The sequence below is a fragment of the Nicotiana tomentosiformis genome, chromosome 2, assembly GCF_000390325.3.
Source record: "Nicotiana tomentosiformis chromosome 2, ASM39032v3, whole genome shotgun sequence".
NCBI lineage: Eukaryota > Viridiplantae > Streptophyta > Magnoliopsida > Solanales > Solanaceae > Nicotiana > Nicotiana tomentosiformis.
The window spans coordinates 173,785,914-173,858,002 of NC_090813.1; the positions used below are offsets into that span (position 1 = coordinate 173,785,914).

General features: G+C 37.3%; 2 protein-coding genes across 7 annotated transcripts; one reads left to right on the forward strand and one right to left on the reverse strand.

Moving 5' to 3' along the window:
* Positions 1-12,066: 12,066 nt before the first annotated feature.
* On the forward strand, positions 12,067-25,566 carry LOC104096938 (MLO-like protein 3). The gene is made up of 15 exons (XM_009603398.4): positions 12,067-12,486; positions 12,561-12,618; positions 13,185-13,342; positions 13,451-13,567; positions 13,986-14,046; positions 15,561-15,649; positions 15,750-15,824; positions 16,388-16,476; positions 17,041-17,090; positions 17,766-17,806; positions 17,902-18,081; positions 18,551-18,586; positions 18,694-18,761; positions 19,088-19,148; positions 25,153-25,566. The coding sequence occupies exons 1-15, from the start codon at positions 12,343-12,345 to the stop codon at positions 25,393-25,395; spliced, it is 1,470 nt and encodes a 489-aa protein (XP_009601693.1). The 5' UTR covers positions 12,067-12,342; the 3' UTR covers positions 25,396-25,566.
* Positions 25,567-25,665: 99 nt separating this feature from the next.
* Positions 25,666-45,554, reverse strand: LOC104096949 (E3 SUMO-protein ligase SIZ1-like). 6 transcript variants are annotated; one of them, XR_686452.4, is made up of 18 exons: positions 45,279-45,554; positions 45,003-45,096; positions 41,333-41,413; positions 40,757-40,811; positions 36,598-36,670; positions 36,192-36,348; positions 35,127-35,263; positions 34,161-34,229; positions 30,756-30,843; positions 30,605-30,680; positions 30,145-30,218; positions 29,815-29,922; positions 29,181-29,342; positions 28,596-28,700; positions 28,406-28,486; positions 27,040-28,246; positions 26,295-26,656; positions 25,666-25,917 (listed from the first exon to the last, which is right to left on the reverse strand). XR_686452.4 is itself a non-coding variant. In XM_009603422.4 (17 exons), exons 2-17 carry the CDS (start codon positions 45,024-45,026, stop codon positions 26,490-26,492), a joined length of 2,652 nt encoding a protein of 883 aa, XP_009601717.1. In that variant the 5' UTR covers positions 45,027-45,096; positions 45,279-45,554; the 3' UTR covers positions 25,976-26,489. The 6 variants fall into 6 exon arrangements, 4 of the variants coding, with proteins under 4 accessions (XP_009601717.1, XP_009601705.1, XP_018626548.1 ...); XR_686451.4 differs by having other exon boundaries at positions 25,666-25,921; XM_009603422.4 differs by lacking the exon at positions 25,666-25,917 and having other exon boundaries at positions 25,976-26,656; positions 40,769-40,811.
* Between the last annotated feature and the right edge of the window lie 26,535 nt (positions 45,555-72,089).

The window sequence follows — 72,089 nt, forward strand, 5'->3', positions numbered from 1 at the left end:
GGATGTGCGTCTCCTACGAATGAGGTTGAAAGACTTGGACTAGGAAGTGCGTCTCCTAGGATTGGTGGTTCAGATTAGGAAGTGTGTCTCCTATTGGAATGACTCAAACTAGGAAGTGCGTCTCCTATGAGTGAGGTTGAAAGACTTGGACTAGGAAGTGCGTCTCCTAGGATTGGTTGTTCAGATTAGGAAGTGCGCCTCCTATTGGAATGACTCAAGCTAGGAAATGCGTCTCCTACAAATAAGGTTGAAAGATTCGAACTAGGAAGTGCGTCTCCTAGGAATAAAGGTTTGGATTAGGAAGTGCGTCTCCTATTGGAATCACTCAAACTACGAAGTGCATCTCTTACGAATGAGGTTAAAAGACTTGGACTAGGAAGTCCGTCTCCTAGGAATAAAGGTTTGGATTAGAAAGTGCGTCTCCTATTGGATTGACTCAAACTAGGAAGTGCGTCTCCTACGAATGAGGTTGAAAGATTCGGACAAGGCAGTGCGTCTCCTAGGAATAAAGGTTAAGATTAGGAAGTGCGTCTCCTATTGGAATGACTCAAGCTAGGAAATGCGTCTCCTATGAATGAGGCTGAAAGATTCGGACTAGGAAGTGCGTCTCCTAGGAATAAAGGTTTGGATTAGGAAGTGCTTCTCCTATTGGAATGACTCAAACTAGGAAGTGTGTCTCCTACGAATGAGGTTGAAAGATTCGGACTAGGGAGTGTGTCTCCTAGGAATAAAGGTTTAGATTAGGAAGTGCGTCTCCTATTAGAATGACACAAACTAGGAAGTGCGTGTCCTACGAGTGAGGTTGAAAGACTTGGACTAGGAAGTGCATCTCCTAGGATTGGTGGTTCAGATTAGGAAGTGCATCTCCTATTGGAATGACTCAAGCTAGGAAGTGAATCTCCTACGAATGAGGTTAAAAGTTTCGAACTAGGAAGTGCGTCTCTTAGGAATAAAGGTTTGGATTAGGAAGTGCGTCTCCTATTGGAATGACTCAAACTAGGAAGTGCGTCTCCTACGAATGAGGTTGAAAGACTTGGACTAGGAAGTGCATCTCCTAAGAATAAAGATTTGGATTAGGAAACGCGTCTCTTATTGGAATGACTCAAACTAGGAAGTGTGTCTCCTACGAATGAGGTTGAAAGATTTGGACTAGGGAGTGCGTCTCCTAGGAATAAAGGTTTAGATTAGGAAGTGCGTCTCCTATTGGAATGACTCAAACTAGGAAGTGTGTGTCCTACGAGTGAGGTTGAAAGACTTGGACTAGGAAGTGCATCTCCTAGGATTGGTGGTTCAGATTAGGAAGTGCATCTCCTATTGGAATGACTCAAGCTAGGAAGTGCATCTCCTACGAATGAGGTTGAAAGTTTCAAACTAGGAAGTGCGTCTCTTAGGAATAATGGATCGGCTGACCAAGTCCGCGCACTTTATTCCAATTGGTACTACTTACTCTTCAGAGCGGTTGGCTGAAATTTACATCTGAGAGATAGTTCGCCTGCATGGTGTGCCAGTTTCCATCATTTCAGATAGGGGTACTCAGTTCACATCGCAGTTTTGGAGGGCCGTGCAGCGAGAGTTGGGTACTCAGGTTGAGTTAAGCACAATCTTTCACCCTCAGACAGACGGGCAGTCCGAGCGCACTATTCAGATATTGGAGGACATGTTGCGTGCTTGTGTCATTGATTTTGGGGGTTCATGGGACCAGTTTCTGCCACTCGCGGAGTTTGCATATAACAACAGTTATCAGTCGAGTATTCAGATGGCTCCGTACGAGGCTTTGTATGGGAAGAGGTGTAGATCTCCGGTTGGATGGTTTGATCCGGGTGAGGCTAGGCTCTTAGGTACAGACTTGGTCTAGGACGCATTAGATAAGGTGAAATTGATTCAGGAGCGGCTTCGCACGGCACCGTCTAGGTAGAAGAGCTACGCGGATAAGAAGGTCTGTGATGTGTCTTTTATGGTTAGGGAGAAGGTTTTGCTGAAAGTATCACCCATGAAGGGTGTTATGAGGTTTGGGAAGAGGGGCAAGTTGAGCCCCCGATTCATTGGGCCTTTTGAGGTGCTTCAGAGGATAGGAGAGGTGGCTTATAAGCTTGCCTTGCCACCCAGCTTGTCGAGTGTGCATCCAGTGTTTCATGTTTCCATGCTCCAGAAGTATATTGGAGATCCGTCCCATGTTTTGGACTTCAACACGGTTTAGTTAGAGGGTGATATGATTTATGATGTGGAGCCGGTGGCTATTTTGGATCGGTAGGTTCGAAGGTTGAGGTGAAAGGATATAGCTTCAGTGAAAGTGCAATGGAGAGGTCAACCTGTGGAGGAGGCCACTTGGGAGACCGAGCGGGAGATGCGGAGCAGATATCCACGCCTATTCGAGACTCCAGGTATGTTTCTAGATCCGTTCGAGGACGAACGGATGTTTAAGAGGGGGAGGATGTAACGACCCGGCCGGTCGTTTCGAGAGTTATAACCATGTTTTCCCTATTCCTACTTCTTTTTGTGTTATTCAGCTATATTATGTTATATCGGGTTAGTTGGTTCGAGTCCGGAAGGAACTCGGGGTGAAACTCCCCTGGCCTGAGAAGTGGTTGCGGCCGTCGAAATAGAGACCGCCTGAGCAAGGCCAGTACACGCTGTCAGAATCTGAGTTAAGGCCTCCTGAAGGCCTAGAATCACAATAGGCACATATGGTGCCTGAGTTGGTGCATCAACAACTGGAATTGGTCCTGATCTGGGACAACCGGTGGATCTGTAGGTACTGCCCCAACTGATGTACGGGCTGCACCTCTGCCCCTACCACGGCCTCTACCGTGGCCTCGGCCTCTCGAGGCCCTGGCTGGTGGTACTGGTAGTTGTCCCTCCTGACCGGTAGCACGAGTCCTCACCATCTGTGAGATAATGAAACAATAGATGTTTAGTTACTAGAATCAACAGATTCGCACGACAAGAATTCAAGAATATGGAGTTTCCTAAAGGTTTTGTAGCCTCCTGAAGATAAGTACAGACGTCTCCGTACCGATCCGCAAGACTCTACTAAACCCGCTCATGACTTGTGAGACCTATGTAACCTAGGCTCTGATACTAATCTGTCACGACCCAAAACTAACCCCCTGTCGTGATGGCGCCTATCGTGGAACTAAGCAAGCCGACTCATTTCCAAAACAAAATGATATTTTTATTTCAAAGATAATTTCAAGGTTATTTAACATAAAAACCTCCATTTAAAGAGTTTAAATCAAAGAAAAATAGAAGGGCGGAAAAGAAAAGCCCGACATTGGGGTATCACTAGTCATGAGCATCTACTATAATCTGTCTAACAATATCAAGGCTAACTCAGCCTAGAAAAATAGATAAATACTACTAAAGGAAGATAAGAGGGAGAAGAGCAGGGGCTGCGATCGCCAAACAGCTACCTTGCTATCTCCAAGAAAATCTGCAACCAGAACACTCAATAACCGCTACCATGTCTAGCCACACCTGGATCTGCACATAAGGTGCAGGGAGTAACGCGAGTACGCCAACTCAGTAAGTAACAACAATAAATAAAGACTGAGCAGTAGTGACGAGCAATGAAGCATATAACGTTCATATCAGGAAATCTCAGTAAAATACCGCATGCTCTTAAAAATCAGGATTTGAATCAAACATCTCGTTTAAACCCAGTTCCAATAAATATCATTTTTATTTTCCAATAGTTTTTCAAACAAAGGCTCAATGCAAAGGTGAGCAAAAATGATGAAATCATAAACAGCCACTCGGGCATACCTCATAGTCACTCGTGCCACTCGGGCATACCTCACAATCACTCGTGCCACTCAGGCATACCTCACAATCACTCTTGCCTCCCAGTCACTCGGCACTCGGCACTCGCACTCAGTAGGTACATGCGCTCACTGGGGGTGTGTACAGACTCCGGAGGGACTCCTTCAGCCCAAGCGCTATAATCTACACGGACAACTCACGTGCGATAATAATAAAGTATGTTGCAGGCGGGCAGCCCCAATCCACACTCATCCTCACCAATCAGGCCCTCGGCCTCACTCAGTCACAAGTATGTTGTAGGCGGGCAGCCCCGATCCACACTCATCCTCACAAATCAAGCCACTCGGATATTTCAGTAAAACAGGGCATTCGGCCCAAAACATTTATATGCATCAAAATAGAGTCATAAAGCTGAGTTATGCAGTAAACAAGTATAAACATGACTTAGTATAGATTTTTCAATCGAAAACAGTGAGAGGATGATATGAAATAGCCCCTAAGGGTCCAAACAGCATTGGCGCAAGGCCCAAACATGGCATTCAGCCCAATTTACATAAAATCTTTCTAAATCATATAAGTATCAATGGTTTCAACAAAGTATGCAACTTTACAGTTGCTACGGGGCGGACCAAGTCACAAATCCCCAACAGTGCACCCCCACACGCCCGTCACCTAGCATGTGCGTCACTAAAAATAGTAGAATGATACAAAATTCGGGGTTTCATACCCTCAGGACTAGATTTACAATCGTTACTTACCTCAAACCGGTCAAATCTCTACCCCGCAATGCTCTTGCCTCTGGACTCGGCCTCCAAATGCTCCAAATCTATTCACAATCAATACCATCAATATACGCTAATGGGATGAATTCCACAAGAAAAGCTTCAAAAATTAGACCAAAACCCAAAATTGGCTCAAAGTTTTCTTGTGGGGCCCACGTCTCGGAACCCAAAAAAGTTACAAAATCCGAAAGTCCATTCAACCACGAGTCTACCCATATCAATTTTACCAAAATCTGACCTCAACTCGACCCTCAAATCTACAAATCTAATTTCCAAATTTCTAAGTTTCAATCTCTGATTTACGCCTCAAAATCATGTAATCTAGTCGGATTACTCGATGATAATTCAATATTATGGAATAGAAATGATCACAAGGGACTTACCTCAAGTTTTCCTTGAAAATATATCAAAAATCACCTCTCCCCAAGATCCAATTTGTCAAAAATGGCAAATGGGACGAAGTCCCTATTTTTATAATTCTGCCCAGACATCCTCGGTTCTGCCTCGATCTTGGCCCTTGATCTTGGCCTTCGATCGAGGTCCTCGACCCTGGTCCTTGGTCCTGCCCCTCGATCCTGGTTCTCAATCTGGAGCTCGATCGTGCCTTCGATCGTGGCCCTCGACTCTGTGCTCAATCTGGGCTTCGATCGTGGCCCTCGACCCTGAGCTCGATCGTGCCTTCGATCATGGCCCTCGACTTTGTGCTCGATCATGGCTTCGATCGTGGCCCTCAACCTTGAGCTCGATCTGGGCTTCGATCGTGGCCCTTGACCCTGAGCTCGATCTGGGCTCGATTTCTGGGCAGAAGCAATTTCCAACAGAAGGAAATTACAGCAGCTGTTCTAGTTCAATATTTTTGATCCGTTAACCATCCGAAACTCACCCGAGGCCCTCGAGACCTCAACCAAATATACCAACAAGTCCTAAAACATCATACGAATTTAGTAGAATCCTCAAATCACCTCAAACAACGCTAAAACCATGAATTACACCCCAATTCAAGCCTAATGAACTTTGAAATTTTTAATTTTTACAAACAACTCCGGAACCTATCAAATCACGTCCGATTGACCTCAAATTTTGCACACAAGTCCTAAATGACATAACAGAGGTATTCCAATTTTTAGAATCAGATTCCGACCCCGATATCAAAAAGTCAACCCCCCGGTCAAACTTCTCAAAAATAAAACTTTCGGCATTTCAAGCCTAATTCCTCTACGGACTTCCAAATAATATTCCGGAAATGCTCCTAAGCCCAAAATCACCATACGGAGCTATTGGAATCATCAAAATTCAAATCCAAGGTCGTTTACATATAGTTCCATATCCGGTCCACTTTTCTAACTTACAATTTTTAATTATGAGACTTAGTGTCTCATTTCACCCCGAGTTCCTTCCGGACTCGAACCAACTAACCCGAAGATAGTTACAGCAGGGTTATAACTCTCGAAATGACCGGCCGGGTAGTTACAGCAGTCCATCCAGTATTCCATGTATCTATGCTCCGAAGATATCATGGTGATCCGTCCTATGTGTTAGATTTCAGCTCAGTCCAATTGGACAAAGATTTGACTTATGAAGAGGAACCAGTAGCTATTCTAGCCTAGCAAGTCCGACAGTTGAGGTCTAAGAGTTATCCTTTAGTACGGGTGCAATGGAGAGGTCAACCAATTGAGACAGCTACCTGAGAGTCCGAGTCGGACATGTGGAGTAAATATCCACACCTTTTCACCAGCTCAGGTACTTTTCTAATTCCGTTCAGGGACGAACGTTTGTTTTAGAGGTGGAGAATGTGATGACCCAAAAGATCATCTTTAAATTTAATAAATAATTATGTTTTCTAAGACCTTGAAAAATACTATTACCATTTCTCGACTTGCGTGTGCAGTCCTATAATTTTTCGAAAAGTTTTGATGTGAAATATAGATTAAAATGTGAAGTAGAGCCTTAAAACTTAATTGAGTTTACTTTGATTAATATTTTGAGCAAACGGACTCGGATCAGTATTTTGACAGCTTTGGTAGGTCTGTATCATGATTTGGGACTTGGGCGTATGCACGAAATTTAATTTGGGGGTCTCTAGCTCAAGTTATGGCCATTTAACGGAAACTAGAAATTTAAAGGCTAAAGATTTCCAAAGTTGACCACGGATTTGACTTTTTGATATCGGGGTCGGAATTCAATTCCAAAAATTGGAATATCTCTGTTATGTCATTTATGACTTGTGTGCCAAATTTGAAGTCATTCCGGATTCATTTAACATGTTTCGGCACAAGTTTTGTAAATGGAAAAGTTTTAAACTCTTAAGTCCGAATCAAGGTATGAATTGTAATTTCAATGTTATCTGATGTGATTTGAGACCCCGAGTAGGTCCGTATTATGTTACAGGACTGGTTGGTATAACTGAACGGGATCCCGAGTAGCTCGGTGAGTTTCGGGATGAGTTTTGAGCGAATCCGGACATTTCGGCACTCTAATATTGTTCTGAAACTTTTGGAAAAGTGCGGACCGCACAATTTTGAGTGCGGACGCACTTCAGAGGAAAAGTGCGGACCACAGAGGAAAAGTGCGGACCGCACAATTTTGTGTGCGGCCGCTCTTAAGAGGAAATATGCGGACCGCACAATTTTGTGTGCGGTCGCATTTTTGGGGTTCTGCAGGTTCGATGGTCCGACTTCGGAACCTTATATCTTTTAATCCACAACTAATTTGGAGATGATTCAAAAACGAAGATTGTATACCATTGAATGTAGTTTCCAGAAAGGTATAGAATTAATCATTTGGACATTTTTACATAAAGTTATGGACATTTCACTGAAGCTTGGTAAGCTGCCACAGTGAAGTGCGGTCGCACTCAAAATTATGCGGCCGCAGAACTTGAAAATGTGCGGCAGCACTTGAAAATGTGCGGACCGCACATTGGGAAGTCAGAATTATGTACTATATAACCGAGGGTTTGGGTATTATTTCATATTTTAGACTTTGAGAGCTCGGTTTGTGACGATTTTTCATGGGTTTTCAAGAAATTCATTGGGGTAAGTGTTCCTTATCCTATATTGATTATATTCCATGATTCCATACTCATTTACATCATGAATTCGTGAATTTATGGAAGAAAAATCAGATTTTTATAAAATCTTCCAAAAATATAAAATTAAGATTTGAAGGTCAATTCGATGTCGGAATTCGATAATTTTTGTATGGTTGAACTCGTATCGGAACAGGTGTTTGAATTTCGTAAGTTTTTCTGGGATTCGATACGTGGGTCCCACTAATGAGTTTTGAGATGAATTTCGGATTTTAATCCGAAAAATTAGTAAATTCATATGGAATTAATTCCTACGATTTGTATTGTGTATATTGAATTGTTTATGACTAGATTTGATGATTTCAGACACTAATTCGCGAGGCAGGGGTGGATTGGAAACTTGAAGTTGGTTGCGAAGTAAGTGTCGTGGTTAACCTTGACTTGAGGGAATAGAACCCTTAAATTATTTGTTATGTGAAATGCATGTGAACGACATATAGGCGAGGTGACGAGTGTCTATACGTTGTCAAATTAATTGTTTGCATAATTACTTGAAAAATCATAAATCGTCTTAAATCATAAATTAATTATTATATTAATTGTTCTCTCATGTTCTTTGCTCAATATCATGCCTTGAATCCATGCTATAATTGTTACATGCTTATTTGATTTATGTGACTTATTTGCCATTTGACATTTAGCATACTAATTATTAAAATACCTATTACATCCTTAATTTCCACAATTAATTATTACTTGTCATCACTTATTTCTAATAAATCATAATTATTGTATGCTTGTTGTCTTATAATTTCACATTAATGGTTGCATTTATTGGCGTAATTTTTTTATAAGAATTAGTAAATGAATATATTGGAGGAACAGGTTGCATGCCGCAACGGAAATGAAAGTGACTATATTGGAGGAGCGGGTTGCACGCCGCAACAGAACTGATTGAAATGAATATATTGGAGGAGCGGATTGCACGCCGCAACAGAACTGATTGAAATGAATATATTGGAGGAGCGGGTTGTACGCCGCAACAGAATTGAATATGAATATATTGTGGGATCGGGTTGCACGCCGCAACGGAAATTGATTGAAATAACAATTGGTTATGAGTGTCGAGTTGACTTCAACTATTAACATGAATTACCTGATTTATTTCTATTATTGTTGTTATTATTATTATTGTGTACAGGTTAATGTAAGTGACATGCCTTAGCCTCATCACTACTTCGTCGAGGTTAGGTTCGGCACTTACCAGTACATGAGGTCGGTTGTACTGGTACTACACTCTGCACTTCTTGTGCAGATTTCGGAGTTGATCCCATCGGCGTACTGTAGATTTGCCCAGATACAGCTACCAGTGGAGACTTGAGGTATAACTGCACAGCGTTCGCAGTTCTGAAGTCCCCTTCTATCTTATCTCAGTTGTGTATTATATTTCAAACAGCTTGAATTTTATTCAGACCTTTATTTGTATTATTCTAGAAGCTCGTGCACGTGTGACACCAATTCTGGGATGGTATTTAGACATCGCTATTTTTATGGTTTATTCACTATATTTCAGACTTTACTTCCGCATTTGTTTATTTGTTATTAATTAGTTTAAAATTATTTTAAAATGGCTAATATTATTCTAACGTTGGCTTGCCTAACAAGTGAAATGTTAGGCGTAATCACGGTACCAAATATAAAAATTTTGGGTCCTGACACTTGCCGGCAGAATTAGCATTTGTCCTCATGTATCGATGTTAAAACAGTGTCTTCAGGACAAAGCCCAAGCTATTACCGTGGATAAGGTGGAAGTCAATAAGAACTTGACCTATGAAAAGATGCCCATCGAAATTCTTGACAGACAAGTTTTGGGAACCAAAGATGTGGCAACAGTTAAAGTCTTGTGGCATAATCTTGATTCGAGGGAGGGAAAGGAGAAACGGGAAGGAGATTGTAAGATTGGGAGTCATATCCCCCACGAACAAAGTGAAAGTACCAATAAAGTAAAAATACAGATAACCAACCTGAACAATTAAAATAATAGTTTTAGTTAATGAGCTTAAACAAAATTGGATTGTCAAAGGTATATAACACTAGGCCCAAAGACTTTAAAGCAAATGGATGTAGAGGGAAAAGTTTATGGATTACATTGATTATGGGACTGATGATAAAAAGAGGAATTTTTAGAAATCACTATTGTTTAGTGGCTATTAACTTCTTATAGCTATCATATACATAATTACTTTCTATAGTTACTATTCAGTTATTACGGTAGTGTATTCACATGTATTTGCGCTGTTGTATTCATGAATACTGCAGCAAAAAATGCCTAACATTAAGGCAGTCCAGTTGTACGCGCATGTATTCGCGCCATGTATTCATGAATACAATAGTAAAAAGCGCCTAAAATCAGGGCAGTCCAGCTGTACGCGCATGTATTCACATGTATTCGCGCTGCTGTATTCATGAATACAACAGTAAAAAGCGCCTAAAATCAGGGTAGTCCAGCTGTACACACATGTATTCGCACCATGTATTCATGAATACAGCAGCAAAAAGCGCCTAAAATCAGGGCAGTCCAGTTGTACATGCATGTATTCACGCTGCTGTATTCATGAATACAGTTGTACGCGCATGTATTCGCACCATGTATTCATGAATACAGTAACATCAATCCCTTAAAAATAGGTATGTTCAGCTGTCTAAGATAGGAAAAACATAAATAGCGTATTTCATGCATCAATGGTAGTATATACCATAAAATACTTATTTTGCTATAAAATATAAAAGGTAACTATAAAAAATAATATTTTAAAATGATTTTAGTTTATAATTAATAGGGTGTATACTTTTGCTATAAAATTTCCGTGATAAAACAAGTTAGCAGCCACGACAGTCTCTATCTAGATCAGAAGTGGACCAAGGCTGTTTAGGCCATGACACAACCGTTGTTAGCTGTCTAAAATACCATGGTCTGCTGCCATTGTTTCTTACTCATCCAGATGATTTTGACATGTAAATTAATTTGCATATGATCCACTTTCAACCCTTCATTTAATTATGATCAGTTAGCCTAGAAGAGTATAAATTGGGTGTTTGCATGTGTACGTGAGATGAGAGGACTTTTGCATTTTAATTCCTGTATAATTGTGTTCGCAATATTAAACAATCGCATTACAATTTTTAAAGAAGAAATTAAGTTATATATATGTAATATTAGTCATGTGCAGAAAAAAAAAAATCAGAATATATGCTTAATCGATTGCATCATGTTACTTATTCTCTTTTTGAGATTATTTTACTCAACATGGTTATCAATCCATTAACCAATAAATGGAAGTAGATTATACATGGTCAATACTTGCGCAAGGCAGCCATATTAATACGACAGCTACAACTTCATATATAGTCTTCAAATTAAACCAAGTAATAAAGTGCTATTAAATTGTTTGTCAATCAACTCCCTCTCCCACTAGTACTTCAGGGGCTGATTAAGCTTTTCAGATTTCGTGTTCATCTAAATTTAATATTTTTTATACGGAGCAAATTTATGTATACAAATTTATTAAATTTATAATAATTAATAAATTTGAACTCATAAAACTTAAATACTAAATTCGTCTGTAAATAAACACGTACCCAGCCCTTGTAGCATTAAAGTTCAAGTCAGTATACAAATCCTGCTAATGCGCTTATCTGGGAATGCTTTCTTTTGCGAATTGTGATTATAACCAAGTCAACCATACTATTACGACTGCTACAACTTTGTAGTCTTCAATTCAAAGTAAACCGTTTACTTCCTATGTTTATTTAGATGAGTTAGTTTGACTCGGCACGGAGTTTAAAAAAAAAAAAAGACTTTTAAAATTTGTGATTTTAAAAGCTTAATGGGTAAAAGTTTTGTGGGATCATAACATTTGTATGGTTATAAATGTTTCTCATTAAGGGTAAAATAGATAATATGAAAAGTTTAAAGTTGAATTATTTTTAAATTTAAAAATGTGTCATTTATTTTGGAACAGACTAAAAAGGAAAGTATATCATTTAAGTATAATAAAGTGTTGCTTCCATCAATTCTTTTTAACTGTCACTCAAACCACACAAAAAAAAAATCCAAAATATTTGTTACTTTAGAAAATTAAAATGCAATAATTCGTTTTTCCTAATTCCATCCTTGCAACTCTAAAAAGAAATAATTATGAACTATTCACTTAAATAAATAAGGATAAATTAATCATATATATATATATATATATATATATATATATATATATATATATATATATATATATATATGTTATTAAATAATTTCTTATTTGGTGTGTCAAAACCTTAAAGAGAAATAAAATAGACGGACGGAGTATTAGATTATTTGTCAATCAATTCCCTACCCCACCAGTACCACCCACCCCTGATGGCATTCAAGCTCAAGAAATCAACAGAACAACTACTACAAATGCCCTTAAGTTATCTGGGACCGTTCTCTTATATGATATCAGAGTCAAATTAAACATTCCAAATAAGACCTCCACTGTTGCTTGCTGCAGTTAACTATTTTCGTTACTATACCTCCATTGCTTCTGCAGCTACCTAGCTTCTATATATGTATATACACACTATGTATCTTTACAACAAGAAAGAGCCTCAGCCAATAACCGCCAATATATATAGCATATGAAGTCGTTATTGTAGAATTCAGAACCCATAAAGTTCAAATCTTGGATCAGCTTCTGTTTAACCAGAAGATATATACCTTTTGTTTTGTCGCAAAATATGACTACAGAAGGAGGAGGAGGATCGACTTCGAGTCCTTCTCGCACTCTTTTAGACACTCCAACTTGGGCTCTGGCAATTGTTTGTTTCATCTTTATTTTCCTTGGCATTTTCATTGAACACTTGATCCATCTTCTTTGTCATGTAAGCAAATAAATTACTCTAGTTTATTATGTCAATTCATGATCAGTTTTTGATCATTTGAAATTTACATGCAGTGGCTCAAAAAACATAGGAAGACCGCTTTGTTTGAAGCTGTGGAGAAACTCAAATCAGGTCATCTTTTACCCAAAATTCATTGTCTACCATTTTTAATTTACTTCAACTTTACTTGTAAGGAATAATACTCTAGTTTTCTTAACCATATCTTATAGAAATACGTATTTGATCATGATTTTTCTCTTCCTTTATTTTTCCTTTTTTTTTTCTTTATGACCGAACATGTTTGATCTTGATTACTAAATTGCAATGAATATAATTCACCTTTTCTAGTACTTTTATGTAGCCCGTAGGTTATGTTTAGTTTATAGCTCCTTCTTTACTACATATAATAACTGGAAAATATAGAACGGGATTTAAATTATATATATACTAGCTAACACTATAAAGAGTTTTTTGCACTAACCAAAAATTTTAACATGTAATAGCAAGTTAGTTACCATATTTATTAGGTTATCAAATTATCTTTTACATTGTCGGTACATAAGAACTTACAATATATCATACTACATTTTAGTAACTATATATTAATGTACTGAGTCAGAGAAGAGTACAATTATACGCTGTTGTACCCTGCAAAAAAAACCCGATAATTGACTATTTAATTTGTTTTGTGTATGCAGTGTTGATGCAACTGGGGTTTTTATCTCTGTTATTAGCAGTGATACAAAGGCCAATATCCAAAATATGCATACCAAATAGAATAGCAAATTCCATGCTTCCTTGTCATCAAAGGGAATTAACGTCACTTGAGAACTCAAAGGATCATTGTGGCTCCAGAGTATGGAATTAAAGAAGGATACTTTTTCATTTATTTTTGGTGATTAAAAATGTTCTCTTTGTTGGATTTTTTTTTTTTTTTAATTTATTTGTTTCTTATTTTATCCAGGGGATGACTTCTTTTATGTCACAAAATGGAATCAATCAGCTAAACAACTTCATATTTGTGCTAGCAATGATGCAGATTGTGTACAGTGTTGTCACAATGGCTTTGGGAAGGGCCAAGGTACGTATACTATGTGACATTATTATTGTTTAGAAAATCAAATATATGTTTAACTACAATTTTCTAAACCATTTATATTGTAAAAAATATGATTTATAGTATTTTATATGCAGTGGTAGAGCCAGAATTTTTATCAAAGGGTGTCAAAAAATAAAAAAATAGATACACCGAAAAATTTAGGGGATTCAACGTATAGTAAATATACATAAGACAAAAAAATAATCTACCAATACAATGTAATTTTCTAGCGAAGGGGTATCAATTGGCACCCCTGGATTGAATGTGGCTCTGCCACTGTTTATATGAGTTTTAAATAGTTCATAGTGTTAAAAAAAAATACATCGAAAATACCCAAACCTAGATAATAATTATTTTCTTAAACTTCTTATTTAAATTTTCCTTATCTTCTGATTAATAGATGAAACGTTGGAAAACTTGGGAGAAGGAGAGTCAGACCATAGAATATATGGCAGCCAATGGTATGCACCTTATTCTCGTTTATTTATATATAAAAGTAAAATATGTTGAGATGTTGGGTGAAATCAAGTTTGCAAAATTGTTCAAGTTTGCTACATTAGATATTAGATAAAAAGTTTAAGGGATGACAAATACTCAATTTTGAATAGTATATAGGCAATTTTAACCTTTCCTTATCCAGTGATAATGGTCTAATTGTTTTAACGAAATCTATGTAATTTGACTGAATCCACTACTTTACCTACACCTTTTCTTATGTTACCAAGCCGTTGGTGTAGGTATGCAGTTTTAATTGGATTTGAGTAATTAACTTGATTATATAAATATTTGTTATATTATTAATGATACAAAACTGACTGTCTGCCTAACAAAAATTATGTATACAGAGAAGAGTACAAAAGACAAGTTTAGAAACTATTATTCTCTCCGTTTGAATTTAGATGAGTTAGTTTGATTCGGCACGGAGTTTAAGAAAAGAAAAAAAAAAGACTTTTGAAACTTATGATTTTAAAAACTTAAGGGGTAAACGCTTTATGGGGTCATGACATTTGTGTAGTTATAAAAGCTTCTCATTAAGAGCAAAATGGATAAAATAAAGAGTTTAAAGTTGAGCTATTTTCAAATTTAGAAATATGTCGTTTATTTTGGAACAAACTAAAAAGGAAAGTATCTCATCTAATTTGAAACGGATTGCACGCCGATAATGAAGACTTTCTCTTCCCAAAAGAGGACCATTCTAGATGCACATATTAGTCAAACTTGTCTAACGAGAGTTGACAATATTATTATTTTTTAAATTAAAAAAAATCATCCACCGCAATTGTGTCAAATATTTTCAAACTATTTTAAATTGCTAACCATTAAGACTTTTTAATACTTTTATTTAATTTGAAAATATAAATTTTAATTCAAAAAATAATATATGCTTTAATTTACTCTGAAATAAGCATTTGACCTTCCTACTGCGCCCAAAAATATGGCGCAATGGTCATTAAAGTGGGAGAAAAATTATGTGATTTAAGGTTCAAATTCGATGGAGGCAACTCATGCCAGAGTGCTAGGTAATTTATTTCCTATCGGTCCAATGCTTAGTGAACAGAATTATCTAGTATTTGTGGTGGTGATGGGAGATAGTAATTATCCCATAAAATTAATCGAGTTGCACACAGACGGACCCGAATACCATAATTATTATTATTTTTTAAATAAGTGCTTGACCCTCCTATGTACTTTGACACTTTCACATAAGATGAGAAGAAAGGAGTAATTGTTTGATGCCATAGTTTTTGTTTACGTGTTGAAGCTTGAGTTTGAACCGTCTTTGTACTTGAATGTTAGAATAAAATTTCAATCTCGCTTTGACCATTAACCAATTTCAGAAAATTCAAATCAAATTTTTTGAGTAGCATAACTTGAGAAGATATAGCGATTTTGATCTGATTAAAATCATATTTCATCTGATTTATATTATTGAACTCTAATTTTTGTATATTTATCAAATGTAACCACCCATTAGATCCTAATCGATTCAGATTTACAAGAGAAACCACATTTGGACGACGCCACATGAACAAGTTTACAACCACTTCTACTCATCTTTGGATTGTAAGTATAAATTTTTCTCTTTCTTTTAGATGTATTAACTTTGGATTGCCTCTTTTGCTATTACAAATTTACCATTTATACTATTTTGCAAATGGGACAGAAATGTTTCTTTCGGCAATTCTTCCATTCAGTAGCCAAAGTTGACTATCTTACATTACGCCATGGCTTCATTTCGGTAGGTATCACTTTCTTTTTCTTCCAACACACTCATGTTTCAAATAAATAGTTATGCAAAACCATTAAATCACAAATAATATTCAAATGATTTGGTTCAGGGGCGGATTTAGGGGAGCGGGGGGGGTTCACTCGAACCCTCTCTGCCGAAAAGTTAAACTGTATATATATAAGGCTAAATCTGGTTTGTACTTTTATATATTATATTTTGAATTCCCTTGACACATTCCAAGAGCATGGCTCAATGGTCAAGGGGGTTTAAAACCTTTGTAAGATTGTTGGTTCAATTCTCATTGACCACTCTTTTAGTTTTTTAACTTTTTTCTTTTTCTGAATCCCTTGGAAGAAATCTCCGCCACTGATTTGGTTGTAAGTTTGTAACCAAACAAAACCATTAACCCTAATGCTTGCATATATTAGGGTAGACTATCTACGTAATACTCTTTAGGTGCGGTTTTTCCTCAGATCATGCGTGAACGCGACATGCCTTGTGCTTCGGGCTATCAATTTTTATTGTCTCACTAATGTTTTTCCCTTTTATTTTTGCTCGATCAAAATGTGCAGGCTCATTTATCTTCAAACAATGCCTTCAATTTTCAGAAGTACATCAATCGGTCTTTAGAAGATGATTTTAAAGTCGTTGTTGGCATCAGGTACGTACTTACTCCCAATGATTTATAATTTACACTGATTTCTAATTCGATATAATGAAGGAAACATTATTTTTAACGAGGGATCCAAGGTTCACAATAAGTATACTTTTAGTTGAAATATCAAGTAGACCTTGAAAAAATTACTTTTATCTCATATATTCACCAATTACAGATAGCAATTTTGCGATACGTACTAGTAGTTGAAAAACCTCCCGATCAACTTTTTCCATGATCATGCTCTGGTTTAGCATCTGCTGGGGACCGTAATATGTAGCGGCAACTTTCGCCATTATTTTCGTCATCTAAGGTTGAAAAAGATTAGATTAGTCTTATTAAATTCATTCTCTAATGGTTTATCAACGAAAAACCCTCGGGTATACAAAAAAAATTTGTGATTCCGCTTCTTCAACTACTAAAAAACTTGAGAATAAATTGTATACTCGACTCTGAATTAATATTTCAAATTCGACATGTAGTAATTGCACTGCTCCATACGAAATAATTTATATATTATATTCACTAGTACCCTGACACGTAATGTCCTCTTATTCTTTACTGAAACAGCCCTTTCATGTGGTTATTGGTGGTCATCTTCTTGTTGGTTGACGTCCATGGTACGTTTGTCTACTCTGCATCTCCTTATTTTTGTGTTGAATAGCGTAAGACTATCTCATTTAAAAACTTAAGCTACTAAATAAAGCACGTAATAAAATTTTTGGCTAAATTAAGCAACTTTTGAATTATCTACGAATTTGCTAAACACTCAATGTGTTTATAAGCTAAGTGCTTATAACTCAAAATTAGCCAAAAGTCATAAATTGGTCATCCCTAACTTATGACTTTTCAGCTTTATAAGCACTTTTAATTAGTTTGACCAAAACTTCACAAAATACCTTTCTCAAAATAAAATTTTTAACTTTCTCTTCATTTCATATTCGTCAGCCCCCCCTTTACAAAAATACTCTTACACTTATAATCTTTTGTAAAAATAGAAAAGAAATAATTTAAGGGTAATTTAATCATCTTAACAAGAGAACAACCAATCAGTTATCAAATGTATCAATTATCTATTATCAGTTTCAGCATTTATATTCAATACATCTATAGGATCAATTTCTACTTAAAAATACTTTACAACCGTTCAAATTTATCGGTGTTAACTAACCCGAACGGCCATTCACGTAAACTTTTAATTATTTAATTATATAATGTCGCCGTCAGTTAATTAAGCTCTCAGAAATACTTGGTTTTTCTAGCTGAAACTTAATCTTTATTATTAATTTAAACAGGTTGGAACGTCTATCTTTGGGTATCATTTCTTCCGCTCATTGTAAGAATACATAAACGTCCTGCTCTTAGTTAGTTTTATTTTTAAGTTTCATTAATTGCAATTCAAGATTTGTTAATTAATGGTTGATTTTATAGACAGTGTTAGTGATTGGGACTAAGCTGGAGACGATTGTTGCCCAAATGGCTCTTCAACTAGAAACTCAACAAGACAATGACGTCATCATAGGATCGCCAACGGTCCAACCTAATGATAATCTTTTTTGGTTTAATCAGCCTCAGTTTGTCTTGACCCTTCTATATTATACCCTTTTCATTGTAAGCAATTTCTCTTTTAGGATTTAACTAATTAACATTTTAAGAGTACAAAATATTTGTGTTATGTCACTTACAGGTAAATCTATATAATTAAGTATTAATTAATAAATTAGTACAACTTATTTCATAGGTTAAACTAGCTACAATAATAATGTATAAAAATATTTAATTTACAGTAATATTAGTATATGTAACTTGTATATACTGATAGTGAAAAAAACTTTAACTGTAACATTATATTTTAACGTATTGTGGCTCGTAAGTTGCTTTACTTTTTCAAGTTATTAATTCTATTTTTTATGGAAGGTTACTTATAGTTATCCTATATATAAAAAAAATTATACGATTAGCGTATGCAAGTTAAATTCATAGGTTAATAAGCAAAGAATCAAATTTTCATTATTATTTTTTTGTCCTAACAATTAACTCATATCTATTTTCTTTGTATTTCATGACTAATTGATTGTAGAATGCATTTGAGCTGGCCTTCTTTATTTGGGTGACGGTAAATCTCTGTGCCCTAATTTTGGCCAAACTAATCTCATTAAGCCAACAAGTAGAGTAACTTGTGCTTAGACAACTCATTTTATTAGTTTTTGCTAAATATTTCAGTGGCAATTTGGAATAAAATCCTGTTATCACGAGAATGTGGAGATCATCGTTATCAGGGTGGTATTGGCGTAAGTCATAATTCGATTTCCCTGTCTTTATCAGAATTATTTACTCCTACTCCTTTCGTTTCAATTTATATTGCGATATTTAATTAGTTACGGACTTTTAAAATTTGTGCTAAAACAAGCTAGCCACATCGATTTATGTGACTATAAATTATATTAAAGGAAAAATGGTAATTTTATAATTAAAATTATTTCTAAATAATAAAAATATATATTTCATTCTTTTTTAGACAGACGGAAAAGGAAAATACGGCACATAAGTTGGAAAGAAAAGAGTAACATTATTGTATTCAAATAAAATGATTTATAGCATTGCATGGGCCATGCAGGGTGACGGTTCAAGTACTTTGTAGCTACATTACGTTGCCTCTCTATGCCCTCGTTACTCAGGTTAGTCGTCCAATAACGTTGTTTCTATCTCAGACTAATATTTATAATGATTTCTTATTTTGTACTATTTACCCGAAAAACGGATAGAGTTAAATTCATATATGGTTCTAAGGATATGTGATATGATTTGATACAAACCGTATTTGAAAATGATAATATCTATGTTCTTGACTATGAGGATGAGAATAGCGAGCAAGAAGAATGAATAAGATAAAATGAAATAAACTTAAGAGGATATCTCTCAATCTCTGAGGGCGTCCCCTGTTACAATCTGAGAACCCCACTTTATAGTAGAGGGATCCTACCATATTTATAATAAAAAATACATAATGGAGAACCCACGATGAATTATCTCTTCCTCGATTCCTGCCAAGATTCTCTCCCCTAGTGCGGTTGCAACGGCTCCTGTCTGCGAGCTCGATACTGGCTTGAGCTCGGTATTGGGTCGAGCCCTCGGCCTTGGTTCGATTTCGACATTCGGGGTGAGTGTCTATCGGTCTGTGCATCTCCGACAACCTTCATGTTGCCTTGCGGTTCAATTTGGTCATGAGCTTGATAATTATATCGAGTTGATTCCTCGTTCAGTCTCGGAGCTCGAGTCTTGTTTGTACTATCCTCGGAACTCATCCCAAAATCCTACTCTGGTTGCTTGTCATTCGAACTCTATCGAGCGTAGGAGGGCCGAACTCTATTTCGACCGTATACAGATAGTCCCCTCGTTTCTCAGAAAGGATGTGATGAGAATCGATATAATTTTCGACGGCTCGATTGGGTTATGAGCTGACGTTTTCACAGGGCTCGTTTATGACGTAAGTGATAGTTGTCCCATCGATTTAGTCTCTCAAGGTTTTTAATGCATGTCAGACGGTGGTCGGCCACCGCTGATACTGAGTCGTCACGATGCAAGCCTATAAATAACCCCTCCCCTTATCTTTTACCACTTTTACATCTTCACTCTTCCAAAAAACATTTAAGTTCCTTTTCGTCTTTTCTGGGGAGGACTCTGATGACTCGGGGGAGTCTGAAGATGAGGACGGTGCCGAGAATACGGCCTCAGATGAAGGTTGAGTCATTTAGGTCGTTCGTTGCGTTCTTTTGATACCGCTTTCGGTTTTGTATAAAGAACTTCCTTTTGGCAGAGTAGCCGCCTCTATACAAAAAAATTGTAAATATAAATCTTTCTTCCTTTTGAAGAAAAATAGCCTTTCAAACTAAATAGATAGTTTGAATTTTAATCTCTGTTGCCTTCGGTCCTTACGGGTAGTCCCCTTTGTTTTATTGGGCTCGAACAACCTTCACCTGAAAAGGTGTTCGCTTGAATTCGAACTGAATGCTTGTTTGAACTCGAGATAAAAGTATCTCGTAGGCTTAGTAGTCGAGTGAATGATTCGAACTCGAAGTAATGTAGCCCGTAGGCGTAATGGTCGAGTGAGTGCTTGCTCGAACTCGAAATAAAAGTAGCCCGAAGTCTTTAGCAGTTGAGTGAATGATTCGAACACGATGCAATGTAGCCCGTAGGCGTAATTGTTGAGTGAGTGCTTGCTCGAACTCGAAATAAAAGTAGCCTGTAGGCTTAGCAGTCGAGTGAATAATTCGAACTCGATGCAATATAGCCCGTAGGCGTAATAGTCAAAGTAGCCCGTAGGCTTAATGATCGAGTGAGTGCTTGCTCGAACTCGAAATAAAAGTAGCCCGTAGGTTTAGTAGTCGAGTTAATGATTCGAACAAGAAGTAATGTAGCCCGTAAGCGTAATGGTCGAATGAGTGCTTGCTCGAACTCGAAATAAAAATAGCTCGTAGGCTTAGCAGTCGAGTGAATGATTCGAACTCGATGCAATGTATCCCGTAGGCGTAATAGTCAAAGTAGCCCGTAGGCTTAATGATTGAGTGAGTGCTTGTTCGAACTCGAAATAAAAGTAGCACGTAGGCTTAGTAGTCGAGTGAATGATTCGAACTCGAAGTAATGCAGCCCTTAGGCGTAATGGTCTAGTGAGTGCTTGTTCGAACTCAAAATAAAAGTAGCCCGAAGGCTTTAGCACTCGAGTGAATGATTCGAACACAATGCAATGTAGCCCGTAGGCGTAATGGTCTAGTGAGTGCTTGCTCAAACTCGAAATAAAAGTAGCCCATAGGCTTAGCAGTCGAGTGAATGATTCGAACTCGATGCAATGTAGCCCGTAGGCGTAATAGTCAAAGTAGCCTATAGGCGTAATGGTCGAGTGAGTGCTTGCTCGAACTCGAAATAAAAGTAGCCCGAAGGCTTTAGCAGTCGAGTGAATGATTCGAACACGATGCAATGTAGCCCGTAGGCGTAATAGTCGAGTGAGTGCTGGCCCGAACTCGAAATAAAAGTAGCTCGTAGGCTTAACAGTCGAGTGAATGATTCGAACTCGATGCAATGTAGCCCGTAGGCGTAATAGTCAAAGTAGCCCGTAGGCTTAATGATCGAGTGAGTGCTTGCTCGAACTCAAAATAAAAGTAGCCCGTAGGCTTAGTAGTCTAGTGAATGATTCAAACTCGAAGTAATGTAGCGCGTAGGCATAATGGTCGAGTGAGTGCTTGCTCGAACTTGAAATAAAATTAGCTCGTAGGCTTAGCAGTCGAGTGAATGATTCGAACTCGATGCAATGTAGCCCATAGGCGTAATAGTCAAAGTAGCGCGTAGGCTTAATGATCGAGTGAGTGCTTGCTCGAACTTGAAATAAAAGTAGCCCGTAGGCTTAGTAGTCAAGTGAATGATTCGAACTCGAAATAATGTAGCCCGTAGGCGTAATGGTCGAGTGAGTGCTTGCTCGAACTCGAAATAAAAATAGCCCGTACACTTAGCAGTCGAGTGAATGATTCGAACTCGATGCAATGTAGCCCATATGCGTAATAGTCAAAGTAGCTTGTAGGCTTAATGGTCGAGTGAGTGCTTGCTCGAACTCGAAGTAATGTAGCACGTCGGTGTAGTTGTCGAGTGAATGATTCGAACTCGAAGTAATGTAGCCCGTAGGCATAATGGTCGAGTGAGTGCTTGCTCGAACTCGATCCTGTTTGCATAATAAATCTTGAACATAAAATATCGGGAAAGAAGAGGGCTTTCTTTGCAAGTCATTGTACATGTGTTCATGTTTTGCGTCAGGGCTCGGGCCAACAACATAAGCATGGTTCGTTCTGGCCATTTGGCCCTTACAACGTTTCCTATCGAGACACTATTTGTCATGAAATAATGAAGTGACTTCCTTTGCACCGAACTTGATAATCATCATAGATGCGTTCAATGATAAAGCCCCCTAGTATACGAGATTGATTTTAAAGAGGCCTCAGATACACAACAGTAGTATCGTTTCCGCTATATGGCTGGTATCGATCTCTGGTCGACTTTTTCTTGGTAGTTCTTTTCGTAACGTACCTAGAAATCAACTGGTCATCTTCGACTCTTATTTTGGATTGATATCGATTGTGTACATCGGTCCAGGTAATAGCTGGATACTCGATCAGATTTTTCCTCAGGCGCCGTGAAGCCATAGAGCTCCGCTCGTTTAGACCTTGAGTAAAAGCTTGAACAGCCCAATCGTCGGTGACTGGTGGCAGATCCATTCGTTCCATTTGAAAACGAGAAACGAACTCCCTTAGCATCTCGTTATCCTTTTGTATTATCTTGAAGAGGTCCGACTTTCTGGTTTCAACTTTTATGGCTCCGACATATGCTTTTACGAAGCAATCTGCAAGCATAGCAAAAGAATCAATAGAGTTAGATGGCAAATTATGATACCATACCATTGCCCCCTACGACAGGGTTTCACCGAATTTTTTCAATAATACAGATTCGATCTCATCATCTTCTAAATCATTGCCCTTGATGGCATACGTGTAAGAAGTGACGTGCTCGTTGGGGTCGGTCGTTCCGTTATATTTGGGTATTTCGGGCATACGGAATTTTTTGGAGATTGGTTTTGGGGCTGCACTCGAAGGAAAAGGCTTTTGAATGAATTTTTTTGATTCTAGCCCTTTTATCATTGGTGGAGCTCCCGGGATCTGATCGACCCTGGAATTATATGTTTCTACTTTTTTATCGCTGGCTTCGACTCATTTTGTGAGTTCCTCGAGCAATTTAGTAATTTCGGGAGTAGTCCCCGACTCTTGCTCATTTGACTTCAATATGGCTGGTTTCGTTCTGTGGGTGATTTCTCGAAGCGGATTGGGCTCCGGCCTGCAACTGAACTATCACTATTTGCTGGGCTTGTAATATCTCGAAGATTATCCGTAAGTTGACTCTGATATCCTCCACGTTATGGGTGTCTCGAGCTACGGATCGAGTACCGCCATGAATGCTTTTTTTCGGTTCGGAACGTTGGTTCGCCTCAAGAGCCACTTGTGAATTGACATCTAGCGGTACTTCGACTTGAGCTTCGGTGACATCGTTAATTCGCCTTCCGACCCTGGGTGTCAAGTTATTGGTTTCATCTTGAAGGTCGGCTTTGTGGTCGATAGGTAAAGCCATCAATCGAGGGTTTGCCATTATCGATTTTGAAGTTGCAAACTGGTGTGTATTGCAGATTTGTGTCAAACAATCACTGTTATCCTTAGCCCCACGGTGGGCGCCAAACTGTTTACCTGAAAAACGGATAGAGTTAAATTCATGTATGGTTCTAAGGATATGTGATATGATTTGATACAAACCGTATTTGAAAATGATAATATCTATGTTCTTGACTATGATTATGAGAATAGCGAGCAAGAAGAATGAATAAGATAAAATGAAATAAACCTAAGAGGATATCTCTCAATCTCCGAGGGCGTCCCCTGTTACAATCTGAGAACCCCCCTTTATAGTAGAGGGATCCTGCCATATTTATAATAAAAATACATAATGGAGAACCCACGATGAATTGTCTCTTCCTCGATTCCTGCCAAGATTCTCTCCCCTAGTGCGGTTGCAACGGCTCCTGTCTGCGAGCTCGATACTGGCTTGAACTCGGTATTGGGTCGAGCCCTCGGCCTTGGTTCGATTTCGACATTCGGGGTGAGTGTCTATCGGTCTGTGCATCTCCGACAACCTTCACGTTGCCTTGCGGTTCGATTTGGTCATGGGCTTGATAATGATATCGAGTTGATTCCTCGATCGGTCTCGGAGCTCAAGGCTTATTTGTACTATCCTCGAACTCATCCCAAAATCCTACTCCGGTTGCTTGCCATTCGAATTTGATCGAGCGTAGGAGGGCCGAACTCTATTTCGATCGTATACATGTACAAAAAGTAATACTACATCTCATACATTATCTATCATTATTACATAGCATAGTGCTTCTGAACTAAGTGGTTCTTACTCTTTTTGGCTCCAAAACAACTACGACAACAAAACTAAGGAAACAACATATGATGCATCACATTGAACTCATAAATTTGAAAGTACATTGAATTTTATGTTAGAATTGTAAAGATCGAACATATCAATTAGTTCAAATTTTGGATCCACCTCTGTTATTGTTATACTGCTTCCATATTATTTTGGTTGGTCCACCATCTTATTTTGTTCCTTGAAATTATGCTTGATCGAGGGAATCCAAGATGTCTAAGCATGTACCTTTTGCTAGTTGGTACTTGGTTGCCTCTTCTATATTGATTTGATTTACTTTATAAAACTACTTTAGGAGTTTAGCCGTTTAGGTATGGGAAATTTCTGAGAAATTTTTATATGAATTGAATGTTAGGTTAATCGATGATGGAAACATAACTAAACCTTGCGATTATATACCTTTTCTTCTTACATGTTAAGTTCTTCTTGAACTATGATTGGTCCGTTCTTTGAGACTCTTAAGAAAATAAGTTAGATTAATATGCATTAACAACATAAATTACTTTTACATTATGAGTATATTTTAATATGATAGTACAGTAACATGTTATTAGTTTACCAATTAAGCTTACTATAAAAAGTTACGCAAGTTAATGTAAGAATATTATATACTGTGAGTGATCAAAAGTTGAACTTCCTTTTAACTTAGAATATTTCTTTTAGATGGGTTCACATTTCAAAAGAGGATTGTTGGAAGAACACATAATGCAAGCCATAAAGCAATGGCACGCACAAGTGAAAAATAAGAAGAAGCTGCAGCAGGAAGAGGAGGCAGGTGCAAAGTTGTCAACAAACAACAGAGTTACCACAGATCAGTTACCAGAAATAGAATTCTCCTCACACAATAGAGTGCCAACTGTAGCTGAGTTCAGTGCTCATGAAATTCATAAGATCTCACAAACATGAAGTTGTTAGTCCTTGTCCTAGTTAGTGGTTGAAGGAGAAGGAGAATATAATTTTTAATTAATAGAATACACAAGGAAAGACTCGAAATTTTGCACTTGAGCCTAAAATTGATTAATTATTTCAAAAATATAAATTTATTAATTTAACTTTTGAAAGTGGATTACGTGTTTAGGTTATCTTCTCAATATTTCCAAAAAACTCGGTTCTTGTGAAAATTCAAGTATCGTTGAATGTGACTTATGGTTTGGCTTTATAAATTGGGATAGAATCTTGGCAAATATCCTTAAATAATATATAAGCTTGATAATAACAAGAACAACTACAGTGAGGTATTCAAGTGATCAACTGATACATAAATAGGACTAATCTATCCTTGAAAATAAATAGTACAGAAGATGTACACTAAATAAGTTTATGTGTGGGTAGGAAGAACACAGAGCTTGTCAAGAGGGGGCCTGTTTTACGTTCCAAAATTGCAAGGAGATCAAACCTCCTGTCCACTTGGTACACCTATGGCACAACCTGGCTGCCAAAAAATCCAACACCCAGAATAATAATAAAACTCAACAGGAGTAACACATTTCAAAAAATATTTCTAGTCTATAAAATTAGTCCAACTATGTAACAAGATTTACAGGCTATTGGCCCCTAGTATGAGGAGCAAGAGGAGGTTCTCAATGAATAAAAAGGGCTCCTCTCTATTGCTACTGTACATCCAGTGGTAATTTACCAACTGGTGATACCAAAACTTCTTAAAATTAGCTAAGCTATCCAAATGTACAATTCGTTGGTGAGTAACCTTTCAAGGTATCACCTACAAAATGGAATAGAAAAAATACGACCGGGCTCTGGTCAGAATCCAGATCACAGAATACAAATTTGGAGAGTTAAGCACTCACCAATCACGGAAAATCTTAAATTCCAGCATAGGAGTTAGAAGAGTACTGATGGCAGATGCATGCTCATCTCTAAGTCAAAAAGATGGATTCACCGAATCATTGCAGAGAAGATCTTACAAACAAAATATCGTGTGGTAGAGTCCACATGTTCTGCAGTAGAAGCAACCATTATTCCACCAATGTGGAATCTGCACCTTATTCAGTGTCGGAATCAATGCTTAGATACAATCTGGGTCTTACAGAACGACGTTGGCGAGGGAAATTAAAAGGACCATCTGATCTTTCTCTGCTGCTTGGACCATTTGATCTTTCTTTACTGCTCTTCATTGATACTCCGTCATTCATACCAAGAAGCAATGAAGCTGCATATAGAGTAGCATCAGTAAACAGGTTCAGATAACTTTAAATAGATGAACAAAGAAAGAAGAATACTTCTGACAGTATCTCTTATCTCACACATAAACATCTACCACGCACATTGGAATTACTTCAAAAAGTAATATAGCATGAGAATTCCATAAAACTACTTTAGGCGTGTGTATGTGCCTCATATGATTTCTCAACACACATATGCGTCCAAACATGAGTAATCACAGTAACTGATAATTATGGTCAATACCATAGTCATGCTTGTTGCAATTATAAGTACTAGCTCACAATGTAAAGGCACAAATAAATGTGAATGTTGACATTGCTCAACTTTCTCTTTCTATCTCCAACAAAATATCCATAAACAGGGAAATACCAGTGTCAGCCACCGAGTCCAAGGAAGAGTTTTTGGTTTGCGACGGCTGCCCAGAGCTCAACTCATTCGCAACTGCAGAATCACCACCAGCGCCAAGACTAAGTGAAATCCAATCCTCAGTATGAATGCCATTTCTCACACCTGGCCGATGCCTCGTATCAGCCTCAACTGATGCATCCGATGGTCTAGTAGGAAGAAATATCTGAAGTGAGGGATCATTACCACCAAATGATAGGGAATTATTAACTAAACCATCATTGATTTCAGCATTCAGACGGTCAACAGAAGATTCAGGAAGAAGAGAACAAGATCCAACGCCAGTATCTGCAGCTAATGAGTAGCCGTTGATAGAGCTTGGACAGTTAATAGAACCATGCTGCATATCTACTAAAGAACCTGAGACATCAGTATCTGAACCAAATAACTGAAAGCTCGGGCCCCCCTGGTTAACAGAAGGCAAAGGCCACATATCCATCCCAAATTCATCATCGTTTGCATTGAACAGCCCCAGGCATGAATTCCCATCATTAACAACTGCATGGTTGTCATGGCAAGAATCTGAAATTCCTTTAGGTCGACCAGGAAAAGAGACTATAGACGCATCAGCATGATTGTTACTATGAATAGATGTAGAAGAGATAAGTGGCTCGTTTTCTCCGTCAGAATCGCTTAGGACAATAACTTCAGCATCTCCTGAGGGTGCTGGGGGATTACGGCCGTTAAAACCATATCTCGGGCCAAAATTTGGGGATATGGTTTCAAGCTCAAACCCATTGTTAGAATTGTCAAAGTTAACATCCCCATCCTGATTAACACTGAGATCTTCACCTTCCTTGCCGCTACCAGTGGCACTGCTGCTCATGGCAATGATATCCTGAATCTGATTTTCAAAATTCTCTCTTACACTATTTTCGTATGGCAATGTCTGCATATCTTCAGGTTTGCTAATTTCCCACAAACCATTTCTGTTCTTCTTCAACCCAACTTTTAGTCCACTGTGGCTTTCAGAGCCTCCTTCCTGTTTAACATGCTTAAGAATTCCAGGCTTGGCTTTTGGCTCTATATCCTGAGATTCAATGAGATTCCCATCAGGTAAGTGCCACCGCCCTAGATCCCCAAGATTCCTTCGGTCGCCTTCTGCCTTTGCACGCCAAGAACCATCAGGTTTTACTTCAATCTCAGTCACTTCTTCTCCGCAAGTTCGCAGCTACACTCGAAAAGCCAAAAAAAAAAAAGAAACACAAATAAGAATTGAGGTTAACAGAGTTAAGATCACAAGCAACACTAGCAATACCTGGGAAGTGAATAATAAATGAGACCAGCAAGGTTAAAACAATGTATGATAACAAGAAATAATTACCCATACCTGAGAAGTGATCTGATTAAAATATGGGTCTATAATCACATGCTCCAGGGAGTAGTTCTTGAGACAGATAGGGCATTGCCACTACATCATATGAACAACATTTGTTACTAAATATATCAGCAGATACAAGAGACATATTTTTATCTGAATTAAGCTGATAGAAATTTTGACAAGGGTCCTAGATGCTTGCCTTCCTCGACCTTTGATTCATTTCAACAAAGACTTCAAGATCAAAGCAGCCCATATGCACACAAGGTTTGAATCTTCCAGCGACTTTCATTCTTGAACCACTCATCTGTAAATAGACGCAGACGAGAATGTCAAACAGTGTGATCCGTGTTGTGTCAAAAAAGTGGTAAACATGCAAGAAACCATCAAAGAAAATAAATCAATCCAATGAAAGCAAATTATTCAAATTAAAGACATCCTAGCCTCCCTCAAAAAAAGGAACTTGTCACATGATAGCAAGAGGAGGTCGAAGTGGGAGTCGGGGGGAATAAAAGTCTATCCTATAAATAAGAATTCTTTGTGTGTGATGTAACCATAGTAACATTTTAGCAGCTACTTAGATGAAGATAGTAAAACTCATTTGGAGAATGCTCAATTTAAGTACTAATCAGTTTCTTCTTTTGGCAAAGAGACAGAATGAATACAGAGAAGAAGAGACTAACACCACAGAGAAAGTGGAGAAGCGATCATACAATAGTTAAGTATGATAAAAATACCAAAAAGGGGCAGAAAATAAAAGAGGAATACAACGTCGGCATTTTCTTACAGGGCATCGAAGATTGACTGGAATAAAATCAGCAACCACTTCAAGGTCACTGTCGCTGTCAGCATTTTCAGTGGCAGTCCCACCACCAACACAACGACGAACGCGAGCAAGAGCATCATCAAATACCTCACCATCTGCCTCCTTAGGGATCACATTGAGAACCTAGAAAGAAAACAAAATTTTATTCAGACACCATAACAGGATCATTACAACAGGACCAAGGCACATATACATGTCTATTGTTAGTCAAGCTAGATCTAAAGCCACCAGAAATTTACGAACCGCAGCTAGATAAAAGTAATAATAGAAGATAGCTTTTACAAAAGATTCTCAACTACAGGTACATATACCCGAACTCCACAACCCCCAGTTGAACTTTTCTCAAGAGTCAAGTAGCCATCTGACTAGTCTTTAAGAATCTCAGAGATAACAGCAGTTACTGCTCATTATCACAGATATAGTGCACAACTCTTAGAAACACTCAAAGCAGCTAATGGGCAATACTATAAAAGAGAAAACAAGATGAGACAAAGTGATACTATACACAATAAATTTTTCCAAAATAATACTACAAGCGTGTCCGAATACTTAAAATGCAAATAAGTTACATGTGTAATTGGGGAAATTTGACTACCTGTTGGAAAGTACGGCGATTTACAAGTCTAACCCCCAAGCAAAAGACACGAGCATCACATCCTGTTAATATAATTTTGTTAATTCCATCTCTAGAGCATGGTGTGATCTGTCAAAACATCAAGACATAAACTTGAGAGAAGCATCCAGGAAACTGAAAGCCTTTCTGTATGTATATCAATAAGAAAACCAAGAAATAGCAAGTAGCAAACATGAAATACAACTACATTAACGTATAGTCATTGAGAGTTTTGCCAGCACATATATGTACAACTATTCTGCCACTCCCAAAATGTAGAAGATAGAAGAGTATGCATAAATGAGTACTCACTATTGGACCATCATCTCGGCCATTTGCACCCAGCAATTGTGAACCAGGTCTATTTATGCACCGTACTGGAATTCCTGTCGGTTCAAATATAATTAGAGTTACTGCGCTGACAAAAAAACACACTAACAAAATTAAAGCATGTGAATTAGTTTTTTTATCATGTTTGTGGATATTGTAGTTTTTGGAGGAAACAAACAAGAACAAAGACAGAAAATACATTCAACCTGAGAAGGGTACAAAATAAAGTCAAAAACACTGTTCCAAGATTGCTTGCGCCTGCGAGTTCTACAACTGCATATTCTATATCAAGGCTGACCGGGCCTTTGCATTGAGAAGAAACATATCTAACACATAATATGCTGCCCGACCCAGAACGAATTACTGGAGAAAGATATACTTTCAGCACTTAATTCCATGTGGGTCAGGATTATATAATGAAGCATGACAGAATAGAGCATACCATTGACCTGCAAATCAGCATACTGAGGCCATTGCATCCTAAATTGTACCTTGTCATTGAGAAGCATGCACCAAACCTGAAAATTTTCCAAAATAAACAACATGAATACATATTAACTACTTATAGTCAAGTCATCACTTAACCCAACAACCTGAACATCGTATTCCTGCTTTAGCAATAAGTCTCTGTCTGCTCTAGTAAGCTGAAATGTTTTCTCAATCCTTTGTATAGGGCTCGTGCTGAAAATTTGTAAAATGTAACAAGTGATTCACAAATGGTTTCCATAGTTGCATCACCACAATATGTCAATATAAAAGGCAGTATGTTCACAATAGAACAAGCAATTATAAAAGGCAAATCCAAGTTATAGAATAAAGAGGACAAAGAAGAGCCATAATAGCCATGCCTAGTTAGAAAGCACATAATAAATGCTCCTAATGAGCTTATATGTTTAAAATCATTTTTAGAAGAACCCTCGTCGTCCCAAAAGAATGTCATTATTATTAGTTGAGCAGTCGAACAATATATCTTTGACTATGACTGTCAAATATACTTCAGATGTTATAACCATAATAAGTTGTGATTTATTGTATTTTCTGAAGTTCCTTAAATAAGTTTCGTTTATGAAGTAAGGTGTTATATTACTGGCATCAAGAAGATGCAAAAGAGAGTTAGCTCCATTACAAAAAGTTATATATCCAGTGCAGGGAGCTAACCAGAAAACAAAAAACTCGGTTCTCAAGCCATAGTAAGAGAGCTAATGAAATCCAGTGTTACCAAAGGCGCAAAGAGCAAAAAAGCTCTAAGGTTTGTTGGGGCTTTAAGCACAAAGCGCAAATAAAGTGTGGGCTTTAACGAAGAAAGGCGCAAACGGAGAAAAACTACAGATATGTATGTGTAGTCTAAGACTAATATCTATAAGCTTGAATACCAAATATATGGACAAATAAATTAAAGAAATTTACAATAAAGTGAAATATCAATTGTTTAGTGTCGCCTCTTCCAAATTACGCTCATTGGCAAGGAAAAGTATGCCTCAGAGCCTTGATGACAAAATTGCAGCGCCCGCTAAGCGAGGCGGAGCGCTCAACATGTTTTGAGTCTCGCTTCAGGGCTTATTCGTGCCTTTGATAACACTGATGAAATCTAGAAATAGAACAACATCATTTACAGGGGAAAGATTACTCCAACTAAATAGATTTATTAGGCATTTGGCTTTCAAGGAACAGTTAGGGTTTGAAATGCCATCAAAACGTCTGCGATTTCTTTTTGTCCAAATACACCAAAAAATACATGTTGGGATCATCTGCCAGAACCTTTCGAAGTAAGACCTCAATGCAGTTTCTTACAACAATAACAAACAACCCAGTGGAATCCCACAAGTGGAGTCTGGGAGGGTAATGTGTACGCAGACCTTAACCCTACCTTATGAAGGTAGAGAGGTTGTTTCCAATAGACCTTTCAATGCGGTTTCTTAAATGCACTAAAATCTTACTCTGAAAACTAAGGAATCGAGATCCAAATTCACACCGACAATTAGATGCATTGATCCTCGTATGCCAAACATCCTGCATACTTTTTGTGATAGGAGCAGCATTCAACAAATGGATGTTTTTATGGTCTGGATTACAACTTTAACAAAGTAGACAAATGCACATCAGAAATCAGCGTACCAGACATAGGAGAACAAGCCAAAAAAGTCATATATTCTTTTTTTGTATTATTCCTAAAATTTAAAGGGATAACAAATTAAAAAAACTTCAATTGGTCCTGAGTTTTCAACTGCACACCTAAAGATAACGGGGGTCCTATGACCACTCCTAGACTGTTCCAGAGTTGAATTATTACACCATTTTCTGCTGACATGGGATAATGTATTCTCCATTTAGGCGCGTGAAGAGAAAAATCAAGTTAAAATTTTATTGTTTACAGCATTTTCTTTTTCAAATATATTTTCCGACATATTAAATAACCTTTCCTTGATCACTTCACCCCATTCTAATTAGTGTTAATTATCTATTAACACCAAAGTAAGCATTAATATTCTTAATTTTTAAATTGTTTTATATTTTTCCATTGCCTTTAACGTTTGCTCATTTTATTCTTTTCCTTTTTCACATTCTCAGCCGGAACATCCATTGTCAGCAACACGAAAACCTTTTTTGGGGTAAAAAAACAAAGCTTGGGTGTAATATGTTTTCCGGCAACTCCTCTTCTATCTCTTTCCAGCTTCTCTTATTTTTTTTCCAAAAGCTCCTCGTGAAACCCCTTAAACTTCAGGCTATAGTGAAGAACCACCGAACCAGAAACCTTGGCTGGAAAAATCTTCTCCAGCAAGCCCTTTTCATTCCTTTTTATTATTCTCCAAAACACCTCACGAAAACCACCTCGAACCAGATCTGAAATGATTCTGAGGACTTGATCGGATTAGAAATCAGTTGGCGACATAGCTCCAGTACAGAAATGGGGAGAATCCTCCTGTGAATGGCATCAGCGTCCATGTGGATGTATGTTGGTTATGACGGTGAATAAAGGTGGGTCTTTGAAGTGAAATGAGAGGAGGGTTGCTAGGGTGCCGTGAAGGTATTATGGTGGATATGGAAGTGATTTAGTTGCTGGGTGCTGTACTGTGTATGGGCTATCAATGGGTGTCTATGTTTAGGAGGAAGAAGGTTGAAGGTTGAAGGTTGAAGATGGTGGCTAGTCGCTAGTGTATTTGCGTAATGCATGAAAAAATGGGCGTTCTTGTGATAGTAAAAATCTGAAAGAAGAAGAGAAAAAGAAAAGTGAAAGTCTATTTCACAACTCAACATAAAATCTGGTTGTCTTGTAGAAAGGGAGGGAATTATTCTACTTCGAAAAGGTCTCACGGGATAATAGGACCCCCGCAACGTTTAGGTGTGTAGTTGGAAATTAGGGACAAGTTGAGAGGGGTATTTATGTATTATCCCTACTTTAAATGCTCAATATGACTTGGATGTAACTAAATGTGATTCAAATTAAAACCTATTTATACGTGATGCAGATCTTACGTTGTCAAATATTATTCATATTTAACTTGACAAATACTTCAGACTAAGGACATGGGGTAGATTCAAATGCAAACAGAAGATCTGTATCATTTAATGATAGTATAACTTGTATATGCACAAGATACAAGACTATCATGGCCCAATGCAAAATGCATTAATCACTCAAACACCAACCCATTGCTAAATGAGATAAAGATAAGAACTTGTCCTATTATTTCCTTCTTTGGGCCTCTCTTCTACATCAGACAATAGCAGTGAGAAAATGGAATTGCACCAACCTGTTTTCCTGGAACCGAACCCCATCATATCCTTGTTTTTTAGGGAAAAGAAACAAAAATCTCCTTTCTTAATAAGCACCAAAACAGGCATTAAAACTATGTACTCTGACTTTGTTGACACAGCTCAAGCCTCAAGAAATTAACACCATAAACAATGCATAATTTAAACACAATAAGAAGGAACAGCAGCAGAACTATTTCTGCACAGAATAGCTTCACAAAATTAACAGGGTACAAACAACTCACCCATCTACAGGAACGCTAGTAATAGCCAACTTAGCAGGATATAAAGGGTTTGCCATCGTCACCAAAAACCTGCATATGGATTATTCCATTAGTGAAGGTCAAAGTATTTACGATTATGTAAGAAAGAGGCAACACCTAAGTACCATATGCATAGAAAACAGTATTATCAAAGGCGCGCTTAAGCCCTGAAGCGAGGCTCAAAACATGTTGAGCGCTTCGCCTCGCTTAGCAGGCGCTTCAGTGTTGTCATCAAGGCTCTAAGACATACTTTTCCTTGCCAATGAGCGTAATCCTGAAGAGGGACACTAAGCAATTGATATTTCATTTTATCATAAATTTTCTTCAATTTCTTTGTCCATATATTTTGTATTCATGCTTATAGATATTAGTCTTGGACTACACATACATATTTGTTATTTTTCACCATTTGCGCCTTTTTTCATTAAAGCCCATACTTTATTTGGGCTTTGTGCTTAAAGCCCTAACAGACGTTAGAGCTTTTTTGCGCTTTTCGCCTTTAATAGCACTGATAGAAAACGAAGCGTCAACTCTGAAGAGTCGTATAAAACCCCAGCCTCGCCTTTAAGATTTTACTCCCATACAGTGGAGATCCCTGATTAGTACCCACTTATCGACATATAGTAACAGTGATGAATTAACAAAACCAAATAAAAGGTCCAGAGTCCAGAGAAAGCCTAAATACGCATTTCCAATGCTTAAAGATGTCAGATTTACAACAAAGATAAAAAAAAATCAAACGGTAATAACTTGTTCTATCAAATAGAAAAATTCGCCATCTGTTTAAAGCTAAATTCCCCAAAAAGGAAGAAAATATAACTGAATATACATGACTCAATGGACTATGGCCTTTAACAGAGAAGAAACAAAATGAACTTGCACCATAAAATCCTGTAATTAAGAAAATCAGACAAAGCGAAGTAAACAGAAAAAAAAGTGACCACTTACGGGTCCGCACGACTCAATCTGCACAATTCACAGTAAAAAGTTTCAGGAGGAATTGGCGGAACACCCCCCTCCATGGGCTTTTCTGGAACAACGACGCAACTCACATGTTGCCATGTGCGGCATCTTCTGTTTTCACACTGCATGCAAACTTCTGTTATACACCAAATGCAGTGTATTGAATAAAAAGAACCAAAAGCTTTAAATACAAGGGCTGACAGCCTGACACAATATATTGATCTAAGTTGCTCTGACACGGCAGCTTAGGCTCCGCATCTGTGTCGACACGACACTAGTATGGATGTGGGTATGGGATCTGCACCGGATCTGGTCAAACAACTTTTGACCACGATGGACGGAAAAAACCGAGACGAGATACAATTTGATTCCCGAAATCAGAAGCAAAACCAGGATAAATTTGAAGAAAATGGCATACATTATCTAGGAAATCAATCTTTTACTTATCTACAACTTGAGAATAAAAAAGAAATCCAGACTTTACGAGTTATACGTAAGTATTCCATAAAATTTCTCATAATTTAGACTGAATTATTTTTAGCCGGATCCCTACGCCCATATCCGTACTAGGATCCGTATCCCCGAATCTTAGAATTTACTTCTCGAAGGATCCGACCTCTAGATCCGCACCCGTATCGGACACTCGCACCCGTGTCCTAGCAGCTTAGATATTGATACATCATCCCATACAAGGAACACATATACCCCCAGTGCAACAGAAATAGAATGAACATATAATTTCTGCTCAAATCATGCGGCGATGAAGAAGATGAAGGTATCCCCCTACTAATAAGGTGATACTCAGAGATTAAGACAAAGGTCAAAAATGAAAACATCTCAATTTTGGTAGAGGCCTAAACCAGAGGAGAAAAACCTTGTACAAATTGAAGATGCTTGACATACAAAAGCAACTAGAAATTTTCTTTGGAAGAAAATCTCAACATGAGAGGACCTTTCCTCAATCAAGGCAATCCACAGTATATATTTCTGCATGTACAAGTTTATTTCCATAAATAAGGCTGATGAAGAGAATCAGCACAGAAGTAAAACCTGAATCATTGTTTCAGTTTGTAATGAGCTTCCACAGGGACATCGAATCTTCATCTGATATGTGTCTTCAATTTCCTCTTTTAACTTTACATTACTGCTGTCTGAGACAACTTGTGACTTAGATGCTAGGTCAGTTGCCCCAGACACTTGCATTTTTCTGGAAGAAGCAACAAACATCAGTATCACAAAAAGAAAGGATCGCTGAGTAATGTCTACAAAGCAAAAAATCTCACTTCTGCTTTATCTAAGTTAGCAAAGGCAAAATGATTAAATAGAATCATGTCCCACTGATGCACATGAAAGTTTGAACGAAGAAGTAAATATAAGCTTATTTTTCCGTAATGCTCTGCGATGACTCTTTTCTACTGTTACTTAACAGTAGATCAAGACCAGGACTGCTTTATACCTGTAAATTCCATCAACAAGTTTTGCAACCTCTTCCTTTCCAACACTATTTTTCTTTGCCCACATTACTGAAACTGCTCAAAATCACATAAATATGTTAGCATTAGCGGTCCAACACTATTTTTCTTTGCCCACATTACTGAAACTATTCAAAATCACATAAATATGTTAGCATTAGCTGTTCAACATGTTACAACTAGAAATATGATTTGCTACACAAGCATAAAAGTCAACATATCCACAATAGGAGCAGGATATTAAAAGTACAGCAAGTATTTCACATAGAAATTACATGGAAATAGGAGGAACCCTTAACTTTAATTGTGCACCCAAAGGGCAACCGAGGCAAGCAAGAAGCAACAAAATTAGCATTAGTTGTTCAATAGGCTACTACACTTAGAAATACGCTTTGCTTTAGAAGCATGAAAGCAAACACAGCCCATATCAAAAGCAGGATATTCGAGTATAGTAAGTGATGTTTAACATAAAAATTAAAGAAAAGTAGGAGGAACTCTCAACCCGAATTGTGTGCCCAGGCCAAGCAAAAAGCAAGATAATCACAATCAATTTAGTATCTCAGTCTTTTCTTTTTCACGAGGGAAACCAAAACTCACCGGAGGATTTGTATCCATTGGACAAAGTTATTTATTTGTCCCTTCTTCCTCATATGGACATATAATAGGTTTTCATTGAATGCCTCCAAGGCATATATTTGGATTTAATCGATGCTTTCTGAACCTCTATAACCTTTTCTCTTCACATTTATTGAAGTCATAAAAATTTAACTAACAAGATATTTGTGTTCACTGATGTTGTTGGAGTTTTTGTAATTCCAACGCTTTTCTCAAGATGCGAGTTATTCATTTATTAAATGTAACCCAAAAAACACACAAAAAATAGTGCTGGTTATATACAGAAAATATTACAAGCAAAAAAAAAAAGCTATTTGTTACTAGTGTACGGAACTAGCAAATCCATCAAAGTGTGCATCTTACTGAAAATCTTAAGTGAAAGAATAATATAGCACAAAACTTTCATCATTGGCAAAAAGTAAAAATTTCACATGCCAGTCAACCAAATCCTATTAGTATCAAATAAGTATAGATTGCATAGATTGTGTCTTGCTCCTTAGTTATTCAGTAAGTTTTTTGTATATGAGCAGCCACACTTTTGTTGTATATTTTTTGCTATGCATCTTCTTGATGCCATTTAATGAAATTATCTTAATTCATCAAAAAAAATTATACATTGCATATTCTTATGTTATGTATATGTATATATAACTTCTACAGTAATATATTTTGAAAAAATAAACACATTAATATATTCATCTATACATATTAACGTAAATACTTTTTTCTATATTTTTCAAAATCTTATTCTTAAAAATTAATAAAAATTAGCAAATTGTAAGATTTATGCTCTGGGCCTCGAGACTTATGCCTTGTCCCGTGACAAGAAAACGCCTCACCATGTGCCTCCATCTTGCAAAACACCGGCAAAATCAATAAAACAGGTAGAGACAATATACAATCGAAAGTATAGAGAAAACTACGTGACAATGAGTTAGCCAGAGTTTTGCTCGACATCATGTGAGAATCTGAGTATCCAATCCAAAATAGTAAAGCAATGAATAGAGTAGTTCAATACCTTTATAAACCCTATACTTGATGTAGAAGACATTATTGATCTCTAACAAGTAACAATATAATTACTTCGGTTGCACCAAAAAGCTAATAGTGGTAAATATTTCTTCTCAAGGCTATGTTCAGCTTTAGCTTTGCCTTCAAACCACCTTTATTTTCTTTCCTTCAACAGCACCCGCAAAATACATAAACTACGAGGCAATGCAAAACATGATGATTTTGCCTCTTCAGCTTCCATTTTACACATATAACATCTTTCCAGATGTACATCCCTCTCTTTTACCAAATAAGATGAGTGAAATTAGCTTCATCAGATACCATCCAGCAGAAACAAGCAACCTTTGAAGGGTTTTACTCCTCCAATTCAACTTCTAAGGTCAGAGTGTTGGGAGGATTTGAAGATTGAAGAGTATGTACAGCCCGTCCAGTGAGTCAGGTTTTTGCAGAGTAAGACCTTCCTTTATGCAGAGTAAGACCTTCTACAGCATCCTCTTAGCAAATGCATGAGTCTTTCCACTACATTCTTTACAATTTCCTTGAAGATAATCCTCGATCTCCCATCCTTCTTGTTATGAACTGTCCAATAATAGCCACAGTGTTCAGTTCAAAACTAAACAAAATTGATATTAGAGCGGTATGTCCTAACCATGCATCACGCCAGAAATATAAAACCATCACCCATTTTGAAATTTATTCAACCATCAGCCGCTTCAGCATATGTTCTTCCACACAATTCCCATTATTTCCTTATTTGCTAAACACCATGAGATATGGTTACTACATTTGTTCACTATGAATCTTTGATACCATATTTAGTTTGGACTTTTTCCTACAGTACATTTGCTTCTTAGCTACTCTCCAGGTCACTTGAAGAATAGGTTTTATCTTGAAATTTCATCTTTCTAATTCCCAATCCAACCTCCTTACTTTTTCTCACTGCTTTCAACCTTGCCAAATGGAAGTCTTCTTCTCCTTGTTTCCATTCCATAAGAAATCCATCCAACTCATGTCCAACTTCCTCTCAACATTAGCAGAAGTAGGAACAGCGACACTGTGTAGGTTGCAAGGAAATAAAAGCACTGTTTGTGAGCACCAGCCTTCCACCGAGAGAAGATCATATACAACTGCCTCAAAAGCATAAGAAAGAGGGTGATTTGGCCTTTGGAGGAGGGAGAGCTCAGACATAATCTAAGCTGGTCGGTCTCGGGTGCGGGTATCCGATACGGGCACGGATCCTAGTCGAATTCGGCAAAATTTAAATTTTAAGATTCCGGGTTGCGGATCCAGGTATAGATACGGGTGCGGGGATTCGGCTAAGAAAATTCAAAAATTATAAAAAAAATAGAGCTATAAAGAGAAAAAGAAAGTCATTCAAGGCCTTCCACCAACTCTCTATCTATATCGTTGCTACTGTCTACCACCAGTCCGAACTCAAAACACGACCCCTAGAATTCTTGGTTTTTATGAATTCTGAAACACTAAGCAGTAAATATGGGATAAAAGTACTATAATATTGAAGGTATGCCATTTCCCATCCCTAAAACCTGTTTTATTTTTAATTTTGAGAAATCAAAATCTCAATTTTTCCCCAAATTTGTCGATGGACACAGGTCAAAGTATCCGAAGTTAGTTGACCGAATCCGGAACGTATCCGGCACCTGTCCCGTGTCGAGGCGGGTGCGGCACCAAAAAACGAAGAGTACGCGCAAAGTAGGACAGTCACACGGATGAACTACAAAGACAATGTTTGACAAGGTCACCCAAAAAATGACTGCTAAGAAAGAGGAAGATTTGGCCTTTGGAGGGGGGGAGTTCCAGACTAAGTTGTTTGGACACGGGTGCGGGTATCCGACACAGGTGTGGATCTAGAGGTCGGATCATTCGAGATGTAAATTCTAAGATTCCGGAATACGGATCCTAGTACTAATACAGGTGCGGGGATCCGGCTAAAAATAATTCAAAAAAATAAAAATATAAAAATATCTCTAAATTATGAGAAATTTTGTGGAATACTTGTATATAGCTTGTAAAGTGTGGATTTCTTTTTTATTCTCAAGTTGTAGATAAGTAAAGGATTGATTTCCTAGATAAGATAAGCTATTTCTTCAAATTTACCTAGTTTTGGTTCTGATTTAGAGAATCAAATTGTATCTCGTCTCGAACTTTTCCGTCCGTCGTGTTCAAAGTACCCAAAATTGTTTGACAAGATCCGGTACAGATCCCATACCCACACCCATACTAATGTCGTGTCGGCATGGGTACGGCACCTAAACTGCCGTGTCGGAGCAACTTAGGTTCCAGAAATACTAAAGTGAATTTATTGATGCCGCACAGATGAACTACAAAGACAAAGTTTGACGAGGTCGCCCAAAAAACGAGTGCATATCACTAGTAGGATTGGTAAGAAGAAAAGAAAAGAGTAAAGAATCAACATAGATAGTAAAATACACAACATCAATAACTACAAACAGAAAAGGTCTAAAAATTCCCCTGAAATTTCTCCAAGCAAGCTACCTGGCTGCTCACCTTGTTCATCTGAAAGAATAGCTAATATGCGATCAACAAGGTCCTACATCAAGCCAAATACGACTGTCAGTTACATACTAGTGATGCTCAATCATAAATAATTCCTAACTCAAACCTGAGCTACACTGCTACGATGAAAACGATTTTTTTATAAAAAAAGGAAAACGCAGAATCATTAGAGCAAAATAGCCAAAAAGGTTAAAGCATCACTTTCAATTCTATTTAAACTGATTACAAGATTCCACAAGTTAGTCCTATTCAAAAGGAATAGAAGACAACACCAAAGTCTTATTACACATTCTTGGCAACAACTAATAAGAAGGACCTGCTGAATTCAAAGTGTGGTAGAAGCCCTAAAATGATCATGATCATAAATTAGAAGGAAAGGCTAAAAAACTGTTCCAGACTCATACAGAACAATATGTCATAAGTACAAGTGCCCAATACGGAAGTAATATTAAGATACAGGATACGGTTTGGAATGTCAGGAAATATGAGAATGAAATAAAAAAAGAAGCAAGGTTCAGCACATGAAACCTCAAAGAAGCAACAAAATGTTCAAACCTGCTTCTTTCCTTGCTTTGAGAGACCAAGTTGAGTAAGAACATCTTTGAGCTCCTTTACCCGAAAATGTGCCAATTTATCCTATAAGAGACGATTAATTGTCACTTTAAAAAAGAGAGATAGGCGCATCCAATTGCCTAATACCTAATTGTGCCAAAGAAGGGCATTACATGAAATAATTAACAGAACAAAATCCTACTTGATGCACAGTATTTTTTTGTTTATAACTATAACATCCCTTGATGACACAGTATTATGATTACACTACAATGAGGAGAATGTCTTGCTTGAGAAGGTGCAATCAACTATCCCAAGCCTCCATAGTTCTCACTCCTCGTAGACGGAAACAGGTTGCACCAATCAGTGTTGTAAAGACTCGCTTGAGGCGTACTTAAGCCCTGAAACTGAATTGAAGCCAAATTGTGTGCTTCGCTTGCTTAGGTAGCACTTCAGTGTAGGTGCTAAGGTGCCCAGACATACGTCTTATAACCTATGGGCCCCGTCATTAAGAGTGCAATAGCGGACACTAAATATAGTCAGTAAATTGATATATTAATAGTTTTAAAAAAATTATGAATAAGCTTTTATTGATTAGGAAAAAGTAATTATAATTTTGTTGAAAATAAACTAGCTACAAAAACGGTAAAACAGTATCTATTCATCTAAATCAGAAATTTGAAATGGCTCTTAAACTTGATCGACATGACTTCATCAATTCGGAAAATTATCGTTATTTCAATTTTTTGTCCAAATAATTATTGATTGTCTTTGTAGTTATTTTTCCCTAGCATTACATACAAATGTTTTCCTTTTTCTTCATTAGCACCTTTATCTGTTTGCTCTCTAGGTGTATGATGTGACTGGGTGATGGCTTGGAAAAAAAAACCTTTATCTGTTATCCGTCTCAGTCAAACCAAACTCTTGAACCCGTCCAAAAGTGCACGCCTTAATTCTGCATTGCACTTAAAGCCCAACAGATTTTTTCACCTTTTGAGTACTTTGGCACCAATATACTTCCAGAACAGACCCATAATTAATATGATTGGGTTTTGCAGCCAGGTCATAGGACATTAATCTTTATCATACGAACTAACAAATACAAGAACCTCAGGAAACTGTGCGGCGTAAGCAACTTTACCGAGTACAACATCACGGGGTGGGCTTGGCACTGAGCTCACATTTGCTTGCATCTGCTTGTACTATTTTTTTTTTCCTCCTTGCGTCAAGAGTTTGACAGGAGGTAATTTATTAGACACGAAGCATTAGACCCCAAGTGTAGTTTTATTAAAATGCTTAACAATTTCATTGCTCCAGAAAAAACCAAGCTACTACAACATACAGAAATAAACTAGTGATGCACAACTCAGAATTAACAGTCATTACCACAGAGCCTTGAAAGTAAGACAACGTGACTATTGATAAGTCGAATTGTACCTACGAATTTGATATGTTTTGGATGGGCTTTAGTTTACTTTTATTTACTCCCTCTGTTTCAATCTATGACACATTTTCCCTACTAGTCCGTTCCAAACAAATGACACATTTCTATATTTGAAAATAATTTAATTTTAAACTTTCCCTTTTACCTATTACCTTTAATGATAAGCTTTTATAGCCACACAAATGGTATGACCCCACAAAGTTTTTGCCTTTTATGCTTTAAAGACCACAAATTTCAAAAAGCCTTCTTTTTTCTTAAATTCCGTGTCGAGACAAAATATATCAACTAAATTGAAACTGACTTGAATGCTTAATACACTAACTTTTGGTAATTTTTCTATAGGTATTTAAAGGTGCGTAACCAGAATAATCTAAGTCAAAACGGGAAGAAAAAGATTCAGAAAGTCAATTTGAAGTTGGATCCACGCAAGGTTCGACCCTACAACAACAACATCATTAATATACTCAGTATAATCTCACAAAGAGGGGTCCAGGGAGGGTACTATGTACGCTGACCTTACCCCTACCTTTTGTGGAGGTAAAGAGGTTGTTTCCAATAGACCCCCGGCTCAAGTAAAGCGCAAGCACCAAAATAACGCAAAGAAATATTGTAACGTAGAAGCCATAAAAGAAGCAATAGCACCAACAAAGTAATAGGATGATCGAAGCTGGAAAAACATTGCGTAGTAATAGAAATCCAAGAATACGAAAATACGAGAACACATACTAGTACTACGGGTATGGAAAGGAAAACGCTCGACTACCTACTACCCTCCTACTCTAATATTCGACCTCCACACCCTCCTATCAAGGTTCGGCCCTGCAGCGTAAAAATGTTGCACATATAGGGTGGAGCTACTTGCAGATTTGTGTTGCAACCAACAAATACAGCACAAATCTGTGTTGTAACGTGAAAGCGCAACGGGGAGAAATCTAAACATGAAATCTATGTTGCAACGCAAAAGTGCAGTGCCAATGGACCGATCTAGAATTTGTACTTTAAGGATATTTTGGTATTTTTGACATTCCCCCAACCTTATAAATACATGTAATCGTCCCACAAGTTACGGATCTTAGTTTTGGAGAGAATGTTGAAGTTTTGAGCCAGGGAACTTGGGAGATAGATCCCATTCTCCTAATTGGATTGTAACGTTTTCTAACTCTTCTTTCCTATGATTTATAATAACTCCTTATGGAGTAATTTTTCTTGATGGGAACTTGATGATGTAATAGTTTTGACTTTAGTTTCTTGAATTAATATGTATAGTGTATGTTTGACGGCGAATCTTTCGAGATCGAATCTTAATTTACTAAAAAGAGGAATTAAGCAGGAATCGTGTGCCTAAATTGTTGTGGTTTTTCGATAAACCCATTTATCCGAAAGAAGAATTGGTTGTAGGAGTGTGTCATTGAAGTTCGAGAAAAGCTCCATGGTTATCTAAAATCCATCGTTTACAAAGATGCATATAACTGGACTCTTAATGCCTTTATTAGAATCTTTAAGTTATAGATATTCGAGAGAAAAATTAAAATAATTGGTGATACAAATAGACAATTATATTCGTGAAACGTAATCAATATTAATGTTCAAGAATTATCAATCAAGGAGCAAAATCTAAACTAATCATCGTAAGTCGAGTTCCCCACTTTATTCCATTGGTAAATCTCTTTATTAGTTCAAAACATTGAATCACTTAAAAATTGTTTTCGGCCACCAAGAATACATTGATTGACAACTATTTCAGTCATAGTGGGATCGATACATAAACTATACTACATTTGGTTAGCACAAGCTTATTTTTAATATTGGTGTTTTGCACTCGTCAACTATCACAAGTGTGACCCAAACTGTGCCATAGTCCCAGTGTTAATGAATCCTTAAGCCTATCTCGTACCAATGTTAAATAATTCACCTGTTTAAGAAAAACTACAAATTCTCTAAATCTCACACTTATCCTATGTGTATAACTATTATGATTAATATAAGTGCCAATTGTAAAACGAAGCAACAAATTCAATGACATACGACAAAAGAAATGCGCGAAAATATAAATTACTGTAATTACCTGGCGGAAAGTTAGAAACTAGAAATTATCTAAATCTCACGCTTATCCAAGTATAACTTTTTTGTATTGTTACTTATCCAAGTATAACTAGTACGAGTAAAATAAGAGCCAACTGTAATAGAAAGAAAAACTTTAATTACATTCTATAAAAACTAAGTAATTACCTTGCAGCTAGTTAGCAAATCCATTTTTACACGCCTCCAGATGTTAATCACAACGCAAATGATACTCCGATGTTGAAAATACTGAATGTGTGACCTAATAATAAAATCACCCAGAAAAACATCAATCCAGTTTCCAATTATTACCAGAAAAATCAAATTTCTAAGAATTTACTTTCAACAAAATTCCTTGCTAAAAATCAAACGCAAAAAATGGCAATTCAGATAATAAAGCTTATAAATTGAAATATTGATCAAGAAAACTGGCGAAAAAATTACCGCGGTGAAGAGATTAAAGGATGATAATTGATTTCTATTAGGGTTTTTCAGCAAATAGCTGCTTCACGATGATTAAGCTTCTCTTTTTCTTCTATTTCAGAATTCAGAATTGTTTTTGGATATTAATTACGAAGCTGTAATCGGATTACTACCAAAAATTACGGACGTATAGTTGATTATCAAATCCGGTTTGTTCCATGCAAACAAATCCGGGTTTGGTTCCTCTAATCTCACGTATACCTGGCCGTATCATGCTCTTAATTTTCTTCTTTCTTTTTTTTCTTTTGTGGATTGGGTTGTCACTTTTTTTTTTCAGAAATAAATAGACTAAACTGACCGTACTTAATTGATTATTAAGTTTTTTTTAATAAAACCCTAGATTTTTTTCTGTTAAATTAATAAATAATAGGGTAAGTTTTTAGTTTTATCAAAATAAATTAGAAAATTTTCGAACCGTGGCGATAAATTTATAAATAAAAATATTTCATATAATAAGTAAAAGAATATTTAAAAAGAAATCCTTGGGCCTTGGAATTATGGAAATAGTTATAAGCCATCGTAAGTCCTAACTCCCAAACCTATTTTATTACTCATATCGAAATTAAATTAGTTTCGACATTTTAAGTAGCAAGCCACAAGTTATTCCAATGATCTTGAATGGCAAGCCACAACACAAGGTATTCCAATAATATTTAGTAGCAAGCAACAAGGGTGGATATCTTTTCCATCATATGATTTGGATTTCACGTGTTGAATACTTAATTTTCTAATAGACTCAAGTGTTTAGCCTCAACCTAATTGAAGTAATATTTTTTCACTTGTGTGTTTTATATTTCTCTTTTTTTTTGCTCAAGTTATTTTGTGCTGCTATAGAATTGTGCGATTGATCTTATTTTGGCTATCTTTCATGTTCCTTGATTTATCCTCTTAAACGGTGAAAAAATGCCAAAACAGCTTGGTCAAATCCTATGCAAGTAGACATGTTGTCGCATTATAACTTCTGTTAGTGACTCTTGCATAACGGTTTAAAAAATTACCAAAAAATAATTAAATCGTACCCATATCGAAGAAAAATCGAGATGATTGGTACGGTTTTAAAAAGTCTAATTTTAATTAAACAGCATAGAATAATCACAAATTGGTATGGTAAAAATTTTATAAGATAACCGACCGAACCGAACCATTAATACCCTAAGAAACACCTTAGCGCAATTTACTTTTTGAGTGATACTCACCCATTTCCTAATCGAATATTTTGTTGGCGTTTTAGTGTTAAATATTTTTTTTATGTAATTCCGCATTTAATTTATATGACATATTTTTTATTTAGAGGTATTTAAAATATTTTTTAATTCTTAAATTTTTAAAAAAATCAAGTTTATTAAATTATTCATATGTTAAAGCTTGCTAAGCACTATAATTTATTTATTGAACTAATATTATAGCATTCGGTCGAATATCGTTATATAAACTACAAAAAAAATATTATAGTAATTTTTTTATATTTTTTAATCTTATCATAAAAAAGTACTTGTATATGCACCAATAATTTTAAATTTGTAACATATAAACAACATATTAATTTAGTAATGGCAAAACATAATTTTGATGTTCAACTTAGACATTAGTAACGAGAAATGAAGATGTAAATATAACATTGAGTATGTAAAGTTTCTCATAAGGGTGAGGATTTGAATCTCCGCGTAATCTATATATCAAGCTTACAGTTACATAATAAAAAAGATGCAAATGCTGAGAAGAGAGGTGATTCATGACTTTAAGTACATCATATTCTTTGTATATCTTTTATTTTATAAAAAACGAAAAAGTATGAAGTTGAAAGTGGTGGAAAATATAAATAGACATCGCATGACGATTAGTGGTTCGCCGACAAGTGAGCAAATACATGTATTAGCTCATTAGGTCACACAATATTAAATATTATACATTATCATTTGTGCATTGAAATATGTTGCTATGACATATGAAATAAAGTAAGATTGCATCATTTTTAAATTGATCAATAATGAGGAAGAGGATTAATATTTTGTCATGTGTTTAATATGCTGAGTAAATTTATGCATAAAGTTTAATCCCGACAATTTTGTTCTAATGATGTGATAATTCTTAAACGACATAAAAATCTCTTTAACTAAGTTTGTACTTTGCCTGAATTGGATAGTCATATACAAATAAGTCAACTTGTTCAAGACACACAATGGAGTTGAATAAACTAATGTGAAAAATCACTTAGAAGAAAGAAAAGATCAAGTAGTCTAAAGATACTAGTTTTCGGGTACGCGTATTGCGAGTGTAACCCAAATCTATGAATATAAATTTCTAAAAAAATGAATAAATAATATTACAAAATATGTTTGAATAAAAATTATAAATTTTTGAAAATGATGAATGTTGAACTTATTACCAAATTCAATTAAGAAAAAAATCCGACTATATAAAAGTCCTTAAATGTCTTATTGTAATTTTAATATATGAGTTTTGTATTTGTTTTGGAAGTTAAGACGGACTTTGTTCACATTACGCGCAAGAGTAGTTTCAGTTCTTCCATGACCTCGACACATTTTAGGAAATAATTCTGTAAGTGTAGTTCGACTGTCGCGAGCCTCACACGTACGTGAGTTATGAACCAAAAACTAAATGAAAATATCAGAGTCTTAAATATGTATGTTAATGTTATTGTAAGATAAAAATTTTCTCACTCCTTTCATTATATCAAACCTTAGTTGAATGAGTGTCACCGAGATTTGAAAAGTGTAACGATATGACCAGTCATTTAGTGTATTTTAGCACCGTTTCTTTATTTATTGCTTTTTTTATGTTCACTTGATGTTTCGTGACTTGCGGGGTTGGTTGATTTAGTTTCGGAAAGGTTTCGGAGAGAGTTGGAACACTTGATTTTATTCTTGGAAGCTTAAGTTATAAGAGTTGAACGAGGTTTGACTTATGTGTAGACGGTCACGGATTGGCGTTTTAATGATTTCAATAGGTTCGTATGGTAATTTCGGACTTAGGTGTATGCCCGAATTTGGATATGGAAGTTCCTACGTTGATTTGGCTCTTTTTGGCGGAAGTTGGGAAGTTGAAGGTTTGGAAGGTTCATAGGTTTGACCGAGAGTTGACTTTATTGATATCAAGTTCATATTGTTGCTCTAGGAGTTAGAATACATATGTTATATTATTTGAAACTTGTGCACAAAATTTAATGTCATTCCGAGTTGTTTAGGCATATTCGACGTAAATTTTGATTTCGAAAATTTGGATTAGTTAATTACGTTTAAATTGAAGTGTGATTCGTGGGTTTGATGTGATTTTGTGTGACTTGAGGCCTCAAACAGGTCCGTGTTACATTTTCGTATTGGTTGGTGTGATTGGATGGGGTCCCGAGGGCCTGGGTGTATTTCGGATGGGTTTCGAACCATTTTCCTTTATTTTGGAGCTGTTGGTTTTCTGATGGTCTGGTGTGCTTCGCGATTGCGGATGGTGTATCGCGAACCGGGAGAGGTGTTTTGGTGGCGGGTGATGTTTGCTCTTCACGTTTGTGAGGGGTTGGTCGTGTTTGCGAAGCATGGGGCAGTGGCCTCCGCGTTCGTAACCTGGGCGTCGAGTTTGCGTAGAGGAAGCCCAGGTGGGGATGACATGAAATTAGCCATTGAGTTTGAGTGTATGCTACCGCGTTCGTGTAGGCCTAGCAAAGGTAAGTATCGCGTTCGCGTGGATGGCTACACGTTCGTGTAGAAGGGATGACAGCTGGGCAAGGACTTGGCCTTCGTGATCGCGAATGAGGTCCCCACGATCGCGAAGGGTGTCACTGGGCGGTCACTTAAGTACTTTATTTCGAGTGTTTTAGTCATTTTATAACATTTTGAGATTGGGCGCTCGAATTTGGGCGATTTTGGAGGTGATTTTCACGATTTCTTCTGGGATAATTATTTTTTACTCAAATTTTGTTATTATTCATGGTTCCATCTGTCATACCCCAACCTCAGGAGGTGTAACCGGCACACGATGCCGGAAGGCCCGTACGAACCAACGTCTATACCTTAGACCCTTCAACATGAAATTTGGGCCAACCAGGCCTTCAAGTATAATACCAAAATTGAAAAAAGTGCTCATAATTGACGATGGAAGAAACTTTCAACAATTTATATATACACAAGTGTTGTAAATAGTGTCATAACCAATAATTACATACACACCGAACACTAATCTGTAAAGCCTCTAAGTGTACCATATATATAACTTGGCGGGGCAGGGCCCCACCATATCCAAAATAATAAGAAGATATGATTCGGTACCTATCGACTTTTGTGCACCTACTCCTGAGGAGTGGAGTGCGACTGTAACGACCCGACTTGTCGTTTTGAGAATTTATGCCCCGTTCAGCGACTTAAGGTCCCGAGCAGCTTCGTAATGTGTATTATGACTTGCGTGTGTGCTCGAGTTTGGTCTTCGGACGATTCGGGATCAAATTGGAGGAATAATTCTTATTTAAGAAACTTAAATGAAAAGAGTTGACTGGAGATTTGACTTTTGTGTAAATGACTTCGAAATGGTATTTTGATGATTCCAATAGCTTCGTAGGGTAATTTCGGACGTAGGCGTATGTCCGGATTTGGATTTGGAAGTCCGTAGGATAATTCGGCGTATTTTGGCAAAAATTGAAAAGTTAAAGTTTTGAAATATTTAGAAATTTGACCGAAGGTTGACTTGATTGATATTGGGATCGAATTTCGATTCCGGAAATTTGAATAGCTTTGTTCATTCATGACTTGTGTGCAAAATTTGGGGTAATTCCAGATTGAATTAATATGTTTCAGCGCAAATTATAGAAGTTGGAAGAATTGAAAGCTCATAATTCGATTCGAGGTATGATTCGTAATTTCGACGTTCTTTGATGTAATTTGAAACCCCGAGTAGGTCTGTGGTATGTTACGGGACTTATTGCTATATTCAGACGAGGCCCGAGTGGCTCGAATGAGTTTTGGACGAGGTTCAGATCGTTTGACGACTTGTTGAAGCTGCTGGAATTTCTGTTGTTGAAGCTGTTTTTAGGCAGCAGCTGATGCAATCGCACATGCGTAATTATGGGACACAGGTGCGACCTCACAAAAGCGAGGTTAAGCTCACAAAGCGACTGGAAGAGGGACTAGACAGAGGTCGCAGGTGTGACGCATTTTCTCACATGCGTGATCGCAGAAGCGACCATTGGAAGGCAAAAGCGAACTGAGGCAGCTGGGCATTCGCAGAAGCGATTGTTTTGTCACATAAGTGACATCGCAGATGCTAAATGTGTTCCACATATGCGAGCTCCTGCTAGGCAGTGGACTGTGGGGCTTCGCAGATGCGCATTTTGGCTCGCATAAGCGAAGCCGCAGATGCGACAAACTTGTCCGCATAAGCGGAACTAGGCAGAAATATAAGGACCAAAAATGGTCATTTCGTCATTTTCGATTGAAATTCTTGAAGCTCGGTTCTTGAGCGATTTTAAGGATTTCTTCACAACTTCGGCTTGGGTAAGTGTTCTATATCCGGAAGTGATTATATTTCATAAATCCATGGTTATATTCATCATTTATTTCGGATTTAAATAGAAAATATTGGGATTTTTACAAAATCTTTCAAAAAAATGGAAGTTTAAGAATTGGAGGTCGATTAGTTATCGAAATTTAATAAAATTTATATGGTTGAACTCATATCGGAATGAGTGTTCGAGTTTCGTAAAAATTATATTGGGTTCCAAGAGGCGAGCCCCCGCGTTGACTTTAGGGTTGACCTTTTATTGTGAAATTTTAAGTCGACATTATATTATCCAAAATTATTTCTGATTAATTTTAATGAAGTTATGAAATTAATTTGGATAGATTTGAGCCGTCCGGAGGTCATTTCAAGCGAGAAGGCTAATTTGCAATATCAGCATAACTCCAAAAGGTATTATCTTGCCTAACCTTGAGTGGGAAAATTATCCCTTAGGCATTGAGTCGTATGTACCATTTTGTGAAATGTGAAAGGCGTCTACGCAAGGTGACGAATACGTATGCGGGCTTATATGTGCAAATTTTATTGGTTTAAAGTCTTAGGCATTTGTATGTATTAAATTGGAAATTATTGGCACTTATTAATCCTTTATTTGTCATGCTTCATTCTTTGTTTGTCAAATTTATTTTATATGATAATTTGATGTGATTGCCGCTTTGATTTTTATGTGAATTCCGTGTTTTTGTTGAGTTGGCATTTCCTGAAAATAATTACATTATGGATTTTTACTCTGCAAATAACTAATTAAATAAATTTTTAAAAAAGAGGCATTAATATATTTATCTAAAATTTGGATTAAATAAGGCATTGTCCTATGCTGAGTTACTTTTCCATCATTGTTGTTGTTTTTGAGATTTTGTATACGTTGTGTGGAGCCTTGGGCTATTTGCTATGAGATGAATTAATTTCGTTGTATCTTTGAAAATGGTTGTGGCCTATGGGTAATTTGTGATATGAATTGGTTGTGTTGTGTTGTTGTGATAAAATTTCATATAAATTGTTGTGTGATTTGAGTTATCATTATGCGGACATAAGAATGACATTCCACTGTTGATAATATGCGGACATAAGGGTGGCATTTCACTATTATTATGTGTGTTGGGATATTATATGAGAGGAGAGATAAGGGAGGCTAATATACGGAGCGATAAGAGAGGCTATCATAAGGAGAGATAAGGGTGGATATAGGAGAGATAAGGGTGGCTATAAGAGCGGTTAGGGTGGCTATTGATATTGTCAGGGTGGAGGGATAAGGGTGGCTATTATATGGAGTGATACAGGTTACTATAAGAGAGATAAATGTGGCTATTGTTTGGGATGATATATGATGATATGGGGTTATTGTGTTAGTGATTTTTATATAATGATGTGGGGTTATTGTGTTGGTAAATTTCATGTGATGTTATGATTTTTCTTGTGTTTATTTTTATATTTTGTGCAACTTGTCTTATTGTTTCGGTAAACTTGATAATAATGTGATCTAAGTTGAAATTGTGAGCCTGTGGCAATTGTCGAGCGGATTATGTTATTGACACGTGAATTGTCCGTACATATGTGATATGAAATGTGGGTACGAGGTGCCAGAAAAATATAATAATTATTTTATTGGCACGTGAATTATCCGTGCAGATGTGATATGAAATGTGGGCACGAGGTGCGGGAGAAATATAATAATTTTTATTATTGGCACGTGAGCTATCCGTGCGGTTATGATAGAAATATGGGCACGAGGTGCCGTGAAAATATAAAAGTGGGCTGAGGTCTGTGTTACGAAAATATGAAAGTGGGTTGAGACACGTGATTTATGATTATTAAATGAGGTGTCACAGAGTGACTTTTATTTGAACGAATTATATTCGAAAGATATTTGTTTGAAAGAATTATATTCGAAAGATATTTACTTGAAAGAAGTATATTCGAAAGATATTTATTTGAAAAAATTATATTTAAAAGATTTTTATTTGAAGGATTTGATTAATTGGTTATACTTGTGTTCCCTATTCGTTTGAGCAATAATTATGGTGCTTTTGTTGCCTTGCTGTTTATATCACTGGTTGATTTTTGTTGCTATCATTGCTAGCTGTTTTCCAGTACTATCGTATACTGCTATATTGCACAGGTTATTTGACTAGTACGTGTCTTGATTATACCTCGTCTCTACTCCACCGAGGTTAGTCTTGATACTTACTGGGTACCGACTGTGGTGTACTCATACTACACTTCTGAATATTTTTTGTGCAGATCCAGGTATTGGAGATATCGGATTAAGATAGAAATTAGAGTGTGATCGCAAGGATTCAAGGTAGGGCTGATTGGTCGTCGCAGTCCCTTGGAGTCTTTCTATTTTATTGTACTGTCAATCTTATTCGAACGATATTGTATATTCGATTCTTGAGGTCATTATATGTATTCAGTTAGAGTTCGTGACTCGGTATTACCAGTCTTCGGAGGTTGTTATATTTGTTTCCGCTTTTGGTTTCGACAGTTGTATTAAATTCCTTTTAAAAATATGGTTTGAATTGTAATTATAATCGGCTTACCTAATCTTAGAGACTAAGTACCATCACGATGCCTGTGGTGGAATTTTGGATCGTGACAAGTTGGTATTAGAGCTCTAGGTTCATAGGTTATACGAGTGACGAACGAGTCTAGTGGAGTCTTGCGGATCGGTACAGAAACGTCTGTACTTATCTTCGAGAGGCTACAAAACTATTAGTAAATTTCCACTTCTTTAATTCATGTCGTGCGCAATTTGTTGATTTTTGGAGTTTAAGCCTTTGTATATCTATTCTCTCACAGATGGTGATGACACGTGCTACCGGGTCAACTGAGCAGACACCCACGCATTTTGCTAGGGCCGCGAGAGGCCGGAGCTGAGGTAGAGGCCAAGGAAGGGCACGTGCCGCAACTAGAAAACCTGTCAGAGCAGTAGTCGAGGAGTCGCCAGTAGCTCCGGTTGGGGGACAGGCACCAGAGACATATGTTGTTACCCCCGGACTTCAGGAGACTTTAGCACAGTTCCTGAATATGTTTGGTATATTAACTCAGGCGGGATTGATCTCTATTTCACCAAATATTTCACAGATTGGGGGAGGAGTTCAAACTCCTACCGCACGTACTCAAGAGCACTAGGTTCAAATTGGTCAGGTTCCGGGTATAGTATCGATACAACATGTTATCCGACTTAGCCTAGGGTCAGGCCAGAGGCATCAGAAGAAGAACACAAGAGACTTGAGAGATTTAAGAGGTATAGTCCACCTACCTTCAGTGGCACAACTACCGAGGATGACCAAGGGTTTCTAGAAAAGTATCACTGTATTTTCCGCACCATGGGTATTGTGGAAGTGAGCGGAGTTGCCTTTACTACATTTCAGCTATCAGGAGCAACATATCGATGGTGGCAAGTTTATGAAGATGGTAGACCAGCCGATGCGACACCACCAACTTGGGCTCAATTTTTAGATATGTTTTTGAAAGAGTTTGTTCCATAGACTCTCCGGGATGTGTGGCGCACAGAGTTTGAACGGTTGCGTCAAGACACCATGACAGTGTCAGAATATGCCATAAGGTTTAGTAAGTTAGCCCGTCATGTACCTATTTTGGTTCCTACAGTCAGAGAACGAGTATGCATATTCATTGAGGGGCTCGATTATGATCTTAAAATATGCATGGCTCGAGAGTTGCAGATTGATATTCCATTTCAGCAAGTAGTGAAGATTGCAAGAAGGATTGAGCGTGTTCGAGGTAAGGAAATAGAGTCTAAGGAGGCCAAAAGGTCTTGAAGCTCTGGAGGGTTCAGTGGATTTTACTCATCAGCTATGACCCATTATGGCGGAGGCTCGAGCAGTCGGCCAGCTCAGTCCACACATTAGATTACTCGGGGTGTTCCAGTAAGTTATTATAGTGCACCACCGACACAAGATTCTTATAGTGGTTATTCCAGTTATTCGGCACAAACTTAATGCGAGCAGCCGCGACTGCGAAGGAGTTTTTATGAGTGTGGTGATACTAGACACATCATGAGAGCTTGTCCCAGGCTTGGGTGAGGCAGATTTCACCAGGGCACTCAGGCTACGGACCCAATTCAATTACTACTCCACCTGCATATCCAGTTAGCGATGGAGGACATGCGAGTAGAGGGAGCCCTAGTGGGAGAGGCACAACCCGTTGAGATATTTGCCATGGTATGGATGAGGCCGCTACACCAAATGGTGTCATTACAGGTATGATCTTGATTTGTTATAAATGAATATTTTCTTAACTTGATTCGGTTTTGTGTATCGAGGCGAGTCCTCCTATCATACTTCACTTATGGGTGAGCTTCGTAATCTTGCTTATGTGTTTATCCCCGTTGGGAGATTTGATGGTGTTAGCTTGTGTCTATCATTTTTGTTTTGTACACTATTGAGGGCTATGGGTCCAAAAGTGACTTTTTATTACTCACTACAATGAATTTGATGTAAGTTCGGGATAATTTGATTAAAATTGGTGAATTTGATTGCCCTACCGGTATGGGGGTTCATTATGTATTGTGAAAATTAGTTATTGGAATTTATTAAAAGAAGAAAAAGAGATGAAAAGTTTTAGTTGGCACTATGTATATAATACTTGTGATTCAGAGCCGAGGATGGAATTCTCGTGTGTTAATGCGAATTGATATGTTTGAACCGGCTACGTGCCACGGTGGAAGTTATATCAGGATGAGATCCTTGTGGTTAAATTCATATGTTTTAAATTCTCCTTTGTGAAATTTATTGGCATTATAGTACTAATAGGGAGTCATGCCTGTTAGCCTTATTTGATATTTCTTTTATATATTTTTTTGTGTATATTTAGCCATAATTGTGTTGTGTTTATTGTATTTTAGCCTATGAAGTATGTGCCCAGGTGGTGTTAAATGTGGCTCGATGATTCGGGTGAATAATTACGAGGTTTTCATGTTCCTCAAATCGTTGTCAGTATTGTGAAGGTTTGAAACAATGCTTGAATTGAGATGAGATCAATTGCCGGTGCTATAATTGATTATGGGCAGCCATTATGGCCAAAGTTATTATTATGGGCATATGTATGATGTATTACGTCGTATGAATGTACCGTACGAGTGTAGGCACGAGTTGCTACAGCCGGTTGAGACTAATGTCGTATGTTGATGTGAAAATTAGGCTTTTTAAAAATATTTGGAGTGTAAGAAATGTAAGTGTCAATAGGAGAAATAATCTCAACTGAGATAGTGTTGTCGGACCCATGTTAATTCATGGTAAAGTAGAATCATCTACGAGTATGTGTGTAAGAATACACTCATTAATTTAATGTCCTCAAAAAGATTCTTGGCACGTTCGAGGATGAACGTATGTTTAAGAGGGGGAGAATGTAACGACCCGACTTCTCGTTTAGAGAATTTACGCCCCGTACAATGACTTAAGGTCCATAGCAACTTCGTAATGTGTATTATAACTTGCGTGTGTGGTCGAGTTTGGTCTTCGGACGATTCAGGATCAACTTGGAGTAACAATTCTTATTTAAGAAGCTTAAACAAAAAGAGTTGACCGGAGATTTGAATTTTGTGTAAACGACTCTGGAATGGTGTTTCGATGATTCCAATAGCTCCGTATGGTGATTTCGGACTTAGGCATATGTCCAGATTTGGATTTGGAAATCCGTAGAACAATTCGACGTATTTTGGCGTAAATTAGAAAGTTGAAGTTTTAAAATATTTAGAAATTTGACTGAAGATTGACTTGATTGATATCGGGCTCGAATTTCGATTTCGGAAATTTGAATAGCTTTGTTATGTCATTCATTACTTGCATGCAAAATTTGAGATTATTCCGGATTGAATTAATATGTTTCGGTGCAAATTATAGAAGTTGGAAGAATTGAAAACACATAATTCGATTCGAGGCGTGATTCGTAATTTCGACATTGTTTGATGTAATTTGAAATATCGAGTAGTTCCGTGGTATGTTACAGGACTTATTGGTATATTCGAAAAAGATCCCGAGTGTCTCGGATGAGTTTCGGATGGGGTTCGAATCGTTTGGTGACCTGTTGAAACTGCTGGAATTTCTGTTGCTGAAGCTGTTTCTGGGCAGCAGCTGATGCAATCGCACCTGCAAAATTATGGGCGCAGATGCGATACCACATAAGCGAGGTTAAGCTCATAGAAGCGACTGGTAGGGGGACTGGACAGAGGTCACATGTGAGATGCATTTCCCGCACCTGCGTGATCGCAGAAGCGACCACTGGAATGTGGATTGAGGCAGCTGGCTATTCACAGAAGCAATTGTTTTGTCGCAGAAGAGACATCGCAGATGCGAAATGTGTTTCGCAGATGCGAGATCCTACTGGGAAGTGGACTGTTGGGCTTCGCAGATGTGTAGTTGGATCGCAAAAGCGAAGCTTCAGATGCGACAAACTTATTCGGAGAAGCGAAACTAGGCAGAAACATAAGGACAAACAATGGTCATTTCGTCATTTTCGATTGGAATTCTTGGATCTCGGTTCTTGGGCGATTTTGAGGATTTCTTCATGACTTCGACTTGGGTAAGTGTTCTATATCCGGAAGTGATTATATTTCATAAATCCATGGTTATATTCATCATTTATTTTGGATTTAAATGGAAGAAATTGCGATTTTTACAAAATCTTTCAAAAAATAGAAATTTAAGATTTGGAGGTCTATTCTTTATCGGAATTTGATAAAATTGATATGGTTGAACTCGTATCGTAATGGATATTCGAATTTCGTAAAAATTATGTCGGGTTCCAAGAGGCTGACCCCGCATTGAATTTCGGGTTGACTGTTTAATGTGAAATTTTAAGTCAACGTTATATTATCCGCAATTATTTTTGATGAATTTTAATAAAGTTATGCAATTAATTTGGATAGATTTAAGCCGTCCAGAGGGCATTTCAAGCGAGAACGCTAATTTGGAATATCAGCATAACTCCAAAAATGTAAGTATCTTGCCTAACCTTGAGTGGGGGAATTACCCCTTAGGCATTGAGTCGTATGTGCCATTTTGTGAAATGTGAAAGCCGTCTATGCGAGGTGACGAGTACGTACGCATGCTTATATGTGAAAATTTTATTGGTTTAAAGTCTTAGGCATTTGTAAGTATAAAATTGGAAATTGTTGACACTTATTAATCCTTTGTTTGTCATGCATCATTCTTTGTTTGTCGAATTTGTTTTATATGATAATTTGGCGTGATTGCCACTTTGATTTTTATGTGAATTCCGTATTTTTATTGAGCTGACATTTCCTGGAAATAATTATATTATGGGTTTTTTCTCTTTAAATAACTAATTAAATAAAATTTTAAAAAAGAGGCATTAATATATTTATCTAAGATTTGGATTAAAGAAGGTGTTGTCCTATGCTGAGTTACTTTTCCATCATTGTTGTTGTTTGTAAGATTTTATATACGTTGTATGGAGATTTGGGCTATTTGCTGTGAAATTAATTGATTTTGTTGTATCTTTGGAAATGGTTATGGCCTATGGGTAATTTGTGATATGAATTGGTTGTGTTGTGTTGTTATGATAAAATTCCATGTAAATTATTATGTGATTTGAGTTATTATTATGCGGACATAAGGGTGGCATTCTACTGTTGATAATATGCGAACATAAGGGTGACATTTTACTATTGATAATATGCGGACATAAGGGTGGCATTTCATTATTGTTATGTGTGTTGGGGTATTGTCTGGGAGGAGAGATAAGGGAGGCTAATATACGGAGCGATAAGGGAGCTTTCATAAGGAGAGATAAGAGTGGCTACAAGAGCGATAAGGGTGGCTATTGATATTGTCAGGGTGGAGGGATAAGGGTGGCTATTATATGGAGTGATACGTGTGGCTATAGGAGAGATAAGGGTGACTATTGTTTGGGATGATATGTGATGATATGGGGTTATTGTGTTTGTGATTTTTATATGATGATGTGGGGTTATTACGTTGGTAATTTTCATGCGATGTTATGATTTTCCTTGTGTTTATTTTTATATCTTGTGCAACTTGTCTTATTATTTTGGTAAACTTGATAATAGTCTGATCTATGTTAAAATTGTGAGCCTATGGCTATTGCCGGGCGGATTATGTTATTGGCACGTGAACTGTCTGTGAAGATGTGATATGAAATGTGGGCACAAGGTGCTGGGGAAATATAATGATTATGTTATTGGCACGTGAACTATCAGTGCAGATGTGATATGAAATGTGGACACGAGGTGCCGGAGAAATATAACGATTTTTATTATTGGCATGTGTGTTGTCCGTGCGGTTATGATAGAAATATGGGTACGAGGTGCCATGGAAATATGAAAGTGGGCTGAGACCTGTGTTACGAAAATATGAAAGTGGGCTGAGACCCGTAGTTTATGACTATGAAGTGAGGTGTCACAGAGTGACTTTTATTTGAAAGAATTATATTCGAAAGATATTTATTTGAAAGAATTTTATTCGAAAGATATTTACTTGAAAGAAGTATATTCGAAAGATATTTATTTGAAAGAATTATATTCAAAAGATTTTTATTTGAAAGACTTGATTAATTAGTTGTACTTGTGTTCTCTATTCGTTTGAGCAATAATTATGGTATTTTTGTTGCTTTGTTGTTTATATCACTGGTTGATTTTTGTTGCTATCATTGCTAGTTGTTTTCCAGTACTATCATATATTATTATATTGCACAGGTTATTTGACTAGTGAGTGTCTTGATTGTACCTCGTCACTACTCCACCGAGGTTAGTCTTAATACTTACTGGGTGCCGACTGTGGTGTACTCATACTATACTTTTACATATTTTTGTGTAGAGCCAAGTATTGGAGATATCGGATTCAGACAGAGATTAGAGTGTGATCGCAAGGATTCAAGATAGGGCTGCTTGGTCGTCGCAGTCCCTTGGAGTCTTTCCATTTTATTGTATTGTCAACTCTTATTCAAACAATATTTTATATTCGATCCTTGAGATCATTTCATGTATTCAGTTAGAGTTCGTGACTAAGTATTACCAGTCTTGGGAGGTTGTTATATTTGTTTCCCTTTTGGTTTCGACACTTGTTTTAAATTTCTTTTAAAAAAAAGCCTCGAATAGTAATTATAATGGGCTTACCTAATCTTAGAGACTAAGTGCCATCATGATGCGTGTGGTGGGATTTTTGGGTCGTGACAGCGATAACCAACAGCTGAAACATACCCCTACTGGGAAGGGACATCCTCAGATCTATTTTTACTTGTGGGCATGAACGTAACGCCCAAAAGAAAGGGGCGTCTGTACGAAAGATGTACTGAATATGTAAGGCTGATAATGTATGTAAACATAAAGCATAACATAAGAGGTATAAATACACAATTTCATCCTGAACACCAAAGACAAGCCACAGGAGCGTGCACTGCAGTAACCATGAATCATGAATGTATGCAAGTTTTGTAAAAATCAAGTCATTCATTGGAGCTATGCAGTAAATATAATATAATATTATTCAACCGTTGTTTGGAGCATATCGTACCCGGCCTTAGAGAGAACTCAATAAAGTCATGTCTTTGTTACATTGTACTCTGCCTCAGGAGGTCTCAGTCGTACCGGCCTCAAGATGACTCAATCATACCCGACCTCGGGAGATCTTGGTTGTACTCAATCTCAACAGAACTTAGCGTACCCGATATAAAGAGGGCTCGATAATATTTTATATCACATCATTTTGTACCCGGTCTCGTAGAGGACCCGGTGGTACCCGTCCAAACAAGGACTCGATAAATACTTCACATCATGTCTCACCATCTCTCATCATACCAACTGATCAGTGGTTGTACAATAGTTGTCGTAACAGGCCGACTATAGCGTGGCTCAGTAGAGTAAAATAGATACATATATATAAGTAAAATTCAACATTAATTTCAAGAGATATCAAGATTAGACTCAGAATGAATTACGTTTCACAACCTCATGATATTATCCGGAAACATCTCAGACTGGAAAGAGAATGCCATCGGAACAGAACATGGAAGAGCATGAACAATAAAGGCTTAGAAAAATTCAATCTTACCACATATGGATTATTCTGAAAGAAACGCTTAGATCAAGATATGCCAAGAAAGAAAATTGTCTTGCATATATTGCTGAAGGACTAACTACACTTTCTGGTTTCTTACACTTCTATGGTGATTATATCTACCTCCAAGGAGTCTCCAACATCAGTACAACAAGAAGGTAGATGATACACTGATGATCACGAGATCTTTTACTTAAATCCTACTAGGTACGTCTTTGATTTGTTCATGAATCGTTAAGAGCTCTTAAAGAGAGCTTGAGAGCATTTTTGGGAAAAACTAAAGTTGGTAATATTATGTAGAATGTGAGAGAAGAAAGATGCATTGCCTTTTTAGATCAAGTCTAGAAATTCCATCACCCCAAGTGCCAAACGGGTAGGTGCGCACCGATCACTGCGCCCAGTACGGTAGCTGGCGCAATTTGATCAAATATAATAACCTCTTTGTCCCCATAACGTGTCACCAACCGATTGGTTGTGCCAAAACCTCATTAATTTTTAACTTCATATGTGGGTAAAAGTGTGGGGTGTAACATCATCCCCCCTTCCTAACATTCGTCATCAAATGTTGAATCGCAATCATCTTCCGTGGTATCTTGGGTTGTCCCTGCTATAGTAGTCCCAACATTGTCTCCCATAGTATGGAACAAATTAGGGTATTTATATTTCATATCCTCTTCAGCCTCCCATGTCATTTCTTCTACATTATTTTTCCTCCAAAGTACCTTAATAGAAGTTACCTCTTTGCTTCGCAACTTGCAAACTTGATGATCTAGGATAGACACCGAAATTTTCTCATAATACGAATCCTTTGTGATTTGAACATCTTCGATGGGGGTAATGCGATATGGATCACCTAAGTACTTACGAATCATGGACATATGGAACACCGAACGCACTACGCCTGACTTCGGGGGTAACTCAAGCTTGTAAGCTACTTGGCCGATTCTCTTAATAATTCGATATGGCCCGATATACCAGGGACTGAGTTTGCCTTACTTACCAGATCTCATCACACCTTTCATAGGTGACCCTTTTAAGAATACCCAATGTCCCACTGAGAATTCTAAATCTTGAATTTGGTTATCAAAGTGGGATTTTTACTTGCTTTGAGCGGTCAATAATCGACCTTGAATCATTCTCACCTTTTCTACGACATGATGCCATCAAGATGCTAGAATGATAGTTGTTATTATAAGCAAACTCAATGAGCAGTAGAGGATCTTCCCATCTTCCTTTGAAATCTAGTACACATGCTCGTAACATGTCCTCAAACGTCTGAATGGTGCGTTCAGCTTGGCGCCTGTCTGTGGATGGAAAAATGTGCTAAGATTGATCCTTGTACTTAAACCTTTTTGGAATAATCACTAGAAGTTAATTGTAAATTGGGCTCTCTGTCCGATATAATAGAAATCGGAACTCCATAAAGTCAAACTATTTCCTTAATGTATAATTTGGTATAATCCTCAGTTGAAATCGTGGTCTTGACAGGCATGAAATGAGCTTATTTGGTGAGTCTATCCACAATAACCCATATGGAATCAAACTTTTGGCGAGAATGTGGTAATCCGGTAACAAAGTCCATGTTGATTATATCTCATTTTCAGGTCGGGATTTCCATATTCTGAAGCAATCCCTCTGGCTTCTCGTGTTTAGCCTTAACTTGTTGGCAATTTGGACACTGAGCGACGTATTCAGCAATGTTCCTCTTCATGTTGTTCCATTAGTATAGCTGTCGAAGGTCATGATCCATCTTGATTGACCCTAGATGAATAAAGTATCGAGTTTTGTGCTTCTCCGTCAGATCTGTCCTCGGAGTCCCTTGACATTGGGCACACACAACCGACCCTTATAATTAAGGATTTAGTCCTCGGATAACTCGAACAACTACTTTTTCTAAAAGGGAATGCTTTCTTTTATTTCCACCAAGACTGGATTGTCGAATTGTTGTGCCTTTACTTCGGCTACTAACGAGAATTCGGCGGCATTCTGAACTATGGTTCCTCTATCGCCGGTATCAAGAAATCGTATACTTAAACTGGTCAGTCGGTATAAGTCTTTAGTCATCTCCAATTTATCAATTCCCACATGCCGTAGACTGTCCATTGATTTCCTATTTAACGTGTTAGCCTCAACATTTGCCTTGCCAAGATGGTGTAGAATATCAACATCATAGTCTTTTAACTATTCGAGCCACCTCCGTTATCTCAATTTTTATTCTTTTTGCTTGAATAAATATTTCATACTCTTATGATCCGTGAATATGACAACATGAACTCCATACAAATAGTGATAGCCTATTTTCATAGCAAATATAACAGCTGCTAATTCAAGGTCATGAGTCGGGTAATTTTGCTCATGTTTTCTCAGTTGCCTTGAAGCATAAGCAACAACTCTACTATGTTGCATCAAAATGCTACCCAACCCCACTCTTGAAGTGTCACAATATATAACATAACCCTTTGATCCTTCAGGAAGATCTAAAACTGGTGCTGAAGTTAGTCTATTCTTTAACTCTTGGAAACTCTTTTCACAATTATTGCTCCATTGGAACTTAGCTACCTTATGCGTCAACTTCGTTAGTGGAGCAGTAATGGAAGAGAAATTTTCTACAAACCTCCGATAGTAACCAGCTAAGTTAAAAAAACTACGCACCTTTGTGGGAGTTGTGGGCCTTGATCAATTCTTAACTGCTTTGATCTTTTGATTATTGACTTTGATGCCATCATCCGACACTATATGCCCAAGAAAAGCCACTGATTTCAACCAAAACTCGCATTTAGAGAGCTTAACGTACAACTTACTAACTTGAAGTGTGCGTAACACCGTTCGCAAAGCTCCGTGTGCTCATCTTTTGATCGAGAATACATAAGAATATCATATATAACACAATTACAAAGATATCCAAAAATGGCTTGAACACTTGATTCATCAGATCCATAAAAGTCGTTGGGGTATTGGTTAGGCCAAAGGACATAACAAGAAACTCGTAATGGCCATATCTGGTCCGAAAGGTTGTCTTCGGGACATCTTCTTTCTTGACTCTTAACTAATGATACCCAGATCTAAGATCGATCTTCGAGAAATACCCAGCGCCTTGCAATTGGTCAAATAAGTCATCAATCCTTGGGAGCAGATATTTATTCTTAATGGTTACCTTATTCAACTGACGGTAATCAATATATTCTCAGCGAACCGTCTTTCTTTCGTACAAATAACACTGGTTCACCCCACGGGGAAGTGCTGGGTCGGATGAAGCCCTTATCTAAAATATCTTTCAATTGAGCTTTCAATTCAGCAGGGGCCATCATGTATGGATGGATAGGTATCGGTTGCATATCAGGAAGCATGTCATTAAAAACTCGATTTCTCTCTCGGGAGGGATACCCGAAAGCTCATCAGAAAATTCGTTAACAACCGGAACCGACCGAAGGGCTGGAGGCTTTGCCTCCGCATCTTGCACTCACACAAAATAATAAATACACCCTTTTGAAATTATATTTCGGGCCTTTAGGTTAGAAATAAACTTCCCTTTAGATGTTGCAACATTTACCTCCCATTCGATGATGGGATCTCCGGGAAATTTAAAACAAACAATTTACACCTTACAATCCATATTAGCATAACAAGAAGCCAGCCAGTCTATTACCATAATAATATCAAATTCTATCATTTATAATTCATTTAAATCAGCTAAGGTGTGATGATCGTAAATCATCATATCACAATCGCGATGTACCCGCTTAACTATCAATGATTCACCTACAACCATAGATACTTCAAATGGCTGATGTAACAATTTAGGTTCTTTATCGCATTTACCAGCAACAAATAGGGTAATGTGTGACAAAGTAGAACCTGGGTCTATCAAAGCATACACATTAGTGGAGAATACAAATAGTATACTTGTAATCGTATCTCGTGATGACTCTAGGTCCTGTCGACTTGACAAGGCATATATACGATTCTATTGCCCACTTGAGCTAGACGCTCCACCTCTACCTCTACCTCTTCCAACCATGGTTGCATACCTTGCTCATGAGGGTGTACCGATAAAGAAGAAGCTGCTACTGATCCCGTTGGTCGTGTCACACCACTCCCACCTTTCACCGGGCAAAATATCATGATGTGGTCGAGTTGCCCACATGAATAACATGCATCTGAACACTGGCGAGGATTGTCCAAAATGAGTCCTACCACACCGACCACATTATACGGTACTAAGGGTCTCATCTTACTAGAATCTCTACTATATTATGGTAATGGTCCCCGAGAACTCTGACCCTGGTTGGGATAAGTGGTCCGATCACAACTTTGACCCTAGAACTACGACGGTGCTATGGTCGCGGGATACGGTGAATGCCGAGGAAAAGAAGGTTTAAATCAACCTCGAGACTCACGCGTAGCACCTATGGACCGAGTTCTCTTATGTTGGCCCTCATCATGCTCTCAAACAGCTCGTTGCTACCTCTTACGATCCTCCAAGTTCTGCTCATAGGCTTGAATACGAGCAATGTCCATAATTTGATTCAGAGAAGTGACGGTACATTCATTAATCAAATATGTTCCCATACCACCCACAAATCAATCATTTCACCCACAATCATAAGAGCATACCTAGCCAATGAGGTAACTTGCATACTATACTTTCGAACACTCATATTACTTTGCTCCAACTATAAAAATTTATCTTGTGTGTCTCGGCGGAGCTCAACTGGAAAGTACTACTGCAGAAATGCCTCAAAAAACTCCCTCCATCCTGCTGGTGGGGCTAGAGGTCCCCTAGACTATTCCCAAGTTTCATACCAAGTCACATCAATATCTTGCAATCTATAATAAGAAATCTCTAATGATTCAATATCAGTGACATGCATAACTCGTAAATCCTGTTGCATCTGATCTAGAAAAATCGAGGGATCTTTGTGTGGATCTGTCCCTGTGAATACCGGGGGTCTAGATTGATAAAATCCTAAGCTCATATGCTAACGATCTGTCTGAGGTATTAGGGGCCTGGCGTTGGACCTGCGAGGCTACTAATTGAGTTAACAATTGCACGTCACTTCTAATGTCTAAATCCATTGGGGGGGGGGGAATCGAGGGTACGTTAGTTTCTCTATACCATTCTGAGGGTAATGGTGTTGTCCCTGAAACTTGAGTATTAGCCTCATCATGAGGTTCTCGTTGATCTATATGGGTAGGTGGTATCCGGATAGTACTCTCCCCTGCCTCTTCATCTAATCTCTGAAAAACCGCCTGATGTCTCGTTGTAGGCATCGCTATAGACATAAACAAGATGAGGATTAGAAGTGAACACTTATGACTTAGCTATATCGCATGATCTAGATCAGAAAGAAAGATATCAATCCTAGATATCTTGTAGCCTCCTATTTATAAGTATGATGCACGACATACCTATAAACAATACTCCAATAGATACGGCTTGCAGACTCCCTAAGAGTAACCTACTCTGATACTACGTTTGTCACACCCCAACCTCGGAAGGTGCGACCGACACATAATGCATGAAGGCCAGTGTGAACCAACATCCATACTTAGACCCTTCAACATGAAATTGGGCCAACCAGGCCTCCAAGTATAATACCAAAATTGAAAAAATGCTCACAATTGTCTATGGAAAAAACTTTCAACATTTTATATATACATAATTGTTGCCAATAGTGTCATAACCAACAATTACACACACACTGGACACTAGTCTGCAAGCCTCTAAGTGTACCATATATATAACTTGGTCGGGGCCCCCACCATATGTCATGCCCCGAACTCGAGGAGCTTGACCGACACTCAACCGAGTGAACCTAGTCGAGCAAGCCTACGTTACATCAACTTCTCATCCTAACTCATGTATAATTTATCAAAACATAATTAGATCATGACTTTCATATTGAATACATATGTCTCAATGGCCTATAAATTTTTTTTCTTTTCTTTTTTCTCTTGTGATGGGTACATAGCTTCATAAAAATTCTTGAACATAAATACATGACGAAACTCAAAACTTAAGTACATGACCCACAATGTACATTGAGCTTCTATGCCAATAGATACTTAAGTACATAAAACCAACTAGACTCGAATGCCCAATGGAATTGTAGTGGGCTCTCCATAATCTGCTGCGGAAAAGATCCCTACCAAAGATCCATATCACCCTGTATAAGCATACCAACATCCATTAAAAGATGCAACGCCCCCGACAAAAGGTACGTGAGTACATGTGGAATAGTACTCGCATGTAAGGCAAACAGAACAACATATGAAATCATGGTAATTCAAATAAGAGTCATATAAAGTATATCAAGAACTACGAAATATCCCATAGATTCACATTTCAAGTCTTGTTATTCTTACATCATTTTAAGCTTCGTTTAGGATTAACTGAGCCATATGATGCGTGAAATATATAATATAAAGTAATTAAAACAACATGTACAAACAAGGCCAATGAAAATGGCACGTAATGTCTGCGTTAACAATGCGTCACACTAGATCATCCATATCCCTCTCGTATCTTACACATATGCATTTCATAGACCATCTTTAGTGTTCACATGTCATATTAAACACTTGTGTCTTTCATAGACCGTTCATAGGATTCCATAGACAATACACCTATGCGTTTCATAGACCGTTCATAGGATTCCATAGACAATACACTTATGTGTTTCATAGACCATTCATAGGATTCACATATACCATACAATACACATGTGCGTTTCATAGACCGTTCACAGTGTTTACTTACTTTCATAGACCATTCACAGTGTTTACTTACACAATACACATGTGCGTTTCATAGACCGTTCATAGTGTTTACTTACACAATACACATGTGCGTTTTATAGACCGTTCACAGTGTTTACTTACATAATACACTTGTGCGTTTCATAGACCGTTCATAGTGTTTACTTACACAATACACCTGTGCGTTTCATAGACCATTCACGGTGTTTACTTACACAATACACCTGTGCGTTTTATAAACCGTTCACAGTGTTTACTTACACAATACACTTGTGCGTTTCATAGACCGTTCACAGTGTTTACTTACACAATACACCTGTGCATTTCATAGATTGTTCACAGGATTCACCTATCATACACCTGTACGTTTCATAGCCTGTCCATAGGGTTCATAACACATCATTATGCATATAACCATATATAAACTCAAAATGACATGATTAACATTACATTAAGGTCGTAAGTTCCCGCATCATTGGAGCACTTCATGTTCATGCTCATCATGGAGAAACATAGCACATTACATTAGCACATACATGGTGAATCAATAAGTCAATTTCATTGGCACATGAGCCAAATTTTGTTTTCTTAAGGTTCATCATCATTTAGCATAAGACATCTCCCTTTCATCTTGTTATTCACTCACTTGACATATTGAGGTCATTAGCTAAGTTCATGATTCTTGAGGACTTAACATCGAAGTTATTTACATATATTATTTCAGAAGCATACAACTATAGTTGAAACCATTGGGACATACAACACCTCATAATTCTCATTTAGGCAAACAATCACATTTCATGTTCATACTATCACTCATTAGTACTTTCAATTACTTACAATATAATTATTTCATTGGCTACATTTGGCCACAATCATAACTTTTATTATTGGCACGGTATCTACACTTTATATCCCCAACTCACTACTTTCACTTTCAAGCATCTTTATAGATTATCGATAATAAAGAACCTCTAATCATGACTTTTAGTACACCTATGAGTAAATAAAAGTCTTATGTATATTGAGACTTCTTACACAATTTGGCATAATAGCCTTCACTTGAAACACTACTTGAAGTCATAACATTTTTATACCCAACTCATGCTTTGAACACATTCCCGAAGGATAACATCATATCATAAGGGCATCCAAAATACATTTTGAATATATACCTTTCAACACAAAGCTTATTCAGAATAAATGATTTATAAAGAATAACTCAGGACTTACAAGAGCATCATGAATTCAATTCTATGAAAGAAGTTTAGCCAACATACCTCGCTTTGAGCTTTCCTTAAATTACTACAACATTCCGGAAATTCTAGCAATCCCAATCTATTTTGATACATGACAAAATTGAACCATAATTAGGAAGATATTCATGGTTTCAGCTCATTTGAGCATTTTATCAAACACTAGGTGTGCAAATTTGGCTACAAGGTTCTTCTACAAGATTTCCTTCACTCCACAACCCAATCCTTACTTATTTAAGCTCAACAATCTTCCCACAAATCTTATTGGTACATGTATATATAGATAATACTCTTACACCCAAGAATCATACTTCCAATCACCCATCTTTTACCCCAAACTCGAAATTGAAAACTAGGGGTTTGAATCTTACCTCTTAGATGAAGATCTTGTGAGATTTCCTTATTGGATTTCAAAGCTTGGGCAAGATCTTGATGAACAAAATACTTCATCTACTTTCTCTCTATAGAACACTCTCATTTCTCTCTAAAAACCCTCAGATGATTGTCCCAAAATAAGCCCCAAAGCCTATTTATCAAAATGGGGTCGGGTTATGAAAATAGAAAAATTAACCCTCCGAAATCAGGTCTGCGGTCGCATAATAGACCGCAAAATGGCTATGCGGGTTGCAAAATGCACCGCAAAATTAGTGCCAAAAATTGGGCTGTACTAGTCCATTCTGCGAGCAGTTTGCGGTCGCAGAAGCACTTTTGCGATCGCATAATTATTCTGTGATCGCAGAATTGGTCGCAGAATCTCATTTTTTCAGCATTTGGTAATTTGGGCATAACTTCCTATAGGAGTGTCCAAATGACAAACGGTTTGAAGCTTTAGAAACTAGACTCAAAGGGCTTTAATTTGATAGGTAGATCAGCTCCTAAATAGTTATAGTTTCGTAGCAGAATGCATTTGAAGTAGGATCTTATGCGAACTCACTTGAAACTTTATCCCATCATCAAATTTTCAACTTGACTTAGCCTTGGGGCTTTTCTTAGACCATAAACCATTCTTAATGTACATCATACATATATTATCATGATTAATTGATATCAGTCATATAATAGTCCTTGTCTACACACAAAATAATATAATTAGCGTACATCAATTTTCTTAATAGAAAACCTCCGAATTTTAGATACAAAACACTCCCAAAATCCAATGTCACCGAGTACATGAGCATCTAAATAATAACAAAGTATGCCTCATAAGAACACTGTCTAAAAATATAGAACAGTACAGTAGCTGAAAGGAAAGAGAGCAAAGGTCAGCGGAAGCCAAGCAACTACCCTGGTAGTCTCCAATAGATAAATAATCAAATCTAGCAACCGCCATATCCGGAAGTACCTGGATCTACACACGAGGTGCAGAGTGTAGTATGAGTAAAACCAACTCAATAAGTAAGAAGACTAACCTCTGGAATAAAAGTAGTGACGAGCTCAACAGGTACAATCTAGTACAGAAATAATAGTACAGAAATGTAGGCATGCTTTTCAGTTCAACAGTTAAACTCAGTACATGAAAATGGATAAAATCTACATGATATGAGGAAATTGACATCTCTATATCTACATGCCAAAGAATATGTTGTATGTTATGAACCACAATGGAAACCTCGTGTACTCACACTCTCAGAATACTCAATCACTAAGTACTGTATATGGCCAATCCAGCCCAGGGATATATATACACACATACATTAACTGACAGTCAGTCACTTAGTTCTCTATAAGGCCAATCCAGCCCAGGGGAATATCCATCCACAAATATAAATTATTCGGACAAGATCCATGTCTAGGGAAAATCCATCCCTCAATATAAATGCTTCGGGCAAGATCAATGCTCAGGGAAGATCCATCCCTCAATATAAATCAACCGCGCTCACTGTGGGAGGTGCAGACTCCGGAGGGGCTCCTTCAGCCCAAGCGTTGTAATAGCCAGATCCATGCATAAATAAATAAACATGTTGCGGCGTGCAACTCGATCCCACAAATATCACTCAAAATTTTCAGTCTTTCAGGCTCTCAATGACATGAAAATCAACCCAACATGATGATATGATGTATCAATAAATAACAACAGAGACTGAGATATGATATGCAAGTGATAGATGTGACTGAGTACAAAATTATAAATTTAAACAAATATTTCAAGAGCAATACGACCCATGTGGGTCCCAAAATATATTGGCGCGTAGCCTAAACATGATCTTTAATATGAGTCTCAACTCAATTTCTCTAACACGTGGAGGATATGTGGATAATGACATTTATTTAATTATGCAACTCCACGGAATCAATTAAGTCACAATTCCTATGATGCACGCCCACACACCCGTCACCTAGCATGTGCGCCATCTCTCAACAATTCATACAACATGTAATTCAGGGATTCATACCCTCAAAACCAAGTTTAGAAGTGTTACTTATCTCAAACCGTGTAATTCTTTATTCCAATATGCATTTGCCTCGTGAATTGGTCTCTGAAAGCCTCGTATCTACTCACAATTAATTCGATTCAATCAATACAAATTATAGGAATTAATTCCATATGAAGATACTAATTTTCCAACAAAATTCAAAATTTAACTCAAAATTCGTCCCTGGGGACCACGTCTCAGAACTAGACACAACTTACAAAATATGAATTCCCATTCAACTACGAGTCCAACCATACCAAATTTATCAAATTCCGACATCAACTCGACCTCCAAATCTTAAATTTCCGTTTTTGAAAGATTTTGTAAAAATCCCAATTTCTTCCATTTGATTCACTAATAATTGATGGAAATAACCATAGAATCAAGAAATATAATCACTTTCGGATATAGAACACTTACCCTAATCAAGCTTGTGAAAAATAAGAATTTTTCAACTTCTACATTTGATGCCGAAACCTATCAAATTAAGTCCGATTGTCCTCTAATTTTGCACACAAGTCATAAATGACATAACAGACCTATTCAAATTTCCAGAATCGGATTCCGACCCCGATATCAAAAATTCTACTCCCCGATCAAACTCCCAAACTTAGATTTCTAATTTTGCCATTTCAAGCCTAATTTAGCTACAGGCTTCCAAAACATTTTCTGGACACGCTCCTAAGTCCAAAACCACCATACAGAGCTATTGGAATCATCAAAACTCTATTCCGGAGTCGTTCATGCATAAGTCGACATCCGGCCAAC

Bases quoted from the DNA above. Each gene is read 5' to 3' on its own strand.
- LOC104096938 (XM_009603398.4), top strand. From the start codon at position 12,343: ATGACTACAGAAGGAGGAGGAGGATCGACTTCGAGTCCTTCTCGCACT. The intron at 12,619-13,184 runs GTCATCTTTTAC...TTGTGTATGCAG, and splicing joins TGTGGAGAAACTCAAATCAG to TGTTGATGCAACTGGGGTTT. The intron at 19,149-25,152 runs GTTAGTCGTCCA...TATTTCTTTTAG, and splicing joins TCTATGCCCTCGTTACTCAG to ATGGGTTCACATTTCAAAAG.
- LOC104096949 (XM_009603410.4), bottom strand. From the start codon at position 45,026: ATGGATTTGCTAACTAGCTGCAAG. The intron at 36,671-40,756 runs GTAGCTTGCTTG...GATTTTGAGCAG, and splicing joins TGAACAAGGTGAGCAGCCAG to TTTCAGTAATGTGGGCAAAG. The intron at 29,923-30,144 runs GTGAGTACTCAT...ATGTTTTGACAG, and splicing joins GCCGAGATGATGGTCCAATA to ATCACACCATGCTCTAGAGA.